We start from the raw sequence: 60,948 nt of genomic DNA, 5'->3' as shown, positions 1-60,948 counted from the left end.
ATCTAGGCTGGCTTGGATACATCAATACCTTAAGTTACAAAGTACATTTTCTCCTAAAACTTTTGCCTTGCTGGAAAGGAGGGGTAGCTGATCAGCAGTTAAATTATAGGCCTAAACTTATTAATTTTTAATATATTCAGAAAGACAGACAGAACTTTGCAGGATCAACAGAATCTACATTTATTAATGTTTTTATTTTTGTAAATAATTTGCTTAGTGTAGTTTGATAATGCAGTCAGGACTAGGGGAAAAATGTGGTCCTGTAGGGCGACTGCATAGTCTCTGTCAACAGACCCAAATCACCTCCCTGACTGAATGATGCTATGGAGTCTACAGCTGTTGAAATCATTCTCAGTAAATCCACCCAGGAAAACAGCTCTCACAGTAAATCACTTCCATAATTTAGCTCGGAATACATGACAACAGTAACAAACTAGTTACTGGTTCTACACCGATGAAGTAACCTCACTAGAATTGAAAACTGAGAACCCAAGTTTGGAATGTGTGTATCAGCTGTTACACAGTGATCTTTTCATTAATATGTCTTTTACATTAACCAGACCAGACTGATGATTTACACGTTCAAAAAAGGCTGTGGTTTAAGCATACCTGTCTGCTGTTATTCTAAACTACTAAAACCAATGTCAGCAGTTGAGCCAGCAAATCTGATGACATACTCCATGTACCAATTGGACTGTCAGAAAATGAAAACAAGTCTTTTGTTTTCCACAGTCATTCTCCCATGTTGATGTTACTCACATTTTATTTCAAAAAGACTCAAGCCCTTCCACAGCTCCATCTCTTAATAATGCCTCACATTTCCCTTTAGAAAGGATAATGCTTTCCGTAAAACCATCTTCATATCAAGAAATCAGCACACCCACTTCTCTTGAATATTTTATTTTGATAAACCTTGTCATTCCCTTGGTATTTGGTAAGTATTGGCTAGATCCTAGAAAAAATGGCTGCAAGGGACCTCTAACCAATTCTTTAAGATCTCCAATTACAACAATCCACACGAAGGATTTGAATCCATTATAATGTCCTAAGAATGCTTCCATCACAGGGCTACAGTACAAAAAACCTAACAACTCAGAACTTTAGGAAAAAAATACAGAGAGATATACAGTTTTATACATGTCCCAGAAAAACAATAAAGCATAACAGTAAACTACTGACTGCTATCTAATTAGGACAGTAATTTGTCTTAACCAGGATGCCTGTGATCAAATGATACTCACACAGGGCACTTGGACCCGGTGACTGCTGGAAATCAGCATTCTCTTTAGCTCCCTTTGATGCTCTTTCCTAACAGTGGTTCTGCAGAGCAAAATTAGTTCAACAATTCTTCTGGAATGCCATGTAAATTATATCCACAATGTAAAGTGAGTAAATCTATGGTGCAAAGTTCTCTATGAATTCTGTACCTGGAACCAAGCCTTCAGATGTCACCATTGCCACTCGGTGTTACACAGTAAAAGAACCTCTTGTTACCCTTTAAACCTAACACTAAAGTAACTCAGCAATACACCAATACCTCAGCACTACACTGCATCTGATGACATCAGATTGTCTGGTGCTAACGCCACGGTAGCACCACCCATACTGACCTTAATCATTGCTCAGCACATCACCGAAACCTCTGCTTGACATTGCACCTCTGCATACATCACTGGGTGCCATGAAGCACCCCCCATTCCTTTTCCCAAATGCTGGGCGATGACTATCTCATTAGTAGAGAGTACTGCAGACAGTTTATATAAACTTTCATTTTTTTCTAGCCCATCAGCAATACTCCACACTATAGAGACAGAAAAATCTGGCAGTAGTATCATTAAAACGATACATTAAAATGATATTGTCCATCAAATTCAGGTGTCAAATCAAATCAAGGTAGGGTTGATAAAAAAAAATATCTGAAACCTATCGAGGGATAACGAAACATTTGCTGAAAAAAAAAGTAAGTACAAATTTCCAAACTTTCTGTTTATGATCAGCTTAAGGTACTGGCAAAAGTCATTTTTTCTCATTAGGAAAATGGACAGAAATGGCAATGGTAAATTCTGCTTAGCACAGCCAAACTAATCTCTGTGCTTAGAATACAGCCCAGATTACCCCAAAATCCAAGCTTGCTCATTTATGGTTAAAGCTCAGATGTCACGAAACAACTCAGTTCACATTCTCTTGAGATACAGGGGGAGTTGCAAAGTGTTTTTACGTCTTAAAAAGTCCACTTTTTCCTTAAAAACAAATTTATTTCTACGTTTTTGTTAAACGTCTTTTGTTGACATTCTGCAAATAACACTATCTAATAAGCTGCCGATTTTTTCTTCCTGTGGAGTAATTTTGTACATCTGTAGGAAAAAAAAAAAAGAAAAAAGAAAAACATGAAAGCTGTGAAAGGAAGAAAAAAAATCTACTGCATACATTAAAAAATATACACACACAGATTTCCCCCTTCCTCTCCTTTTTTACATTAGAAATTCGTATGTTGTCTTGCAGGCTAGACAGAAGTTGGGAGTGAGAAACCAATCAAATTCTGAAACTGCAAGAGACATGGGAAAGCTAAGAAACTAAATGAGAACAGTAGTTTTAGATCCACACTATATAGTACAATTTGTCCAGTTTTGCTTGTATGCGTCCCATCATTAATTTGATTGACATGATCAAGACGATTTAAACTAAACTAAATTTTATCAAGTGGAACTCACATCCTTCAAAATACTTTTCCAGCACATGGTAATCTGGTAAGAGCACACAACCTCTTAACACAGCTCCTAGCAGCTAATCAACAAATTTTTAGTTAGCTGCCCATGCCGCGACTATTTAAGATTATGAAATACTTTTGGACTGAAAATTTGTTTACAATTACTTGGGTATTTGCCTGAGAAGACAAGAAACAAAAGTGTATAAATGGTGGGCAGCAATCTGGAATTCAGTTTATGTTTCAATTTCCTGACAATGTTAAGAATTTGATAACTTAAAATTTGTGATATCAGAGCATGAGGACTACAACTTTTTTTCCAGAGTAAAAAAGCATTATTAGAAAAAGTTGCACGTAAAACAAGTTTTCAGTCATGCTAAAGAAAAACAAACCCTATGTGAATTATGTAAATTGAGGGCTATAAATAGACAATTATATAATTTATTCCTTTTCTCTACCCCAGTCATCTCTTTTGGTTACATACCTTTTTAACTTTGGCAGTGTCTGTCAGTTGGGAAAGTTCATCTAGAGCAACCTGTTGGCCTTCTACGTGAGATGCTATATCTTCCAGATTTACAGGTTTTTCTCTGTCTACAACCAGAACAATGAGTACTGCTGTGTCACTGTCTGAAATGCCAAACTTTTTAAATGCATCTGAAATCTAAGAAAAGATGAAAAATATCAAAATACTGCAAGTCATTTTCTCACTACATCTAAACAATCTTTTCAGTTACTGGATCAAATAAACCCAAAGTATAAATTAACAAACATTTTATGATAATGGAATTCTGATGATCTACAAGAGATTACACAATATTAGTGTTAGTAAAAATAACAGCAACTTCTATTAGTATGCCAGGTAAACTGTTAGATGGATACCTGTATTTAGTCTAGCTGCAGGGATATTAGCAAGCTTCTTTGGCAAAAATGATATTTGATCAGTAAATCTTACATTGTTGTTTGGTGAAAGGCTGAAAATAATTTCTGCGTTGAGAGATCTGGTCTTCATTTTACCTATCGTTTGTAGATGAACTGCTTTGTTGGCTGCCACAAGAACTTGAAAAGGATCTACAATCTGTAAAATATGACAAATTAAACAGAAAACCAACATAATATTTAGAACTCTGAAAAAAAATCTGACCAACTAATTTTAATGGCCTGAGTCTGCAGTTGTAAGAGTGAGCAATACAGTATTCTGCAAGTTTTTAGCAATTCTTGTTCTTCCAAAGCGAATGGGATTGCTTACTGAGAGGGACAATGCTTGATGTAAAAATAACGATTACACTCGCTCAGTCAGATTACTGAAATCTTTGAAAAAGAATCACATTAATAAATCTTCTATGGGTAAGCTGACAGATTAAAATCTTTTTTTTTTCCTTCTTTTGTGATTACTGCTTTGCTGATTCTAGCAATAACAAGGAATCGGTTCAGAAAGTAGTAAGGAGTTTAAAGGAGAACTAAGGCTCCACACACCACTGATTTTTGGAAAGAGCATTGCACACTAGTAATACATTTCACAGGTGGAGGTAGATTTAAATAACTCCAGAAAATCGGACGCCACGGGAATCAAGAAGACACCCTTTTATGCCTCTCATCCTTCCCGGGCGGCATGTTTTACACAGAGGAGCCCTCGCACGACGCTGAAGGGACCCGCAGGGGCTGCAGCGGGCACCAGGCCCGTGCCGGCCCCGACATGGCGCCTGCAGAGGGGCCCCCTGCGGCCCTCCGCACCGCACCCCGCCAGCACCGGGGCTCCGGGGACCCCCTCACCATGGCGGGGTTGAGGAGCGCTCCTTCCACGGCCCCCTCCATGGCTTTCTTTCGCAGTGCGGCCGCGTTTTGCACGCCGTTGAAGAGGAGGAGGGCGACGCTACGGCCGGGGAACAGCTCCAGCTCCTGCTGCAGCTCCAGCCCCGTCTCACGGGGCGCCTCCATGCCGCCTGCCCTGCCCGAGGCTGGGCGGCCGGGGGCTGCTGCACGCAGGGCTACGGGACCCTTTCGCCCCGCTCTCGCGGCAAACAGAGCCCTCGCTGCATGCACCCGCCTGCGGGTGCTGGTGAAGGGGGAAAATCCGGCTGCGGCACCCCTAAAAACCCCCGATCCGCCTGCGGCACCCCTCGCTCCTCCCTCCTGCACAGCAGCGGGAGCCTGCGCATGGCTCCTCCTCCTCTTCCTCCTCCTCTTCCTCCGTCCATCCTTCCTTCCTTCTGTCCGTCCTCCCCTCCCCGGAAGGGCAACCCCTTCCCGGCCAGCAGCATGGAGGGCGTGGAGGTGTACGGGTTCTCCGCCGCCATGAGCGGCGCCTTCCTCGTCTCCTCCCTGCTCTTCGCGGCGTTCAACCGCCGCCTGCGGGAGCCCTACATGGACGAGGTCTTCCACGTCCCCCAGGCACAAGCTTACTGCCACGGCCGCTTCCTGCAGGTGCCCCGGCTCCCTCCTCTCCCCCGGGCTCGGCCGCTCTCCGAGCCCGGGCCGGTTGTTGCCGCGGGTGGGACGAGTGGGGGCGGTGGGACGCGAGGTCATCCCAGAAGGAGATCTTGGGCTAAGAACGCCTGAAGTCCAATAAACGGCCTTTTCTTCTCAGAAACAGTGGTCAGACATTGGGACGGGTTGCCCAGGGAGGTGGTGGAGTCACCGTCCCTGGGGGTGTTCAAGGAGAGGTTGGACGTGGTGCTTAGGGACAGGGTTTAGTGGGTGACATTGGTGGTAGGGGGTGGTTGGACCAGGTGATCTTGGAGGGCTTCTCCAACCATAATAATTCCCTGACCCACATGATGAAATAGGGCAGGGGTTGGAATTGTATATCCCAGCCCTGCTGCATGTATCAGGTCCGGTTGTCGTGTGACAGATCTCTGTCACACATCTTTGACCCCTCTCTCTTTTTGTCCCCACTCTCCAGTGGGACCCCATGATCACGACCCTGCCGGGCCTGTACCTGCTGTCTGTCGGCGTGGTGAAACCCGCAGCCTGGCTCTTTGGGTGGACAGGGGCCATCGTGTGCTCCACGGGAATGCTCAGGTTTATCAACCTCCTTTTCAGCGCTGGCAACTTCTACCTGCTGTATTTACTGCTCTTAAAGATCCACCAGAAAAATAAGGTACAGTCAACGTCGGATAATTTTGTGCACTAGTATAAACAATTTCTTGACTGTGTGTGTTTACTTCACTACATATACGAGCTACTGTCAGTTTTAAATAATTTCAGGTATGCCTACCAGTTTGGTCATTCCTTTTCTCTTAAAAAAGTGGTACTTTTTCTCTGTCAGGGTGTGATCCTCTAAAACTTTAGCATTGTGTGTAACTATAAGTAGTCCCATTGAAATACACATATAAAATTATTAGATAATAACTCATCTGGTTGGTTAAAATTCTGCACAAAACTTTAACCACTGAATCCTGAATGCAGCCCAGTAAGTTGTGTGTGAACCGAAATGTGTTCTTCAGAAAGATAACACATTTGATGTCAATATTTAGAACTGGAGAATAATACAAGTTAGAAGGGATCTCATGAGGTCTCTAGCACAAAGCAGGCAAGCCCTGAGATCAGACCAGGTTGCTCAGGGTGGGGACTGGAAAAATCTCCAAGGATGGAGAGTGACTGCACAACCTCACTGGGCTACCTGTTTCACTGACTGACTGGCCTCATGGTGGAAAAGGTGGTGGTTTCTCTTTTTTTTATTTTTTATTTTTTTAAGTCCAGCCTGAACCTCTCATTTCAATTTATATCCATTGTCTCTTGTTCTCCCACCATACACCATTTGAGGAGTCTGGCTCCATTTACCTCGCTTTACCTTAACCTCCTGATAGGTACTGGTAGGCTGCTGTTCAGACCCCCCAGAGCCTCTGTTTTCCAGGCTGAACAAGGCCAGCTCCCTCAGCCTCTCTTCCCAGGCCAGATGCTTCAGCCCTTGTCTATCCTGGTAGCCCTTGTTCCAGTTTAGTGATTGCTTTTTTGTACCGTGGAGCACAAAACTGAACGTGGTATACTAAGTGCAGCCTGACAAATATGGAGTAAAAAGGGATAGTCACTTTCCTTGATCTGCTGCTACCCTCTTGTTAAAGCAGCTCAAGAGGTTCTTGCTGTTCCTTTGCTGCCAGTGCATGCTGCTGGCTCATGTTCATCTTGCTGCCTGCTGAGACCCCCAGGTCCCTTTCCAAATAGCAGCAGATCCTCAGCAACTTCATGCTCAGCACGTATCATTGTAGGGCATTCTTTTTTCCCAGATATAGGCATTTACATTTGCCCTTGCTGAATTTCGTAAGATTTCTGTTGCACCCTTTCTCTGACCTGTGTACGTCACTCTGGGTGGCAGCCCTTCCCTTGGGCATACTGCCAAAGTCCCCACAGGTCAGCATCACCTGCAAACGTGATGAAGTTATTCTCTGTTGTTTCAGATCATTAAGATGTTAAATAGGACAGGTCCTAGTATAGGTCTCTGCAATATTCTTCTTACCCTTGGATAGAGTGATCCAGCCAGTGTTTATCTGTCTAGTTGTCCACCTGTCCAGACCATAACAGGCCAACTTGGATACAAGACTATTGTATTTTTAAAATGGTGGAGTATCTGCCACTGTCGTAGGTAAATTGTTACAGTGGTTAATGGCCTATTCAAAAGCTTTTGTCTTAGTGAAAGCTCTTTAGTTTCTCTTTTAACTGTAAGAACATTTTTTCTCGTTCTCTGATAATTCAAGAATTCCTTTACTGTAAAGAGAATTTCCTCTGATGTGTTTTCTTACAGAAGACTCTTCATGTTTAAGCACAGGATAAAACACAGAATTAGGTCAAATTCAATCGTTTCTTTTTCTGGTACACTGAAGGTTATGTTTGGAGGTGGGAATATAAATGTAAGAAAACAAAAGGTTTCTTGATAGTAATATAAGCATGAGAAAATGTGCTTGTGTTGTTGCCACTTCTTTGAGCTCTGAGCGTTTTCTGTATTCTCTTTTCTGTATGGTGGTGACTGTCTGTTTCATCTCACACTACATCCTTCAGGAACATGCAGCATTTTTAACACTGTGAATTGCATCGTGTCACGTAGTGAGTGGCATAACTGGGAGAAGTTTTTAACTGTATGGTCTCCTACCTTCTTTGAAGTTTCTTTTTTAACCTGTGAATTATAACGAAAATAAAAAACAAAAGCTGCACCGAAGATTAGAGACTTGAACTGACCGTTTCGTGTGCTGGCCTTAAAAGATGCAATAGTAAAAGCACAGAATGATGTGTTCTGCTGTCTCACAAACAGAACCTGGTGATGAGTTTGCAGGGGCATAAAGCACTGTTTTTTTCCCCCCCTTTTCCTTTGCCCATTATTGTAGTTCTTTTATCCTAGGTATGGGAGCAGTTATACTCCCTCAATAATTTTAATACCACAAATATGTGAACACTTGACTTATGAAAGGAGTTGGTGTGTTTTCTTCGCCATATTTTTATCTCACCAGCAATAATGTGCCATGTTCTCATTTGTCTTTTACCATTGTATTGTCCAACACTCTATATTAACATAGCAGGAGCTTAACAAAACTGTAGCGTGTGTGCTTGTGCAGCAATGGAATCGAAGAGCATTAGAGATGCTATATTGTGGTAATTGAATTCTCACGAATAATGTATATATATTTATTGGATGTTACTAATCACATTTTTCTGCTTTTTCTCTAGGCTGTGTCTGGTTTCCAGAGAATTTTGTCTTCATTAACTCTTGCAATATTTCCCACCCTTTATTTTTTTACATTCCTTTATTATACGGACCCAGGATCAGTATTTTTTACTCTCTTTGCATATTTAATGTGCCTTTATGGTAACCATAAAGCTTCAGCTCTGCTTGGATTTTGTGGCTTCATGTTTCGCCAGACAAATATTGTGTGGACAGTTTTTTGTGCTGGAAATGTTGTTGCAGAGAAGCTAAATGAAGCCTGGAAGACAGAGTTACTGAAAAAGAAAGACGAAAAGATCTCTGCCATGAAAGGATCATTTTCAGATCTGATCAGAGTATTGAAGTTTCTTACTGAATATCTTGTATCGCCTAAAAACTTAGTTACACTTGTTGCTTTAACTTGGCCGTATATCATATTAGTAACTGCGTTCTTTGTTTTTGTCTTTGTCAATGGTGGGATAGTTGTTGGTGACAGAAGTAGCCACGAAGCCTGTTTGCACTTTCCTCAGCTGTTCTATTTTCTGTCCTTTACTCTCTTTTTTTCCTTCCCTCATTTACTGACCCCTACAAAAATCAGCAAATTCCTGCTGTCGTTGCGGAAACACCCTGTGCGGTACGGCTTAATCACCATCATCTCTTTATTCCTGGTTTGGAAATTTACCTACGTTCATAAGTATTTACTAGCAGATAACAGACATTACACGTTCTATGTCTGGAGAAAAATTTTCCAAAGGCATGAACTTGTTAAATATGCGTTAGTTCCAGCTTATATATTTGCTGGCTGGAGTTTTTTTGATACACTAAAAACAAAACCGGTATTCTGGACCTTAATGTATTTTGTGTGTTTATTAGCAGTCACCGTTCCTCAAAAGCTGCTAGAATTTCGTTACTTTATTTTGCCATTCTTAATATACAGGCTCAATATTCCATTTCCCTCTCTTTACAGACAACTCCTTGAGTTGGCTTTTTATATTGTTGTGAACGTAGTAGCTTTTTCTCTTTTTCTAAACAAAACATTTCAATGGCCAAATAGCGTGGAAGTCCAGAGGTTTATGTGGTGACTTTTTTTTTTAACCTTCATACCCTTAGGAAAACCCAGTACCATTTCAAGACTGTGGACTCTGGAATGAAGTACTGTGTTTTGCATTATGAACTTTTTTTCCCCAGTGAGGATTGGGGAAGGAAGGAAGTTGCTTATGTTCTCGGAACTGAATGTGAGGTCTGATATCTCGTAAAGTGAAGGTATTATAAATATTGAATTTCTGAGCTCCTGGAATTAACAAATTCAGTAGGAGAGGAAATTTGAGAACACTTTCCAGTAATTAATGTGAAATACGGGGGATGTTTACAGCCATTTTGCATTATAATATGTTCTCTAATGTACTTGAAGATATGACAGTTTATGTTTCAGAGGCTTCTCTTTAAAACAGAGTATCTAAGTGTTTAACCTTCTTGTTACTTCTGGGTGCACGTTTACGCATTGGAACGGGCCGCTTCCATCTACGGCTGCTAAAGGTCAAGGTATGAAACACTGCTAAAGTATAATGTTTTCAAAGACACCTACGTCCCACTGAATTTTCATGAGTTTTTTGTCAATAAACGCTTACATGAGTTTTGCAAACAGAATGTAGGCTCTTGATTAGGACGTTTTGAAAATTTTACGTCAAACTGATATTTAGAAAATACAGTGGAAGCTGTATGCATGTACCTTCTTTGGGGGAATAAATGTTATTGTACAACAAAAGATAAATTGCAGTTGATAATGTGACCTATTAGAAGGGGAGCAATTTATGTGTGTCAGACTGAAATGTGTCGTTACACAGTGGAATGCGGTATAATGAATACCCTTTTAAATAATACGGCTTTTATGTCCTGAAGTTCTGTGCTTGCAGATTTGTATTGAAGTGTAGGATATGAGTACACTCCCAAGTTGAACTCAGTGTTTCTAAGATCTTTGCCATGCAATCTTAAATAAGCACTAATGGCATTACTGAATTGTTCTTTTAAATGTTTTTCTTATATATACAAATCTAATGGAACAAAGGAGTATATATTTTGTTTTACAAAGGTAAAATACAATGTATGTTTTTTTTAAAGCATCTAGTGCATTATCTTCAGAATAAAAGAAGTTTGAGAACTGTAATGGTTCCTGTCAGTAAATGTCTTTAATCAGACTAAAAATATTTGATCACTTGAAGTTAACAGTTAAGCGGTTTTATAAATATAACCAAATTATGTGCTGGGGAGATCCAAAGCTTCACATACTGTTTAACATCTCTAAGGTCTTTCTTGCCCTGTAATGAAAATACTTCAGTCACATCTCTGCAAACATATTATCTTATTGCCACTCCAGTCACTCTGAAATGGAATTGCGCTTTGAAAGGTCAGTACTCACAGCAGTACTGTTATTTTTTTTTTCTTTATAGTATACAGATCAGTGTTCTGGCTCTGAGCCCTTCTCTGTACTAACACCATGAAGAGTGTGCTTGGTTCGGATTCTCCTGTCCACCGTCTTTGCGACCCTGTTTCTTCTAAGGAAACCTTAAAGCTACTCAATGAGTAGGTTTATTTATATTGTGTTTGAAACATTTGCCAGGTCACTGCTTTCTTTTTGCCCTGTTGCCAGTATGGTAATTTGTTGACAACGTGTGTACAATAGGGAAAGCAATTTTCCATCACTCCCTATTTGGCTTTATATCAAGTTGACAGGCCAAGAGAAGCCTGAATTGGCTTGCTTTTCAAGCATCCAGCGTGGTTCTTGCAGAAGCCAGGATGCTGTGCAGTGATTTTATTGCGATGGATTTTGAGGGGAAGTCTTGCATGCCTTCTGCATCCAGTTTTGTTTTTCTATAACATTACAAAAATGTAAACAAGGTAAAGAGCATATGCGTGTTTCAGCGCAACTGCATTTGTGTCCTCAACTTATAGTACTGAACGAGTTGGAAGGGTAATGTGGGAAGTGATGGGGCCCTGGATTAAATTTTGACCTGCCTTCCAGATCTCTTTATTTAAAAAAATTTTTTTTTTTGGCTTGTGTAGAGGAGCTGTTGTTCATCCCCTCGACAAAATGAAAACATTCCTGTACTTCTGTAGGGCATGGCTGTTTTATTTTGTCCATGATGTGTATCAATGTTGGTATTTGAATGCCTTAAATTGTCAACGCTGTTAATGATGAGAGTGCTTATGCTTCATACTTACCCTCAACTGAGATAGCAGCCATGTTTTCAGTGAAAAGAAATGAGTTTAGATGAATACTATTTAATGCAACTATACATTTCTTTCATAAATAAAAGTGAGTGCAAAAGGCCCACAAAATTTAGAGCACAATGCCTTTCTAATGACCATGTTACAAGATACTAGAAAAATTATATAGAGAGAGGTTTCTGTGAGCTGTTTTACTAATTTATTTGCTTTTTAAGAATATTATAAGACAACATAACATTTTATCATGGGATTTATCAATGTACTTATATTTTGATTTAACTGTACAATTCTTAATGTTTTTTGCGAAGTTAAATCAGGCTGAGTTGAAATAAGTTTTCATAAATAGTAAAAACTACGAATTATTAAAACATGAAAGGATAAATTTGTTTTTGGAGTAAAGCTGTATTTTCACTTTTGCTGATGAGCCAGAGGGACTCTGCAGGTAACATTCAATGTTAGTCTGATTCAGTTTCATAAATCAAGGTGGTTGTAATTACATCACGATTAATCACAAAGAAAGTGTTTCCTAGACATTTCACAAATATCGGTAGCAGTGGCAGTTTTAAGATCTAGATATAAGAATTAGTTTAACATACTGTGATAATCTTGGAGCATCTCTCTTTTGGAAAATTCATCTTAGTATTTTGCTTTTGAAATATTTCCATTGTAGCTGTTTGTAATGCATGACCTATTCGTTGTAAAGGCATGCAGAAAGGGCTGTGTTTATCCTGGTTTTGTTGCCATGGTCTTCTAGCTTCAGGAGGAATTACTTCTGGTGAATTCCTGCGCTGGTGTAAATTAGCAATGAAATTACTTCCAACAGCATTAAAACGATTATTACTGTAAATTTTATTAATCGGCTATCCGTTTAGAGAAAAAAGCTGCAGTAATTTGTTGAAATGTTATGTCTGAGATAAAAAAAAATGTAGCTAACAGTTTTATAATTGCTGTTGACAAATAAAGGCTCAGGTTCAGTTTTTCTGAGACAGAAAGAAGGTGATTTTTCAGTAATTCTCACAAGAAGCCAAGCACAGAACTGAATAGCCACAGTGTGGCTGAATTGTTTTGAGGTGAAAAGTACAAGAAAAGTAATTGAAAACTTTTGAAGTTACATATAGGTGGTTATTTGGGAAGGCAGGTAGATTGTTTGTAAACAGTTCATAATCTGTATTTTCTGTTATTTCTGAGTATTCTGTATTGGTTTTGTTCCTCTGAAGTCCTTTGACAACACGTTTGTGTTCAAAATTAGTGTGAATTTTACACCAAAAGCAACGTGTGCATGCTGAAATATTTTTTTTACCTATTACTTTGATTGCAAGTAGATAAACTAGATGGTTTACTTCTGTTAAAAATACTGTAGGAAAAAGTCTTCTGTAGTCTAGAGGCAGACTGTTGATTTTTGTTTTGTTAATGCTGGTTTGCATTTTTTCACAAGGTGGCAGCCTTGTGCCGTCCTGTTGGGGTGACCAACTGCTTAATGTAATGCTGCTTGAAATCACAGCATCAGGTTTCTTAGCCTGACTATTTCCTGAGAATTAGAACACTTCGAGTTCTGTCATGGCTGATTGCTTGTTTCAGTAACTAGTTTAGCTAAAATGTCCTTGTTTTTAATTATCAATTTAGAGCGTATGATAAGTTTTAGAAGAAGCACTGGTTTTGCTATCTTTAAAATGTATTTGATGTTTTTATTTATTTATTGAGTTTTCGTGTCTGGTCTTAGAGAACAAAATGAAACTTAAAAGCTTTCCGTTGACATGATGTCAGTATCTTAAACAATATAGTTGCTTAGAAAGTTAGACGGATTTCCTTCTGCTATTTTATTACTGGCTTTCACAGATTCTGATTTTCTTCACGTGGTCTATTCATTGCCATTTAAAATTAAAAAAATAAAAATAAATTGGAGGACAAACCGAGGAAAGCAAAGTAATTATACTTTTGAGACTGACACATGGTGATTTTCTGAAATATTCGCTCTTTTTGTTAGATGATGCGCATATGAAACACAAATGTCCAAATGTCTGTTAGCCCTGTAGTAGCTGACACGCTGCATTTTAAATGCATCATCTACTTTTTGTGTCATGAAAAAGTCTATAGTCAGAGTCCATGAAAATAACTGTTTCCAATTACCTCAAATTCTTTGTTTCTATTCACTGCCCTGTTGTTTTTTTTTTTTCTTTCCTTAAAAAAGCTTTGCTTTCCTTGTTGGATTGGATATGCTTTTTATTTTTGAGTCAGTGACATTTGTATGTCAGCTGAGACATCTTTTATAGAAAAAAAAAATCCCTCTTAAAAGTATGCTTTAGATGAATCCAGAGAATTGGTTTTTACTAGCAAACATCATTTTGCAGACAAAAGGAATCTCTCCATGAGACAGAAATGCTAACCTAGCCAGGAACGTGTAGCTAAAATGTCCTCAATTTGTGAGTTCTTGTTACCGGGCTTTGTGCTTAATCTCAGAGCGTGCTCAGGACCTCATGCTGTTCCTTAGCTCCAGGGAAAGTTGGAATTTCAGGAGCAGGAAGCAAAAGGGAAAGGATTGGTACAGACGATTGCTGTTGCAACACTACCAGCAGCAGAAATGGATGGGATGCTCTGGGGCAGTGCTGCATTTAGCAGTGCTCTGTAGCTTGGTTTTATGTGTGTGGTGGTATGGGAGAGGGGTTTGCCATACCCGAGGGAAAATGTCTTCTCCAGCTGGAAGGAGAGGCTGCTTGTTGCTGGAGCTGGCCTGATCACTGGTAGAACGATCTTGCTAAATTTGGCACTTAACTGGTTTATCAAATGATATTTCTGGTACTTCAGTGTGGATCTATAACCTGTCCTTAATGTTTTCACGAAATGTTGTGAGCCTACTTGAATTGCACCTCTGTGTCAGTAGTGGGGAAGGGGTTGCTTTTGTTTTCAGAGCATTCATTGTCCAGATACTCTGCTGTTTTTATTAAGCAACAATTGTCGTATCTTAAAAATTAAACACTTTGAAAGCAGTCTTTGCATGTGCTTTATTTCATGGTTCTATGTAGATGTAAATTAATACACGGTGCATTTGACTGGAATCGGTATGAATTGGTATTAGCGGCAGCAGTATGTCTTTTCAGAGATGTAATTGCAGAAGTTCGTGTCCTTAGCTACCTTCAGATCTTCTCTAACGAGATTAAGTTTCCGTGTTTTCATATCAACTGTCCTAGAAGTATTGTCATAGAAATAATCTTGTGCATACACAGTGCAAAAGGAATGTTTATGGTGATTATTGCTGACAAGAGTCTCTAATTTTAGGGCACTGCTTAAGACCTGTACATTTCAGACACTAAATCGTGCTGCATTTTCCTGGGTTCCCATCGAATCTCAAACAAAGCATTGCCTGATTGAATTGGAATCTAAATGACAAGCTTGAAAAGAACAAAGGAGAGACGCCCAGGAATATTACTGATTTCAGAGGGAGCATTTTGCCCTCTGGGTCAGTGCTGAGCAAATGCCACAGCATTGGTGGTGGGTGGGAGGAAGCACTTCAAAACTGTAGTGCTGGCGAGGAGCAGCCTGCCTGGTTTTTATCTAACATTTTCTTTGTTTCATATAGGATTCCTTACTCTGTGCACTTCTGCACTGTTATAACACCATATGCTTCTCATTACCAAGGGGATTATTTTATGGCAGTGGTCAACTGAGATAGCTGTGAAGGTGGGAATTCATCTGCCAGGCGTCTTGTCAAAGCCACCTGCTGCTGGGACCTACTTTCCAGAGCCCGGTGTGTTTTGGCAGTGTATTGTGAGCTGGGGGGACCCCCACAGCCAGCATTTAAGCCAGAATGACCAATGTTTGAGCTGATTTCCCTGGCAACCACTCTGCTGGCTAAATGTGAAAACTTTCAGCTCAATGTGAAAAAGTCTCAAGAAATTTTGGGGAATAACTTCCCCTGTCCGGTTCCAGTCTCACAGAAGAAGAACCAGCAACATGCCAAAGGAAAAGGAATTCATTTGCTGATTATTACTATAATCAACGTATAGTTGGATGTGTCTGTGCTAAAAATATACTGGTACAGATTTGCTTCAACAACAGTGAGTTCAATTAATTATCACTAAGATGGAAACATTTTTTCTGAAATGGGGAAGAACGATAGCTCATTGCTTAAAAGCCAAGAGAAAATAATAACTTGCACTTTCCTAAAGAATTAAGAAGAAATAATGTTTGGGATTTTGGGGCTCTCTGATGTCTGGAGGGAGCTTTAAGTTTGCCTTCAAGATAAATACTATTCATTTCCCTCCTCCTCCTTTGCTGCTTGTAGAATATGCGCTGCTTAAATTTTGGAGGGGGCGGCAGAGGAGGCAGCGTTGTAATGGCCTAATCCAGCTGATGCATGGCGGTAGGCCATCGAACTTCATCCAGCAACTTCCACTGAGAGGGAATTAGTTTCTAAATTATGTGAGTCCCGTAGAGTTTAATATCTTGTGGCTGAAATGGAGCACATCTTCTGAAAACACACTCTATTTAAAGCCATCAAGTAGTGATGAATTTGCTATACCCTTTGACAAGCTTTTTCAAAGATATAATAACTTTTACTAGTAAAAAAAAAAAACAAACATTTTTCCTCTGGTTATTGGCTTTATGCTACATCTGTGTGCAGACAGATCTCCCCATTTTCATCTTGTACCTCTGGATATGCACAATATCGCTTCCATTTATGCTGCTACACGCAGATCACAACCCACCAATGTCTTAACCTACTGACCCACAAAAACATGAGGACTCTTGCCTTCCAGATAGTTTTTCCTCTGGCTTTGTGTTTTTTTCTTTTTTTTTCTTCCCAGCATGTGAATATGGTCATCAGAATTGATGACAAAGCAACACTTTTGAGCTCTTCTGTTTTTCTTTCTATTTTCTTCTTTTTGTTGTTGTTGTTTTGTTTCATTTTGTATGGAAGCAGCATCATCAACCTAGGCATACATACATACAGCTTGCTCTGCTTAGCCAAGGCAAGCTCCATGGCACCTTGTATGGATACCCTTAGTTTGAACAGCATGCTGATTATCTTGTAGGTGAAGCATTGCTTTTGGACTTCTAAGGTCATGGTAATGGAAAAATACCAAAAAATACAACATAAACTTGCTAACAAGTCCCATAACAACTGCTTTGCTGGGGCTAGAGAAAGGGGAACAGCATGTGAGGCTTGGCCAAGCAGCTAATGATTTGGCTGTTTCCTCTCCCCTAGAACTCCTTAAATGCTTAGGGAGGAAAATTGGGTAGACTGTCTGCTGTCTTGGTCTCTAGAGCCAGGGCTACCTTGAGTAGCTTGCTTGAGTAGTTATATTGAGAAGTTCCTTATATTTGCCTTGAGATATGATTTCTTTGTGGAATTTGAGCACATCGTTTTTTGTTTTCTGTCCAGTTTGAAGTAGAGATATCTAGATGATGACGATGGGGTGGCTCTGGAAGACTACCTTTCCTTTTCCTTAGGTTGATTAAATCAAATTGCAATTGCCCTGATGGTGCTATAACTACTCTTTAACCATAGAGCCAGTCCGCTTGAGGGTTTTGGCTTAGTTTTATTCATTTTAACTTGACAAGAAACCTTTGATTTCTAAAACCAAATTAACTCCACTGCCACCAAAACTGGTGGGCACATTCCTCTTGTGTTTTCAAATCCTAGCTTTATAATTAAAACTTTGTGGATAGGGAGCCTTTCTGTAAAATAAATGTCAATCTTGCCAGCAATTAAGGCTTCTATAAACCTTGGCATACAATTATGGCACAGATCAGTTAACGTAAGTTGTTTGTGACTGAATCTGAGTCAAAGATGTTAAACACTTGCAAAGATTCCAACTTGCTATTTAAGTCATACATAATAGAGGACTTGATGCTCTTGAATTTTCTTGCCCATCATTTTGCCAGAGAGTAAGCAAACAAACAAGAAAAAGCTTTAAAGTCAGCTATAAAATCTTGATAGTCTGCAGTTACTCGGGAAAAAAATAGCATGTCAAAATCAGCTGGTAGTCAACACCTTTCTTTCTGTAAGCAGCACTAAAAGATTTCTGGTAGTTTTTGCTGTGATGGATCTCAGGATAAATGTTCTTCAGCCCTTTTTGTGTTTTCTTTCTGTGGGATCCTCTTTCCTATTTGGCTTTATTAGCTCTTAGATGAAAACCTGATTTGGGGGTCTTTTTAACTAAGGTAAAGGAGAGTATATATTTACATAAGTGAGTGAGTGGTTCTGCACACATTTTTAACAAGGAACTTGCAGTCTATAGCATCAGCATCTGTGGTAAAATGTTTAATTACATGACACCAAGGTAGTTATTCAAAGTTGCAAGGAACATTGAGAAAGATCCCTACTCCTGCTTTTGCAATGCTGTTGCAATGTTAATGCCAGAGTTAGAAACGGACTTATACACTGTAATCGAAATGCAGGCAATGGCACTTGTTGACAGCGTACATTCAAAACTTTATTTTCTCATTAAATCTAACATAAAGTAAGCAGAATAACTGGGAATCAGATTTAACCTTTAATGTTACTCTGAAAGTGTATGGATATTGACAATTTTTTTGGGTGCTTTGAACATATACTTCTGAGGCAGAGTTAAGGAAGATAATTACAATCTAACTCTCTTTTCCATTACTCACACACTAAGTTAATTGAAATTGTTATAAGTACAACTTCATGAGATGGATCTATTTTCATTTCAATACTGCATTCTCCAAGGACACTATCTAGAGAATCTAAATCAACAGGAACTTGCACACTAAAGAAATAATAATGCCTTCTTCAAACACTTCAGCCGCATACTCTCAATCTTACAAACTGAAAAAGCAGTCATGAAGACCTTGAAGATTTTTGGATTTGGTATATTTAGTAAAATACATAATGATACAAAAAATGAAGTAAAACAGCAGTGACTACTTTTTTATGCAAAGCTACCATTTAATATTTACAACAATCAGATAATATAGGGAAATAAGCTGAAAAGACTTTTTTGTAACAGTTTTTCTATTGTCAGTGCTGATAAGGTAGAAAACAGATGTGCATTGAATCTAAAAATAGGACCTAATTGTGCAGGTGCACATCAACATTTATATGGGCCTAAATACCTTAACAAATCTGATCTTTTTCTTTGAACCTCCATTAGGACTTCTGTAATTTGATAACAAATAAGTGAACAAAGTGAGGGCTGTGCCTCGTGGTCCCATGGAGGAGAAGAAGGATGAAAATAATCCTGCGTATGTCTGCAGGGAGCTTGGGCCAGGAATATATTCCACAGTAATGGCAACCCCACTTCACCCTGGCCCCTCAGAATCCAGTTTCATCCCTCTGTAGGATGAACCCATTCCTCCCATCATAGGCCATTCCTCTTCACACCTCAGGCCAGCTTTGCCTGACCCAAGGACCCTTCATTCCTGCCATCCACCTTCAGCAACTGAGCAAATCCCTGCACTTTTTATCACCTTAAGCAGATCTCCCCAGGCCTTCCATTCCTGGCTTCCACGCTGTGAACTTCTCAAGTCCCCAGTTCTCTTTCTCATTTCTAAATCCCCCTCTTCTGGAGATCCCTATCTCTCTTGCCCTGTCTCTCCACATCTTAGTTTCTACACCTCCCACAGCTGCTCGACCGTTCTTCCTTTGGTGCACCTTTCTTTTCTTCACATGCCAAAGACCATCTGCAGTCATTCTGACTTCATACTGACCACCTGGCAAGCTGAGGCCGACCCCTTTCCTCATTTTTGCTACTGAAAAATAGAATCCTTGCTTGTTCTGGCAAGGACGTCAAGAAATCTAACCGTAGGCTGTACTTATCATCAGCGTGGTGGGATGGCACCTTGATAGGAAAAGACTTGCCTGGGGAAAGAAGGAGCGCGTGATGATCCTGCCTAGCTGTTGGAAGCAAAATTTGCAGAGGGGGACTTTGCTGGTCTTGATTTTCACAGCTGTGGTAGGGCCTCTCTAGACGGTTGCGCCATTTTACCTGGGAGGAGCTGACAGCCCTTTTGCCTTGTCCTAAGATGGCAGCTACAAAGTGACCGAGCTCAGCAGACTGCATTGCTCCACCCTCAACAAGTGTTACAGACAGCCCCAAAATTACCTGCCACTGTTAGCCCAGGCCTTTAGGCTTCCTCATCTGAGGTGTTGTGGTGTCCCAATCTGCTCATCCTGGAGGTGTGTAGCTCTTGAGCAACCCCAAATCCAGGGGCTGCATTTCAATGTTTTCAGAACTTGCTAATGATTTAACTCTGACTGGATCTAGTGTAAAATGTGTCACTAAACCACCTCTGGAAGATGTTTTCAAAGACACAAATACATACCTGCCAGTCACAAGCACTGAAATATTATGATTCAAGCTCCAGAAGTCCTGTGGCTTAAAATTAAAAGAAAGGACAATTTCTGTCAGGTGTTCTTAATCTCTCAGACTCAGAGATTCACTAAATGTAGTTTTGTTAAAAGTGGCATGGATATGGAAAACTGAAGTATGCCAGATGACCTTGTAACACTTTTTCGGTGGTGTTCTTTTTTGTTCTGTGCAGTGTCCCACCGGAGGTAGTTGAGACAGAATGAGATAATGCACAAAAGGATATTTCTTCACTAGAAATATGCCTACAGAATAAAATTCACTTTTCATTGCTCTCCATGCACATGTATCCCTGTAAAAGATTAAAAAAACTTACTTTTTTTTCCTATTTTTTTTTTTTCTGGTGAGACAGATTCTCTTGGTGGCCCATTATAGTTTGATGTTCTTCAAAATGCATGAGTGCAGCTGCTGTTACAGGATAAGTGGCATTTGGAAATGACTTTTTTTCTTTCATTTCTAGTTGCTTTCTTCTTTTTGCATTTCATCTGTGATATGTGGCAAACTAGTCTCGTTGTCTTTCCTCTTACTGGAGAAGGATATTTTTTCCAATTTTGTGTTACCTTTTATTTTTTCCTACATCTTACAACAAAAAAAAATGTTTTAGTATAAAGTGAAGATAGGAGTTAATTAGGTAGAACTGTGTTGTTCTCTCATTCCTTTTTTATTTATTTATTTTTAATTTGCAATATTTAAAATCTGTTTAGGATACACATAACCCAACAAAGAGTTATAACCAGTGCTTTTCAAAGGACATGTGTTGTATAGTTTTCTTCCTTTGTGGATTAAAAAAAAAAAGAAAAAAGTCCTCACTGAAGGAAAAACATTAGACTGAAGATTCATCTTTTATCACTAATGATAAAAGAGACTTTGTTTGGAAATAGAGGGGTTGTAAAAACTGACCTTCATGTTTTGGCTCCTCTCACAAGGCACAGACTGGTATTATTCTCCTCTTGGATGGCAAGAGTCAATATCCTCTAATCTCTGCTACTCCAATAAAATCTTTGCTTGATTGGTCCCTTTAACAAAATCATATGCAGATAATATATACACATAAAAATAACACTTCTGGACAATTAAAAAATGGGTAAATGAAGAGAAGCCAGGGTGTTAAGTAGTGCTGGCTGTTAACAGACCTTTGAGTTTCCAAACTTCTAATAAGGTTATTTCCTGCCATCTGAAGAGGTCCTTCACAGGAGTGAGCAGGGGTGCCGTGATGGTGTGCAAGAAGTCCACACACCTGTTGTAATACTTTCTGTGTTTCCTGGCGAGCTGACCTCCCACCAGCTGAGCCCAGATTTTGGCTTTTCGGATTATAAACTTAACTTGCTCTTCCCTTGCCCTGGTTCAGGGGAAATTGCCCATTTGGCATTTTTATAGTATCTATTTCTTCTGATCTGTTCTGGCATTTTCTGCCATCATAGCTAAGCAATGGTGAATAGCAAAATCTGCTAATGGAACTGGGGCAAAAAAAGCAAAGAAGCCACTGGCTGGGGTCATACATGACTATGGGGCTTACAACAGGGCTTTGCAGCAGCTGGGAGTGGTAAGGGGGGCAGGAAATCACTGGAAAATTTCAAGCAAGTGTTATGCCATATCCGTAGGCAAATGAAGCTACTGAAAAGGAATATAGCCTCTAGTGGGAATTCCAGATATATCAGACACAAAGCTAACATGGATTTTTTTTTTTTAACAGAAAAATACATTTAATACCTTATTGTTATTTTTCAGAAATAACATTGTTAGAAAACACTCTAGTAAATGAGGACTTTCAAGAATGAAGTCTGTATTTACTAGGATGACATGCCTATTGTAGTAATGGCAGACAATAAATCAGGATTTGACTGTTAGAAGTTAAAGTACTTGTTAAAGTCATGAATGAGAGCCCAGAGTATTCAGTTTTGTTAAAGGAATGCCTATAAAAAAGTTAAAAATTACATTAAAATGCCTAATGAACATTACTAAGAGGACAACACCTTCAAGATTTATATTTGGACTTGTTGAAATAATAGTAAAAATGGTCAATGAATATTCTTACTAACACTATAATGAAGATATATATAAAATGTACTATATAAATAACCACAGGGATGAAATTCCTTGCGACTAGAGACAAATAGATGTATAACAAGGAAAAACATGAGTGCAAAAGGCAGTGATAGGTAATGAAGCTGGTGCTGTTGCTGTGAACGTCAGAGCATCTGACAGTATCCTGCAGCCAAGGGAGGAGCAGGAGCTCCAGCCCCAACCCACACCAACCTGCTGCAGGGTGAGCAACGGTGTCGCAGAAATTAGAAACACCAGAGGCAATACAGCTGTAACCAGAACTCATAAGCCCCTGAATATTTACAAGAAAAGGGGAAGGAACGGGAGCACTGGCTGCTTGGGGAGGTGGCAGCACTGTGGTTTGAACCAGATGTTGTTGGGGCTGCTGGTGGCAGCCTGAGAGGAGAAGCACATCGTGCTCCCTCCCACACTCTTCCTTTCCTCTAGCATTCGTTTCCCCATCTTTCCCTGTTAAAAATTCACTGTGGTTATAAGCTCTGGCACAGACTTGCAGTGATTGCCTAAAAATGCTGCAGTAGTCCCTGAAGTGCAGCTCTCAGAGCACGTTGGCTGCACGCTGTTAAAAGCACACATCTTCTTCATGGAGGTGCTGGAGCTACCCCTGCACCTGCTCTGTGGGTAGCTGCACCTACCTGTTATCTCCATGCACTTCACAAATCATTGCACAGAAGAGAAAATCAAATGTTTTTGGAAGGTTTTGATGCTGTGCAGGAGCCCAGATGGATATGGAGACAGAGCACATGCCTATGTTTTCCTAGGAACATCCTCTTTCTCCAGCTGAAAGTCTCACTCACATAGTGTCAGAGGATTTGAAAAGCTTAGGTAGGATTTCCAAATGATCTACAGCTTTCTTTGAAAAACCAGCTGTGAAACAGGCAGAGAACTCAGTCCTGTGTGCAGATGAGCCCCACCGCACACTGACAGCCGGTCAGGAGCATCCCAGGCACGCCAGGTTTATACCCTCACATAGCAAAGCACAAACACGTCTTTCTGCCTGAAAAGCAGCACAGAGACATGGCAGTCGCTGTGACTAGATGGAGGGACAGGCGGCTGTGCCTCCGCTTGTGCTCGTTGGTGCACGACTTAATGTGCCACTCAAGGTTTTATTTAGCCCAGTATTAAACAGCCAGGGAGAACGAGGATGCTCTTCCAATTGTCCTTGTAATAGCTGTGCAGTGATGACATAAATCTGATGTCAAAGTGAGTCCAAGAAACTCACAAAACTGTACAATGCAGTGTTAGCAAATGTAAAGTTTTCCTGTTCTGTGATTATCTGGGACAATCTTCCCTCACGGAAACTTTAAAATAATTGCTGATGATTTAAAACTTGAGACCAAGTAGGTGACCTACTGATGAAAGCCACAGCTCTGGGCGCTCCTGACTCAAACACTGATATTTTTTGCTCTTCACCTCACCTGTTACTGTACAACACTGATAATAAGAAAAAAGCAGAGACCTTAGCACTGACTCTTTCATTTCAGTTTTCCAGTTCATTGCAAATGGTGCTGTATTTCTCTTTAATCCCTGGCATTTCTAGAAACTTAATGCATTTTAATACAGCATTTCTCTAACACAAAGCAGTCCTGCTTCAAAAAGTAATTATTTTTAGTCTGAATGAAAATAAAATGCTGGTATGCGTGGAATTAGGTGTTGCCTAAACAGAACAGCTCGAAAGACATTCCTTTATAAAGCTGTTGCTTGTTTCTTTTTTTTTTGCCCTCTCCTAGAGAGTATGAGATTTTCATTACAAGTGGCACATGTTGTAATAAGTCATATCTGCTCTACAAGTATCTATGCTAACCATAAGCATGACCCAAGGCGCATTAGTCATCCAGAAAGAGCTTGTCAAATAAAGCCTGTCTGCAGGAGGACAGAAGATGCTGATTGGAATTCAGTGAGTGTCAGGGGTGGTCCGTGCTGCCACTGCCACTGCTCCTCTGAAGGCACGTTAATTAAACAAGATGCAAAGAAAATAAGTCTGTCATGTTCTTGTGGCCAGAATCCAGACAGAGGTAATAGCTGATGACTTAACTAGTTTCCAAAAAGCCAAAATTTCCAAAAGACATTCATCTTAAAGGAAAATTTAACTTTATCATTTGTCCTTGTGTTCAGTTCTTCCTCTGATACTTTAGACCTAGCAATGGATCAGAAGCAGTTCTCTATATCAGTATATCAGTCTCTCACAAATAACTGCTGAGATTTAGCTCAGGGAGAAAAAGCCTTCTGATCCCCTGGGATTTAAACCAAAACAATGTAGTCTGATTCGAGCCACGTGGATTTAGAATGTCTTTAACAGTTAGTTGAAGGCATGCACATTTTTCATAGCTAAAATCACTCAGATTTTGATCTACCTGACTAGAGACAAATTATTGTAATTGAAGCTGATGATGACACACTTGGTGATCAACAGTCATAACGTTTCCCCGTTAATGTTACGAGCATCCATCACAATTTGTTGATTGCTAGCCTGTAAGGATTCACAGGATATTGCTGTATCTGGCCCAAAACGTATCTAATTCTAATTTATCTGTTTTATTGTAAATTCTTACTTGACCCATAAATCTAGTACCAATCACAGTGCAAAGAGAAACTCCATATTCTGTAATTAAAAAATAATTGGATTTTCATTGTTATTTCTCCTTTAAAACTATAACTTCTGCTTACTATAATGTATGCTAAAACTTTGATGGGGTATTTTTTTTCTACAAAGCACACCTTCCCCAAAATAATGAAGAATTTGCCCGTAGCATCAGGATCCCAAAGGAGGGCTTGGATAATTCTATTCTTATTCACTATAAAATAGTGAAGACTTGCAAGAAATATGAACTCATGTATAAATTCTGTCTGGTAATTGGGAGCCAAAATATACCCTAAATAACCTACCCTAGCTGGGTTAGAAGATTGCAAAGTTATCAATGACTCGGGTACATCTACAAATTGATTCACTATTTTAGTAACGAAGCCTGCAATTTACTTTGGGGGAGGAGGGATAAATAGTCTTCGTGTAGGAGATTAAAATTATAGTAAGTAGCACTTTGGATCTTCTATTTTAATCATCTACAAAACAGTGAAAAAAGTGCCCTGTATTGTATCGTGTCATCATCTCTATAGCACTTAAAAGCCACATTCTCAGAGCTATTTTTAACAGCATGAAGTGGAGAAAAATAGACTCGGCTTTGAGGAAGATGCATGAGTAAGGTGGAAAGCTGTACCAGAGAGACCTGAAATTTGTATTTCAGTTTCCTAATCTTGGCCATAAGGGTGGAGAGAGGGGTTTGCCTTTCCTTTTAGTACATTGCTAATGAGAATTCAGCTGCTGAGCATCCCAGTTGCCCCTCAGGCTGCAGGAGGTGCGACCCATCTCCCCAGCGGTGCTCCCTGCGAGGGTCGGACTGGGAAGGTAAAAGGCATCGTCTGCTCCTCAGGACATGGGGAGAGGTGCCAAAAGGCTCTGCCAGGACTCGGGGACCCTCCCGGCCTTCATCTGAGCACTATGAGGATGGCGTTGGCATTGCCCCGTGGGGACAGGCACCTTGTTCCATGCTGGGGAGTGATGCAGGAGCTTTCCTTGGGTGGCGAGGCAGGGTTTGCTGCCAGATGAAAAAAAGACAGAGTGTTTTTAAATAACCTCCCCTCACCAGCATGCCCGTTGTCCATAGGTCTTGCTGAAGAGAGCTTTAAATAGCATCAGATAGCTTATGCAGACTAATGAAATCAGTCTGTGTTGATGTTGGCACTTGAGCTGCTGCATTTCCAAAGGCTGCCTCGCGTTCTCTGTTGGCTCAAGCAGGGATAACACAGCCACGACCCCAGGCACTGCCTTGAAAATATGGTGACAGACAGTAAACTGACAGGAGAAATAGGTCAGAATGAACACCCACTCGCATATTTACCCCTCATTTAGGAAAATGAGTTAACACCTTGTGTGAGTGTAGAGCACAGCTAAGAGGGGCTCTGTGCTGTCTGTCCTGAGGCTCCCAAACCATGAAAGGAGATGGAAAGCTCATCTTGGTGGGCTCCAGCATGGTCACTGGTGAAAGAGCAGACCCTCCTCGGGGTGTTCAGGACACTCAAGTCAGTGACTGTGCTTCTGGATTATTACAAAGGTTGTAAGTGGTGTTTTACTGCAGGATTTGGATGGAAAAGGGGAGATAAACAGATCCTGTGGGGCAGCCTGCATTTGGGAATGAGTCCCCCTTCTGCAAACCTGAGAAATGAGATCAGCTCTGGCCAGGAACCTAGTCAGCCATATCTAAGTGGCCTACAGCAAATTCCAGACCTTGGGAATGCATGTTCGAGTACACGGATATGTCATTTTTAAGCCAGTCTGTCTGGATCATGGTGAACATCTGCAATTTTCTGGCTGCCTTCATGCCAGCGGTGGTACACGTAGTCTGACCTCCACGCTCAGCTGAGCAGCCTGGATGAGATACCCACCACAAGGCAGGCTATAACCTCCTGTTCTTGCTTTGCCTTAGCTAAGCCTGTGGTCGCGAATCTAAAATAAGCCCTCTGAAACTAGCCTTCCGTTGATCTCTAGTGAAGTGCATCTCTTCTGGTTAGAGTCAAAGGCTACAAGTCATCCTGTAAAACATAAACAAATTGAAGGGGGACGTCATATTTCAAAGTAACAGGGGGAAGGGAAGGCTGAAGAGGCTAACGGGACATTCGTTACTGATCCAGTGAAGATCTTCTTCCACTGAGAAGACCGGGGAAACAAACTTATTCCTGCTAATGTTGGTACTTGGTATTGTTTATGTGCATGCAGCAGTAGAAGGATTGTAGAGCAATCAGTTTAGAAATCACTTTTTTAACATAGGTTTAATCACTTACTACAAACAACTGAAGACTGTTGTAAGAGACAAACTGCTTTGTGTGACAGAAATACGTACTCCTTCCATCCCTTCATATTCCCTTTGTACTTGCTTATCCTCTCCTCCTAAGAGCTTGTCCTGCTACAACAGCTTTAAAACAGATCCCTCTGTGTTTGACCAGACTGCTTTGGTGGCTTTGAGTCCTGGGAGCTGGCTCTTTTGTCCTGAAAGAAAGCCATCTGTCACTGACAGGTTTCAAGTTTACCAGATCTGTCTAAAATTTATTTTCAGAGCTGAGCACAGCATCCTGAAGTTGCAGAAAGCTTGCAGAGCACATGGAGATGCTGCTCCCTCACCTTTCTGATGCAGGGCAGATGTTTCACCCTGCTCTCTGAACGCCTGCAAAACCAGAGTGTGCTGCACTCTGTGTGCTCCCCTGAGCAGCTGCTCGTGGTGCGTGTTCGTACAAACATCTGACTGGGCATACCCGAGAACAAAATGCCCCGATACCTGGGCAATATTTCTGGGCATACCCAAGAACAAAATGGTCACTTTGGTTCCTGTAATCTGATCCCTACAGTGAATTTGCTCCCCAAAGAGTCACAGGTGGTTAGGACACATGGGGCTCTTAATGACACTAAGTGACTCAAAACTGACTTCCCAAGTTGTCATATCCTCCACTGGACTAGTGCCAAGACTGTCTGAACATTGGTTATGCAAGTACTTTTCAGACAAACCGATGGGCCTTTATTTCTGAGACTACAAACATGTTTCTACAGAACAAAGGAGTTGCTTTAAGAAAGTTTGTACAGAATGCAAATGTTTAATAAGCCTTATAGCAAGTGCCTTGTGCTGAAACAAATTGAAAACCTGTCCACTGGATCTGTCCAAGAAATCTTAAAATTACGTTTGGATTCAGTTCTGGAACATGCAACAAGGTGAAATAATTTAACTTGATTTGACCCACTGGCCTGAAAAATCAAAAAGTTGACTCATATTGATACACTTGCATGGACAGATAATCAATGTTTTGATTGGCAGTCTTGTAGTGCCTTGCCTCCTTTCCTTTTATTGCTTTTAATTTCTTTCTCCTCTACCTAAACTCTATCAGCATCCTTTTGTTAAAACAGGTAATGACCAGATGACCAGGAAGACGTGTCTTGGCACTTGAATGAAGTCATCTAGGCTTGGGCCCTCTAGTCTGGCTGCTTCTAAAACCCAATTTAAATCTCTTTGTATTATTAGTAGTAGAGCTTAGCCAAACCTGTACCTCATAACACCACCGTTTCAAGTATTTTATATTAACAGCAATAGTAAATAGATTTTTACTGGTGCTGTTGCACCTTGTAATATGGGGATTTTTTTTTTTTAAATTCATGAAAAATAAGTTCGGAGTTTCCCAGCAAGTTTGAATTTGCTCCCAGAAAATAAATGCCAACCTATAAGTAATCAGAACATTTATACTGTAGGTCCTTGATAAGGTTACAACAGAAATTTAGCATGTTAAGAGTCTTTTGAGCTTTTGAGTACAGAAGAATTTCTTTAAACATTTTATGGAAAGAAAATCATTGCTTTCTTATTCCTCAGACTGTTAGTTGGTTTTTCTTTGTGTATGTGCATTTTTTTTAAATCACCTCCTCTAGATTATTTTATTTCGTGTTGGACAAAATATGTGAAATGTTACCAAGAGAAATATTTGTTAGTGATTTCATTACATCAAGATTCTCCTGCTTTCTCTGGTTTTAATTAATGTTTTTACTCTCTAAATTTTAGCTTCTTACGGAGTCATTGCCAAAATCTTGAAAAAATGTCTTTTAGCAGAAGGACCCACTTGCCTAGGCCCTCTGATGACCCCTCAAAGGCTTCAGAAACATCTTTAAAAGTCTTATTACTTTCCTGCATTTTTCCATGTAGGAAATGGATTAGGATTAGTAACTGCTATGTAGCTCTAGAAAAGCGACAGATGAAAAATCCTTCTTCAATAGACAAGCAAGCAAAGAAGAAAAGAATAACAGCTTCCAGGGATGGATAAAGCCCAGCAAAGACTTTTCTGTGTGAGCAGGAATGCTCTCGACTCAGATGCTACAAATGAGCCTCTGATTTGAGCTGTTAGGGTAATGGATCAGACAGTCCAACCAAGGAGGAAGAAAGGAAGCAGCGGGACACGACAAAGAGCAGATTTAGGCAAGAACAGAATTGTGAAGATGCCTCATTGAAATGTAGTAACTTAAAAAGGGATCGCCTAGAGAAAAAAACCACAGAGGTAGTCAGGTAGCATCACGACAAAATGCTCCACAATCCTCTGCATTTCTCATGTGCTGGAAGTAAGAGCAAGTATAGCTTATTCCATGGTAAAGGCAGCAGATCATGTTTTCTATAGCCCTGTTTTTATCACTCTGTGATGACAGGCAGGGACTCTGGCTATGGCAGGGCCCTGAGGGCACTCATGTCCCTGCCCACCTGCCCCGGGCCTTGCCCCCATCCATGGCCCAGGACCCCATTTCAGCCCAACGTGGGGCCATCAGCCTCCACCTCAGAAATGCTCTAGGGTGCTGGTATCCACCCCTGTCTGAGGAAGAAAATGAGAACAACTCCTGGTTTCCTAAATGAACTGCACTACCACCCTAGCCCTCAACAGGGCCAGGATGTGGTCCATGGAGCAGCTCTACAGAACCAGCTGACCCCAGGGCCAACAGAACAAAGGACACCAATCCCCAGTCCCCACTGATCCCCACTGCAAAGGCTGATCCTCTCCTGGCCCCAGGAGGACAGAGCAAACCGTCCTGGGGCTCTGCCTCCTGGGGCTGAGGCAGGACCTGCGTGAGCACAAAGTATCTCCAGAGCTTCTCTCAGAACTAACCCCAACATTGCTCAGGTTAGCCAAACCTTGTCCTTACTGCTTAGAGCAAGATGCAATACCTGAGAAATGCTCTGTAAGATTTTCTGAAAGCCTGAAGTAAGTGAAAAAAATCTTAGAAATGAAAGTTGGGAGAAGTTTGTGTATGCTCAGGTCCATACTGCAGTGTCATTCACACAATGATGGCTGAAGATGGAGCTCTGAATGAAGATGAGGTAGGAGATCAGGGGAGCAGAAGTGACAATGTGTATGGCATTTCTACGTGTGGGTGCTTAGACACACTCACTGCGATCCCATTAAGTGCAGCCATGAGGTCAAACACATACAGATCTCCAAAGTCTGGAACCACTGTCTGATCAAAATGGATGAATTTATGAAGAGGATTTCCAGTCATGTACTGTACAATGTAGCAGGCGATCGGTTTAGCTTAAAAAATCATCATTTTCATCTTGTCTCCATAATACATCCTTTTTTTTTTTTTTCCTAAGATGTTGTCTTTCATGAAACAAGCACACTTTCTAGCATTTACTTAATATGTTTCTCATGGTTAATCTCCAGTCCATAATATTATCGCTGGCACCCTCAAAGATGATCCAGTTTATATTAGTTATCTTCTTGGTATGGCATGCTAGAGGAGTTTCGTAATCTGTCCTGTAATATACCCAAAAGGGGTATGTTGTTATTGCTGATTGAAATGCTCCCTAAATGCCAGAAATGCACTCATCAGCATTTCAAGTGATGTATTTATCTGAAGTAGTTTCCTTCTGATAATTTCATTTGATGAATAGAAAACGCAGCTTTCAAATCACTGTAAATCAAGCCCAGAATTTTTGGAGAATATTTATAAAAGCACAATTGGGTCAGACCTACTAGTTTTGGTTGCTAGTGAATGTTTTATTTTCTTGTGATGTTGCCACCTTAGAGTAGCCCATTCAAATACAACATCAACCTGTTACAGTTCACTACTCAGCAGAAGATACAGCTGTGCTGCTCGTGTGAAGGATATGGCCGTGTAATTCAGCTGGCTTCAGCACGCAGGGACTGACATCGAGATTAAATGAAGGCACAACTCTCTCAAAAGCTTTTACCTCTAAATTGTCAGCAAGGCAGTTCTGATTTTTTTTTTCCATTTTTTTTTTTTGCCACCGGGAGCCAATTATTTGGATAAAGCTCAGTCTCTCTCTCTCTTTTTGTGTTCTCAATGCTTTGCTTTCTCCCCTCTCACTGCTTCTGCTCTGCTACATCTTAAAAAACAGCTTCCAGCATTCCCCACAGACATTATTATCCTAAAAGGAGGGAAAATAAACACTTTATCTAATATATTTGATATGTGCAGATAAATCTGTTAACTTATTTGAAGTTTCCAGCAAAAAAAAAATGCTTAGAATGGCTAATTGAGCAATTGAAGACAGTAATCTTACAATATTAAGCAAGAAATCTGAATTTACTTTCTGTAAACAAAATTACTGAGATATGCAGGTTGATTTTATTAACTTCCAAAGCCCCCAAGGCAGATGAAAACAAAACGTAAGCGTCATAAATTATTTTACGAATATTTTCATTTAAAATGACATCATAATCCAAGCAGGACCCAGCAACTACTGATAACCTAAACCATACTTAGAAAATTTTACAGTGCTCTTGCTAGTTGCTTTGTCAAAATACATTTCAATTTGCCAGGGAAGACAGCCACTACACTTCACATGTACACTGCTGCATCTTCATATGCTGGAAACCAAAAGAAAAGGTTTCCTAAACTTTCCTTGAATAGAAAGAACATCAATAGCAGTTTTGCAGAGAAATCAGAGGAGCCCACTTAACTGCACGTTTTGATCATGAATTCTCTCTCCACCCTAGTCCTATGCTAAAATTATTCCATTTGTTTTCCCCACCAGCTCGACCAGAGCCAGGCTGGACTCTCAGCAGCGCCTGCTTCCCCCTGTCTTTCCAGCCCATCTCCACATCCACTCAACACAGCATGATCTAAATGGACCTTTTGCACAACCCTTTCCAAAAATTGAACCTTTTCCTGCTGGAGAGCCTGGAAAGGACTGGGCGATCCCATGGGTGTCATTAATGACTTTAGTTAGTGGAGGGAGCCAGCACCGTGGCTCTACTACCACGTGCTGCCCGGGCACATCATCACCTCCCACCCCACCTCCCCTCGTGGACCAGAGCAGCCCTGGTGACTGCCACAAATCAGAGATGCCACCAAGGCATATTCAGTTAGAGAAGCACCTGGTTGTTCACTAGGAACGTTTGTGCACCCGAAAAAGCATTTTTCACCACTGCAACCCCTTCTGTGGGTCTGCCTTCTTGCTATGCAAATGCACCGGTGGTTTCTTCGTGAGCCTGGAAATAATTTGTGGCGTTATTTTTGGCAATGTCCTATTGTGTTATTATGCCAAGATTAAATAGGATAACAGATGCAGTAATTAAAAATGAAAAAGTGACAGTTATTTTTGGCTCAAATAGTGACTATTAACTGACATGGTAGATGGGTTTTTGAAGCCAAAAATATATGCAATAGCAGTCAGGATAGCTATTATTTCCCTGCTGTTTATGAAAGGCATATGAATCACGACCTACACCCAGCCAGTTGCATACCTTTATTTCAGATGCTATTTAAATTACATTTAATTTAAATGAAGAGAAATGAACTAAGGAAATATCAGATTATTTTTTTCAGGCTTTGTCTTACATCAAAAATCAGACAGCTGTGTATCCTGATTTCCAGAAGAACATAGGAGGCTAATTAATAAACGAAAATGAACAGAAGGTGTACCCCAGGCTGACCTGGAAAAAGACCATGTTGAAAGATTCTGCAAATTTAAAGCAAAATGAAATCTGTTCAAATACACCATTTTCTTATTTTATTTCAGAAATGTGCACACATTTTGAAGTGTTATTTACTGTTCAAAAATATTGCGTCAGAGAAACAAGCTGTGAAGAACAGGTGACTATTAAACAATAAACACAGAAAGCAAGAAATAATGATGCATAGCAGTCTTTATATTAAAAAAATAATAATAATACTCACATTTTAAGGGTGATGTCTAACTACTACTTAGCCCAGTGACTCAATTCTCATATAGCGGATCAGGATCTGATTACAGTCCTTCACAGGTAAGATGCTTGGAGGTAAGGTTTTCAGAGATGAGCACACTCTCAGTGCTCAAAAAATAGTAAGAAAATCTGTTTTTTCTTTGAATGTATGGGGCTGCTTTTTGTTTTGTATAAACTAGCATAATCTGGAAGACTTCCAGATATTTTGGTAGATCCCATGCTTGCCAGTTGGGTATCCTACAATATATTTTATCAGTGCTTACTCAGATACCTACTTACCTAGGATAACAACCACAGTACATATGTGTGCATATATATATATATAGATACATATAAGTACAAACGTGTATCTTTACATATATATATTTAATTATTTTACAACTCTAAAAGGAATCACAAATGTTAAAAACTATTAAGAATGTTCCTTAACCTGCTGGCTCGTGCTCTGGCTCTGCCTTGGGCCATCCCTGCCATCCCTTTCCTAGACAACATGGACATGGTTGCTGGATAATTCCCTCCAGGAAAAGCACCAGGTCTGACTCCCTCTACCTTCCTCTGTTCTCCTCTGTTCTCCAGTGCTATCTGTGCAGAATTTGTGACCTCAAGTACCCTGCATATGTCTCACAGCACCCCCAGAGCACACAACATGCATCAATACCGCTGGGATGTAACAGCACAAGCACGGCAGGCAGCAGCACAGCCCTCATGTCTTTTCAGAGCCTTTGAACTGAAAAAGAACACACACACAAGAATAATGACATTTTAGTTCTACAGGTGCATAACACTGAGTCCAGCAGAGACTCAAGTCTTGGGGTCCTGTGGAACTGACGTGGCCCCAGAAGGACCTGTCCCTATGCAAATGAATTGAGAGAATTGCCTGGCTTCAGAGCCAGTAATCAGACCTGCTTTCATTTAGCAATACAGACATGTCCTCACAGCTTCTGAAGCTTGAATGGGGTGAGATGAAGCCCTCCTCATGCCTGTAAATGTCATTGACAATCCCCTCTCTTCCCAGCCCCAGACTTTTGACAGCCAGGTTGAATGCACCCAGAAGAACCTGCATTCTGAGACTGATTTGGTACTCACATTACTTCCCATAATATTAGCTTACCTAAACTCAAAATGAGCTTGTCAGGATCAGTCCCAGTGTTGCTAAAGTCCAAGTCTGGCTGCTAGCTGATAAAACAGGTAAGTGGTGACTGATAACTTCAGCTCTGACCTTATTTCTCCCTCGGAAGGATGCATAACCTTTAATATACAGTGTTCCTGCACCCAGAGTTTTTAACCATCTGGTAGGGTATAATAAACTTAAACTTTTCGGTTTCCCTAAACTTCTGATGAAAAAACTTCAGAATTTGTAGCTGCAATGTCAGAGGAAATTTGTTGTTCCCATAAGATCGGCACTGAGAATGTGTTTGTTTTGCTTGTTAATTATGTGGGAGAAGCCCATCTCTTCTCATCCGCCCATCATTTCCAGAGCCTTGTATCAACATACATCAGTAGCAGCTTCACCAGATTTGTTCTCACTTAAAATGAGAGCAAGAAAATTCAGTTCTGTTTCTTACATACTCCTAAATATAGCCCTAGAATGAAAAAATATTAAAAGAAAAAAACCACCTGCTAAAGGCATATACTGGGACTAGACTTCAGGGGCTTTGCTCAGCTATAAGGACTTGGGCAAAGGCTATATATCTTTCAGCTCATTTGCACAGACTGAGCATAAAGGAATCCGCACTGCAAGCCCTGGATAACTTATCAGATTTAAAAAAGGTAATCATGATATTAATTTATACCCTCTGTCTATAATGCTAGGTAACGCATTTTGGCAAACATCATTTATAGCTAGAATTATTCTCCCTTGGGTAGCTGTAAATGGCTCCTCTTCATTCAAATATGTCTTGCTGCATGCACAGAAAAGCACAGGCTATCTTCCAGCTTTAATCAATATTATGATCAACACTGAATCAAATTAAAGCGTATTTGCTTGGCATTTCAGATGATGAAGTAATGCTCATCCCCAGCTCCAGCAAGACACCGGGGAGTTGCAGAATGGAGCTGGGACCACTGGGCCTCACGCTGTGCACCAGCAGCTCCCCTCTGCTGGGAGCACTTTATTGTGCACTCGCGCATGGTGGATGATGCACATTTTGACTGGCAGAGGAACAGGTGACATGGGTGAAAGCCTTACTAGCATGGATGTGCAGAAACATGTCCAGTACAAGAGAAACACCTCAGTACAAGACAGAAAACCCAATACCAGTGACATGGACACACTGGAAAGAGTCCAACATAGGGCTGCAATGGTGATGAAGGGACTGGGGTATCTCTCTGATGAGAAAAGGCTGAGAAAGTTGGCGCTTTTTAGTCTGGAGAAGACAAGGCTAAGGGGACATCTCATCAATGTATGCAAATACTTGAAGGGAGGATGCGATGAAGTCAGAGCCAGCCTCATTTCAGTGGTGCCTGGTGCCAGGACAAGAGGTGGTGGGCACAACCTGGAACACAGGAGGCTCCATCTGAACACCAGGAGCACTTCTGTGCTGTGCAGGTGACCGAGCACTGGCACAGGCTGCCCAGAGAGGCTGTGGGGTCTCCTCCTTGGAGATCTTCAGGACGTGGTCCTGGGCAGCCTGCTCTGGGTGTCCCTGCTTGGGCAGGGGTTGGAGCAGCTGGCCTCCAGAGGGCCCTGCCAGCCTCACCCTGCTGTGATTCTGCGATTCTGTAACTCCATGCAAGCTGCAGTGCTACAAATTTCTCCTTGGGGAGAGACACGGGAAGGTGACAGAAATTTATTGCAGTTCATTTGCAGCCTCTGCTGGGGGAGGTCTGATGCTGATCAAGCCCATGGCTCCCCTGCCTGTCCTCTGCTCTGCAGCTCCTCTTGGTTGAGCTGCTGCGTCTGCTTCCACAGCAGCTGCTTCTCCAGCCAGCTCTTTGGAGAGGTTGCTTGACACCAATTTAAATATTTATTGGACATTTGGTCTAATGCCCATTGCTTGGGAAGCATCTTATATTATGTGTATAAAAGCAACGGGCAAGGTGTTACAAGAAGCTGGCCTACAAATGAACATCTCTGAGCGCTCATTGCTGGGACCACGCATCCTCAGCCACGCTTCAGACCTTTCCCTCAGAGTGACATTTCTGCAGTGCTTTTTTTTTGGTTTTATTGGGCTATATTCTTCAGAACCTGCAGGAATCAGAGCAGCTTTGCTAGAGAAGCCTCGAAAAGCAGATAGTAAATGAGAATTTATTCTCAATAGTTCCTTGAAAGGTTTATATCTGGACTGAACACTTGCGCCACAAGAACAAATATTCACTACCTACACTAATTGGAGAAGCCCCGTTATAAGCTGACAAAGTTTGCATAGAAACTGATCCTTCACAATGCTGCATGAACACCCACATAAATTGTGTGCTCTACAAAATGAGGGGAGTGTGCACGTTTGTTACCACTAGTCACACACACGGTGCTCTGCGATATTATCCAGAGAAGTTGGGATGATCCTTTGTGTCAGAGCATCCAGCTAAAAATGCAGATCACGCACCATGGGCTTTATTTATGGTTTTCATCCCTGCTTCCTTGTGAATAGCAGGAGTGGATGGGCAAAATGTTAAAAAGGAGTATCAGAAACCTCTGGAAGGCTTGGAAGAGCAGCCAGTGCCTTTTATTTGGGAATCCTCTTATGTCTGGGTTTCAGCATTTAAAGGTTATTTTTTAAAAAGTGTCTGAAGTCCAATTTTCAGGTCAAAATGGCTTAAGCAGGTTATTATACAGCTATACTAGTAGCATACACTAAAAAAGTACCAAACAGTATGCAGCAAAATGGGGAGGAGAAGCATTTCAGCGTAGTACAGTGATGGACGGTCTGGCACCTGACATTTCTATCCCAACTGCCTGTCCCACGCTCTGCAGCTCACCTTCAACACCAACCTTAGAAAGGAAAAAATGCGACCCTGAGAATTTAAATGAAACAGCCAGAGCTTGTTTTTCTACTGTTTTGTATGTCTTGTGATAATTTATGGCTCTAGAAAGAGGGCAGAGTTGCTCTGAAATGTGACCTGCCTGGAGAAGATGCAGGTTTCACCAATTTCGTTTTCCCGGTGCAGGACGTAAATCACTACACAATCTGCAAGGCAAACTCTGCAAGCAGACACGTCCTCTTTCCCCTTCTGTTTTAGACCCACTTCACAGCCAGTTTCGACCAAGAAGATCAGAGGAGAGGGTGGCTGTCATGGGGAGGTGAACCACACTGGTGTGCCCCGTGCCATCCCCAGTTCCTGATGGGCATGCAGCGCTTGGTACCCAATTCAACTGTTTGTTCCCTTCAGCAATGATGAGTGTTTTTTCTGAAGATGTCTGTATCTCTAAACTTTGCCTACATAGATTTTTCTATAATTACAGATTTGTAATTACATGCTTAATGATGACACCGTTTGCCTGATGTATTTTTACATAATAGCATTTAAGCTTTACATATTTACTAATCAAAAAGAGATCCTTCCTGCAAATGAAGAATTACAAATATGTATTCTTCCCTTAATTATGCCATAAATAATCTGGACCATTTTCCAAGAAAGCATATTAGTGCTCTGGTAAGGCACTTAGCCTGGGTGACTGCAATGGTCTGCATCTTATGATTACCATGTCAGTGTAAGAAACCCAAAACATTAAGTTTTCATTACTATTCTCTCTGAAGTAACTGCAGTGCACTTAAAATAGATGTACAATTCATGAAAATGAATCATTAAAGGGGATTGAGTTGAATTGTGCCTGGCAGATGTTGTCACAAACATTGCTGAAATACTTAAACACTTCTTCCAGCAAGCGGTGATAGGACACTTGGCAGCATAATTATCCCATTGCCACTGAAGTCATGCTTTTCATGCTAATGCGCGAAGGGCCTTGTAAGCAATCTTGTGTAGCTCTACAGCACAGTTAGGATGATGATGATGCTCCTTCATCATCTATTTGATAGCTCTTGGGCAAGGCTACAGTGTCCTCCCTTTTGTTGTCCCACACCTTGGCCCTAGAAGTGTTGCCCTTCCCTTGCTCAGGCAGCTGAGCTGGTGCACGGGGCTCATCTGCCTCTCAGATCTAGCAGGTTTTTGGTGGGGTTCATCTCTAGCCACGCAAATGTCAGTGCAGAGGAGAAGGAGGAAGGACATGGCTGGTGCAAGGAGTGGGAGCCTGGACAACAGCAGTCAAGCACTGGGTTGGTTTAGGCTGGCCAACTCCCTCTCAACCCCCGGAGTGTTTTGGGAACTCTTGCATTGCTACCATCTCCAATGACTGATTTGCAATGTCTCCTTGGGTACAGGAATTTTTGGTAAGAGGACCTAACTGCAAGCAGGTCTCCAAGGTCTCTGAGAAGATTAAACCTAATCCTGTGGGAATTTAGTTTGGTGTTTAAATACGGTAAGTCCACACCAGGCTGTTCTCCTTCACGTGGTAGAAGCTCAGTTATCTTCCTGTGATTCAGTGAGAACAGACTGATGGATAGTTCCATTCACATGATACAGAAAATCTTTTTTCACTTTTCCATTAATGTTTCCCCAGATAAGACTAGTTGAGGTAGGAATGAATCTTTCCTGGCAGGAAAATGTTGTGTAGTGAGGCTCATTTTAACTGTTAGAAGAAAAGGGCATTGCCTGTTTCTTCGGGAATTGAACAAAGCATGCAGTCTCCCAGTTTATCTAGGATGTGAATAAGATCCATGCTAACTGTTGATGCCTTCAAAGCACACAACATCTAAACGAGATTTCGATGGATGACTTTTTTCCACGTGTATCTGAAAAGACTAAGTCTTGTCAGAGTATTTTGTCAGATATTTCACCCTAAGTAATGATCTTAATTTTCTTTCTGTATTGTTGAAATTACACAAAAGAAGTGCCTGCCTGAAAGAGGTGTGTTGATCAAGTCTTGAGGCTCCAGCCTCCTGTGAGAAGGCTTCATGACCTGAAGACTGGTCTGCCTGATGTTTGGGCTGTTGGCTGCTTGCAGGTCAGCTGTCAGCACCTGGTGGTCACTGGCAAGCTGGTCAGTTATCCACAGAAACAGTAAGTTGTTGGCTTACGAGAAACATTTTTCCTTACTATCATGCATGATGATCTTTTCTGGTTGAATCTCTTATCCACTGTGTTCATGTAACTTCAAAGATGTGGCCATTCTTGTTACAAGATCTTTCATTCCTAGTGCCTCTGGGTTAGCAAACTTTCTAATGATGAGAAACTGTTCCTCATTCAACGTTTTCCATTTCAGAATATTCAGAATATGGATGATCTATTTTACAGCATTTTGCACTATTAATTTTGCTCTTTTTATTGCTGGTGCCCAAACGGTAACAGCTGGAGCAATAAGGAAAATCTGGAGCCACTGCCTCTCTCCAGCACCTCGTCTCTAAGCAGTGCTATCAGCACTTCACAAATCCTCTTCCTTCTGATGGCAAGTTTGTTCTGCTCCCTGAGTTATGAGTCCCTACAGCCTGTTTTGTCAGCTCCCTAATGCTTTCTTCCTTCTCAGAGTTATTGCTACCACGCTCTTTTTACACAATACCACCCAAAAGCAATTCTTTTTCTGCAAGAGCACGTAGTGATGTTTCTATACTGTTTGAACCTGTGTCTCATCACTCACCAACACCCAGCAGTGCAGCACCACTGTGAATATACAGAGCTTTCCAAAAACTTTCTGCTTGTGGGCACACATTTCCCTGCTCCTCCAGCAAGGTGGCCACTGGGTCTGGAATGGCACTGGAAGGAGGTTTGAGGTTACTTTCCCAGCTTGTCTTTATGCCAGTTCTCTGTCAATACCAGTCTATGCAATGGCCTCTGTTCAGTGATGGGCACATGGGAATGGAGCCAGGGCTGCTGGGGGTCCTACAGCATGGCAAACCTATTACTTGCAGTGGGGCATTGGGCTCTGAAGATGTGCACATGGCCCATGGCTGAGGCTGGAATTTTTCCCTGGTAAACCCAAATCCTCTGGGTCAACCCACATCTGAAGGAGCAGCCAAGATTTGTCACCCATAAAACAGTTTTTGGTTTCTCCCTCCTCTTAGATGTGGCACATCTTGTCTGAAACACCTTCTGATGGTGAGAGGAGAAACTGGCAACCTGTGAACGTTTTTGTAAGAATTAGAAAACAGAGACTGTGAATGGCTTTTTCATCCCCCTGCCAAGCCTAGGGAACAACCTGGGATGTGGCACACGTTCCCCTCACCTAAAAATGCAAGTGCTGTGTGTGTCATGAATGCTAATATGGTTTTGCCTCTAACAGAGAGCCTGTCCTTCCTGTAAAGCTGACAGTAGTGATGTCTGCTGAAGGATTCGCTGGTGTCTTGAGCACATCTATTTATATACATTAAAACCTGCCATCTATTTATATTAATAAAAGAATCCTATTTATATTAAAAGATTAAAAAGTTTCTCTCATTACCGAGTTCTGTAACTGAGTTCCCCAGAGAAAAAATGAATCAGAAAGCACTTGTGTTTTCCTGAGCATAACAAATAGTGAAGCTTTCAGGAGACAGAATTTTTTTTTTTTCCAGGAAGGAAGCCCTTTTTAAAAATAATTTTAGGCAAGAAAAATTGTGAAAGTGTTTGAGATTTCAAAGTCATTCCTGAAGGAATAACTAGCTCTTTAGAGGGCTGGAACATAATGCAACACCCTGGGGAATATCCTGGTTGATAAAACCCAGTGATGGATGCCGTTACCAGCTTAACAAAGAGCTCTACAACATTGTTCCTACGCCCTCCACTACATATTCTCTGCTCTGTTTCTTGGTTTATCGGCAGTTACAGTAAAAGCACATCAAGTTTTGCTTTACCGGAGTCCTCCCTAATTACTGCAAATTAATAATACTGCAATTTCCCTTCCACATGGGGATGAATTGAAGGCCCTCTACAATTTGATAAGAAAACTGACACCCTTGTTCTAAAATTGCCCATTAATTTGCTTCTTATGGTATTTATGCAGTACATGAAAGCCCCAGCTCCAAATCTCTGCTGTCTCTTCCCAAGTTCCTGATGGAGAAACACCTTCTCCCTCACACGAGGCACAGCGGGCGTGGGGCTCAGCCACAAGCACCAACCAGGGCAGACCCCACAGCAGGAGCATGGAGGGCCCTTGCCAGCCAGGACCCTGCCACCTGATGCTGCACAGACCGCCAAGTCTGTAAACAGTTCAGAGCAGGAGCTGTGATTTCATGGCTTGTATTAAGCCTAGAATATAATTAATGCTTAACAAATAGCACTAATGATAACAATCGTACTCCTGCACTAATGAAGACTTTATGCTTCCGTCTGCATTGAGCTGCACCGCAGACCCTACCCTGGCTTTAAACCACGAATCCCAGTCATTACGACACACAGAGAGGAATTATGTCCTCCTACATAGTCTATGCTGCAAGCTGAGTGACTGCCTGATGTGCCTCAGCAACGGCATTGTGCAATGCACAAATGCATTTAATCATCCTTCCCCACGCTGCTCCCATAGTTTCTTGTTCGGGCTACTTAAAATAACTTCCCCAAATTATGAATCTTTGCATAAGAAATGATGTGTGTTTCGAAACACAATGAGGCACATTCTGTACAGAAGCTGTGCTCAGTCGTCGGAAGGCAGGGGTGGGCTGCGGGCCCCGAGCAGCAGTGCAATGGGCAATTCAGAGGAGAACTCACATTGTCTTTAAACACTGCAATTAAACTCAAGCATTGTCCTTGTAAATAAAAAAAAAATGTGCTGCGCGGCCTCTGCAGTGAGAAGCTTTTGATGAAATATTTAGGAGAGTGCTTTCTGAATGTGGCTAATTTTCGGAGAGCATATTAAAGTTTTATGGGGGCACTAATTTAATCACGGATGATGAATGATTTTAGTTTTACGTTGGGTTTTAACGAGACTGGCTAAGCGCACGGCGGAAGGGAGCGTTGTGTGTGTGAGGCAGTTGCGTGCCGGGGGCTGGCTGAGTCACAGCTTTCTGAGAGCCTCATCCCTCCAGCTGAGCACGTTTCTGTCACTGCTAACAGGGCTTTAAACCCTCCTGCCTGCCTTGTGGCTGAAGCCGAACAGAAGGAGAACTGTCAGCTGTGAGAGGCCTTCAAAACCAGCAAAGCATCCTTTGGTTAAACCCTCATTAGCCACCTCTGCGCTGCCCCCCGGCCTGCTATGCCGGGACCTGCCTGCAGCACGTCAGCCAGCCGGGGAAATTATCTCAGCCTGAATATCTCCAGTTGCACACAAATCACGTTGAGGGAAAAACAACAAAGCAGGGAGTGTGGTTTTGCAAGGTACCGGGTGTCTTGTGTCTTAAGACAACAGCCAGTTTGTCTTAATGCCCGCTGAGCAGTCCTGGCCATGGCAGGAGCTGGGGGGCTGGGGGGGTGGGGGGTGGAGAGGGGGATTTGCAGGAATGGTAAGAGCTGCAGGGGCGAGCCTACATGGAGAACTCAAGTTTGCAGTGTTTCTCAACCCAACAAGCAATGTAGCTGTGTGAAATCAGTGGCTGGACCTTGACATATACAAGATTTCTATGAGTTTGGGTTGGAAGGGACATTAAAGACCTTCTAATTCCAACCCCCTGCCATGGGCAGGGACACCTCCCACCAGACCAGGTTGCCCAAAGCCCCATCCAGCCTGGCCTTGAACACCTCCAGGGATGAGGCATCCACAGCTTCTCTGTGCAGCCTGTGCCAGGGCCTCACCACCCTCAGAGTAAAGAATTTCTCCCTTTTATCTAATCTAAATCTTCCCTTTTTTAGTTTAAAGCCATTCCCCCCTTGTCCTATCACTACACCCCTGACAAAGAGTCCCTCCCCAGCTTTCCTGCAGGCCCCATTTAGGCACTGGCAGGGCGCTGTAAGGTGTCCTCGGAGCCTTCTCTTCTCCAGGCTGAACAACCCCAACTCACTCAGCCTGTCTTCCTAGGAGAGGAGCTCCAGCCCTCTGATCATCCTCATGGCCCTCCTCTGGACCCACACCACCATCCCCAGAGCTGAAAGCAGTACCGCAGGTGGGGCCTCACTGCTGTGCCAGTGCTGAGCTGGTTGCAGCGTATGGCAGCTGGGCTGGTGCATGTTGACTGAAGAGACACCACTCAGTGTCAGTGTGAAGTAACTCATTATCAATCTATTCATTCAAATCCACATTTAGGATCTTTAGAAATAATTGCCATCATATTAAGATGTATGTTTAAAGCTTTGCAATTAATTAATATGCACAGATTAATACACAACACAAACTCAGTCTTCAATATTGGGAAAGTTTTTAATGTAATAAAGCTAAAAGCACAATGACAGGGACATGTTACCTCGCCAGATGGCACAGTTTGTTAAAACAAACCAACGCATTTCTAAAACAGTGTCCTAATCTCCACTTGAAACAAATTTTAATTTAAAATGGAAGGATATTTACAGAAAAAGAGTTCAGAGAACAAATATTTCAGAAGTTCACTCTTAGACAAGGGTAGTTCTGGTCTGAGGCAATAGATGGTGGGGAAACATAAGCCAATTAAAATAATCTTTAACACTGGAATTTCAAGCATAAAACTGTCGGTGTGAGTGAATCAGACCATTATGGAAAGTTTTCATCTGGCAGATGCCAGCCAGTACCACCTGTGTTCAGGAGCTGTCAGCAGGACTCGGGTCCAGAACTGTGCAAATAGTGGGTTAACCCCACCAGAAAAAAAGTTAGGTTTTGGGGGACTGAATCTCTTAAGGATTTTTTGAAACCTTGGGTCATCGTTGGAGTGGGAATGTCATTCTCTAATGAAATTCAGAATATATTGGAGCAAACAATCAAAAAGAAACAAAACAGTTATTTTTTAAGGGTTTAGTCTGGTTAGGCCAAATACCATCTGAAAAAAAAAATAGAGTTAGGATGTTTTGGTGATTTTACTATTCGACATAAAAAGGATTCTCATGCTGTGGAAACAGGTGACAAATTTGAGGGTGGATTGAATCCATTCCCTGCTTCTGTTCAGCTCCAACTCTTTGACAGGCAATATGTGCATGGCTCACAACGTGAGTTTGCTGGACCTGTCCTCCCCCTCTTATACAAAAGGTAAGAAACTTTCCCTTGCCTCATTTTTTAAAAATTCTTTCTGCTGTTTCCCCTGTCTTGTTTCCCTCTCTCTGTCCTCATGCTGCCCAGGTCCTTCTGGCAAGAGTGGTCTTTTGGCTGTTTCTGCCATGACCACTTCAGAGCTGCTCTGATTTTCACTTGAAACCTTTAGGCACCTTCATATTATGGAAAAGAAAGAAGAGTAAGTGCTTTCTACATTGCTGCTGAGAGGCAAACCGCATGAGACACATAGTCAAAACACATTCTATTACAGAGGCCTTTTTCCCTGCATATGAATTGCAATATTTTTGTGCTGTCCACTAAGCCTCTGTGTGAAACTATGCACTGTAAGGTAATTCAGAGAGATGAAGCCAGGCTCCCTGTCTATGCTGTGCTTATGACACAGCTCCAAAGGGAAAACTGCAGTGACCTGAAAGTCTCAGAAGGGCCAGCTATAGGTTCAGCAATAGGAAGTGCAATGGGAAAAGACGAGGAGTAAAACCTCACCCTCATCGACTGCAGACCTCAGCGGGAGGGAGGGGACCTGAGCTTCACTCTTGGTTCCTCAGTTAGTAGCTGGCTTGTTTTTAATGTGAAATAGAAAATGCATAAACAGTCTTGAAGGCAGGGGCCAGAAACAATCAGAACTTCAGAGCTAAAAGGTATTTTGCAGATGAGCAAGATGTTGCCAGTTGCCAAATAATACAGGCAGCGTCCTACTGCGGCTCACATCTAGGACCTTATCTGCTCCCAGAACCTCACCTTGGCTGTACAGTATAGACACCCACCTTTATTTTCATTTTTGGATATCTCCTACCTATTTTTGTAGGATTATTATTATTATTATTATTATTATTATTATATTTAAGAAAACATTCAGGGTCAACACATCCATATGGCTAAGAATACTTTGCTTTCTTGAGAAATGTATATTTGGCCTGCACACCAGACAATTATTCCAAATGTCTGAAGCTCTGGAGCCTCCTAAAATCATCTGTTTTGAAAGACAGTGAAAGAAAAACGAAAGCCTAAATCAAAACAAGTAACAAATGGTGGGTACAAAGGTGACTAATCAGTTGTCATCTCAAGCCCCCTCTTAGTCTGCTTACATAAGCAGTACAAGCTGTACCTGTTTAAATCAGACACAGGCAAGTATTCACAGTCCAGTGTATCCAATAAATTAACTTTCACATTTTCTCACTAGCTCTTAAGAAGATCAGAAGGAAAAAAAAACACATTTTAAGTGTTCTTTAAAATCTGATAAAAGTTTTAAAAATTCTTCCTTCCCTTTCTCTTTACTTTCACTACAAACAAAAAAAAAGTAAAAAAATCAGAAAATAAATGGTCAAAAAATGCAAGATAAGGTATTCAGAGGCTCAGAATCATTTAAGAGAGCTGCTTTTCTCTCCTGTTGATCATATTATGCACAATTTCAAAGACAATACTTTTTACCAACACAGTGTTAAGCTAGAAAGCTGTCTGCTATCCCTTTTAGCTGGATGCCAGGTAAATAAATACTGGCTTAAGCAAATTAAGTAAATAGTGTTTGTGGGCAGGTGTTTTTGTTCAGCATGTGGTATACAAATGCTTGTTAATGCTGTTAACTTTGAAAAATATCTGGGTAAAGGAAGAGATTATAGCAAAGGTACAGATTAAAACAGAAACATTTGTAAAAAAACAAATGTTCATAAAATAGTAAACAACCAGATGAGTTCACTGCAGCCAGATGCTCCCATTTAATAAATGAAATGCTTCATTAATCCTTCCTGACAGAAGTAATGCCTGGAATGGAGAACAGATTCGAGAGAAAACATTTGGCTAAGTCCTGCAGGTCTTCTGCAACCAGCCCAGGCTGGGGAAAGGAGACGTAGCTGCTTTACACCAGGGCTAATCAAGGTGGGACTTCACTCTCTGGCCCCACTCATGCAATCTCCACCTGCTGTAAGAACATCTTTGCCTGATAAGAGGGCAGCCAGTAACCCACTTGTGTGGGTTACCTTGGCTGATGGCGCTCTTAGAGATGCTCCTGGTGTATATGTGCCATGCACTGGCTGCAGTATGGCAGCCAAAAATGCAGTGTGAGAAAGATGTCCCAAGATTGTGTCCTGCGCTGACAGAGACACCCAGTTACCTCTGCAGCACTTCTGCTTTGAGGGCATCCCAGAAACAGTGCACATGGTGGTGGCAAATCCCATTATTTCAAGTGAGCCATCCGGGACTGGGGGCATTTCTGAATGAGCTCTGTGACAAGCTCTATGCCTCAGCTTTACTTTCAACAATTTGTTTTTGTTTCTTAGGGTTGTGAAGAAAGGCTTGAAGGTCTTGAGTCACTTAACTGGATTGCTTAAGCCTTGAGAGATGGCTCTCCAATGCAATCTGATCCTTCGTCTTTGAGATCTAAGTGGGATGGAGGTGTCAGTAGGAGTAGGCATAGGGCAGTATTTTGAAAGAAATCGATTTACACACAGTGCCTTCATCTGAAGATGTATACTCATGATATGAGTCTCAGCTGTACCACTTCTCTCATGTTCAGTGTCGATGTCCAGCTCTGTAGCAATGCCTAGGAACAACAAGCTCCTCTTTCACTGACAAATGACTCTATGCAGCAGTGACCTAGCCTCAGTAACGCAGGCCTCTTGGCTTGCCTACTGCAACATTCCTGGTGTGAGGCTTCAAGCAATGTCACCTGGCACAGAATGCTATGGTATGCCTGGCCACCAGCATCCTCACAGTGCCTTCCCATGGGATTTGCTCATCAGCTTCCCAGTCTCTGTGCCTCGGGCTTCTCCATGAGGAGGTCCGTGTACCCACCAGGTCAGCTGCAGGACCAGAAAGAAGACCACAAACAGTGACTGTGATCATGCGAGGCAGCCTGAGGTGACAGTGAAAGAAGAGCTCATTTGTGTGGGAAATTGTAGATAAGCTTTGACCAGGAGTAAAGGCTGCCACAGACCCCAGCAAGGCAATCTAGGAAGCCTGCTTTCCAAAGAACTGGTGTCCTGGAGCCAAGGACCCATCATCTTAGACATCCAAAGAGGGATGAAATCCTCCTGCAGGTTCTCCTGCTCTTCCCATCTCCCTCTCTTCTACCTCGCCTTCAACATAACATCTTGTCTTCAAGACCACCATCCCCCTGTCAAGTTAGATTGAAAGTGAGCAGATGGTCTGGTAGTGTCTTCGGTGGGGAAATGACACACATATGCCCCATTTTAAGAAAAAACAAGCTTAAAATAAACAGGCTCAAAGCCAAAATACTCCTTTGCTCACACTTCTTCCCTAGGGGAGAAGAGGAAAGTGCAAAGATGTGACAGGTGCCAGTCACTTTGCTTTGTGTATTTCTGGAAGGTGATTGAATACTGCAATGAGAATAAACGAAGTAGGAACCTGTGCAGAAGATACAGCTGGACTAAATATTTCTGTCCTCTGCCATCTTGGGAGATGAGGCAAGGGAGCACCATAGGGAGAGATCTGGGACTGTGAAAAAGGCAAATGCCTTCTAATTTTCTTGGTATAGTAAACACGGGGAGGGGGCGAGGTCAGCAATGAGTCTCTGTGCTGAGCAAGGGAAGATTTAGTAGGAAAAATGGGAAAAAATCTAGGACTGAAGAGGCACTGGGCCATCTGCTGAACAATGGATCAGAGTAAGTTGCTCCAAGGGGCCAGCCCAGCTTAGAAGCCCAGGAGTAGCAGGAAAAAGAAAAAAGAAAAAGAAAATAGAGAAAGAAAGATAGCTATAACCCAGGTAGTGCATCCTGGGAAGAGAGATCCCAGTGCTCTGAAGGGATGTAGGGGCTGTGATCATCCTGAGGACAGGAGAACAGCCACCATCCTGGTCTACCAAGGAGCCAGCTGAGCTCCCACCAGCACAAAGACGTGCTACAGTATCCTGACACAAACAGAGTTGTCACTAAATTGTTTTGCTGCTCGGCTGCAGGGACCTTTGATGGATTGGCTGACTTGTTACGCATATCTGTACAGAGAAGTGAGGAACAATACAGATCCCACTGGAAATGCTGATGCCAGAAGTGGATCTTTCAGCAGGTGACAGCTAACGCCATGTGGCAGTTGGGGTGTTAACCAGAGCTTGCATTTTTTTGATGTAGGGTGAAGTGAACCATGAGGCGGGCAGTGCTGCACCAACTGAGCTGCACAAACAGAAGCGCCTCTGAGCCTGGGAGCTATATCGTTTTTAGTCTACGTCGTGCTGCAGCATGCAAAGAGAATTTGCTTTGCCCTCTGATGTTTATCTTAATTTTGCATGTGTTCACAGCTCATGGGAGAAAATGACAAATTGGGAAAATATTTGTTCCACAAAAGCCAAGAGACTATTACAGCAGACAGCCAGACAAACACAGCGTAAGTGCCAAAGCCTGAGCTTTTCTACAGTCTGTACCACGTACATGTTCGGTTTTACCTGCCTAGAGGGTAATGGGAAATTCAGTAAATATGCTGCCTTAATCACGGCAGTTTCTTTGCACTTGGACTACCCATTGCATCTCATTGCAGGGTTTTGGAATGCCACCCAAAAGGGAGGCTGAAATCATCAACCACATTTCATTTAGCACTGCCAACTGAATCTAAACAAATTGAAAAATGACCTGCCTGCTACACTGTGAGGCATACAGCAGAAAATGACTCTGAAATAGCCGCTTATGTTCACTGGAGAAAGATTTATTTGTGATCTCAGAGCTTGAGTTGCAGAGGTAAATAGAACCACCTGTAAACCATTTCCTACCATGCCCCACTGCCCCCATACGAAAAAACATGCACAGGCATTGCCTGAAGTGGAGTTGGCCTAGTAAATGATCAGGAAAATGGAATGTTTTCTTTCAACAAGCAGCAAATGAAGAGGAGCTGCTGCATCTGGAACGAGGCTACCCTGTTCACCTGGAAGGTCCCAGCTTTTGATGAAAGGCTCTGGAATTTGCTTCCTCTCCCACTGTGGTGCAATGTGAGTCCCTTTGCCCTTCACTTCATACTGCAAGCATTTTTTTTTAATTATTATTTTTTCTTTCTTTGTAGGGAGACAAGCTGACCTACTGTGTAAATGATTTGAAAGGACTCTGCACTGATGAACAGCCGGGAGGGAGAAGGACCCTGTGTATTACTGCAGTTAATTGTCTTTTCACTTAGTGATGATTTTATTTAACTAATTTATTATTTCGACGCTATGAGATTATACATTTCATGGAAATCCAGAAATCCACACAGAAATACACATATGTGTGTATCACCGAGTTACTGAGGTCCGTGATTTTGTTACCAGTAACCATCAGTTTGGTTTCCATCCATGGACAGTGCCAAAGCTCCTTGGTCTAGAGAACCTCTCCCAGGCTCTCTTAGACAAACACAAGGTACAGTGTGCCTCACCTGTAGGCATTTCTTTGGTCCCACTGTGACTTTAGCCTGTGACTTTAACCAAGGAAAGAGGACAGAAGACCCCATTATTACTGATAGCTTGTCAGCTGCTAGCCAACCAAGCAGCACGTGCAGGTTGCCAGGCCATAGCACCCGCTTCATTTTGGATTTACCACAACATGCGATGTGTCCTACCAAGTGGGAATGTCATAGAGGACAAAAGGAGGAGCAGAGGTTACTGAAGGAAGGAGGAGTTTAAGGGACAGAGGTTTTGTATCTGTAGGAAAATATGTGCCACTGATTTGGCTGCTTACAAGCCTGTTTTCTGGGATTTAAAAAATTCACTCTCTCTTTGCCACAGGCAACAGCTCGTCCTTGGAAGATGTGGTTGCAAAGAGAAAGCATTTCTATACCAATATAAAATGTAAAAGTGAAAAACACCTCCCAGGACCTCACCCTGAGCTGAAGGAAAATGTAAAAGTATGATTTCCTCATCATTTCCTCTTCCCTGCTGGTTATTAGAAAAATATCACAGGTATGTCAGCCTGTCTGGGACTCCATAAGCAGAACGAAAAGATAAATCCCAGCAGGAGGGTCAGCAGCACCGAGCACCTGAGAGATGCTTGGTTATCCAGCTGAGGAATGTTCTGCACATCCCATCCATCTACCCCATCCTTTCACAGAAAGCTGCTTCCTGAGGGACAAGGTGTTGATATTGGTGTGTTCTGCTGCCATCAGTGGTTCCCCATCACTCAGTACTCCTCTCGTCCCCTCAAGGCCACTTGATTCCATCAGCAACATGTCAGGTATCTGATGCTACACGTCTTCCTTTTCTTCTGGCTCAACTACAAGCCCTACTGGCCTCACACTGGTGTGACACACAAAGGAGTTACATAAAGACTCTCCACGTGCACTTTCATGGATCACAGGTCACCTATAATTCATACTCTGATATTTGGTGTGAGTGGCCGCATTCAGCACTGGCTCCGGTCTCCTTTGGGAGAATGAGATTTTCAGTGCTCTGGTACCTATGCGTCACTTTGAGTTCTCTCTTCTGTTTTCCTAAATAAAAGCCCATATATTTCTTGTTTGAATGCTTTATTTTTGTTACTACACTTAGAAAGAAAGCAAGAAAGACCCAAGGTGGTCTCAGCATGTGGGAGCTGGGCACATGCCTCTTCCATCATGTTCCCTGCTTGCAAATGGCTAACAGTGATGTGGGGGAAAATTCAGGGATCACAGTCATTTGGTTCTGTTCACCACTGATTCCCCTGACAGTTTTGAAAGCTGTTTTTTTTAGTGGGGTATACAGTGAAATATGCAGTGTACTATGCAAATTGTTTCAAAAACAGTAAGATGTTTTCTGTGATAACTTTATGGGTGAGTAAACAAATCCCAGTCTGATCGTATTCAGAAGGCTTTGGACTAGGCTGACCCTTTCCCTCTTCAGTGCCGTTCAGACTGTGTGACTAGGCACAAGAAAAAAAAAATAAAAAAAATTTAAATGTGTTGCAGGGTGGGCTCAGAAAATACTGATGTTTTTAAGGGCTCGACTGGACCCTTAATCTTTCTGAACTGCCTACGAGCTCCTGAGACAACTGATGGACAGCCCAAACTAACCACTGAAACAAGGCTCCTACTGAGGTGTGTTTGTTTACTCAGGCATCTACATGGATCATTTGAACAAAAAGCACACCCGTAACTCATTCCCAGTTGCATTTCAGCCTCATGGTCCTATCGAAGCAATATCAGCAATGTGGGGAATGAGCACACCGAAATCCCTGTTCGCTCAAGCGGGAGCAGGTTTGATCCCTAGCAACGTGAAGTCAGTATGTGAATTTTACAAATCCACAAGAATAAATTGATCTCAGTCGTTTCTCACCAGTTCTCCCCAAACCAAAAGTGTTTTAATTATTTGAGTGTCAAGCAATCAGATGCCGTACCTCAGACACAGCTATTCCAGGAGATAATTAGAAGCAGAGAGGAGCAAACAATATGCCACAGAAACGATCATCGCGGTGTGATCTGAAAGATAACTTTAGTAACAAAAGTGTTTCTTTGCTGGGTGACTCACAGAAGGAAGCAGGGGCTGGAGCTGCTGAAAAAGGAGCCTGCTCCATGGGAACATGAGCGAAGGTCAAGGATCATCCGTGTACTGCCGACTTTTTGTTTGACGTTCATAATCTTAAGGAAATGGATGGAGGGAGAGCAAATGTCAGCTCCAGTAATGACTATGTAACTCTGGGACTGTATAGAAAAGTGATAGCCCCAGCTCCCACGCTGCTGGTGGAAAAAATGGGGAAAAGTGAACTGAGAATCCAAGCCTTGCTTTAATGTTTTCTTCGGAGTTTCATTGTGAATTCTGATTTATCAAAGGGACAGGTAGCTTCCTTTTATATTTATCTCTCTTGGTCTACATATGTAATTTTAACTGGTGTTTTTCATCTGTGCAGCTTCCCAAAGCTGTACAAGAAATACCATCTTGGTGACAGATGCTATCCCTTATTCAATTAAAAAAAACATAAATATCTGGTAGTTTTTATGTTAAGTTCCAACTGACATGTTATAATATTAAATGCAAAAAATAAGTGCCTTATAATAATATGCATATTATATAAGAATATATCTAATCACCGTGTTAAATTGTTAAATTTTGTACATATCACTCAGACTCTCCTTACACATATTTTTTTTCAGTGGTTATTTTCACACTATCTTCTTTCAATAACAGATTGTCTAAACCTTCTTCCTTCTGTTTCTAGCCAGAATAGCAGCAAGTTTAATTTTGTATCTGCCCCAAATTGTGGCACAGCTGGCAGCATGTAAACATCCAACAGCCTGCTCTCTGTTTGTGACTGTGCTCCTTCCCTCCAGAAGAGGAGTGCCAGCTCCGGAAATTCAGATGCCAGGTCACATTCTGGCCGAAAATCAGATTATCAGGGGAGAAGAAGGTGCTGTGTCATTATGTTGTCAGTTTGGAATTTGGCAGCAATTACAGTTGAACGGAGGTTTGCTGGCTTTGCAAGACGTCTTCCAGCTCTGCTATTCATTGATGAAGAGTGTATCTCTTCCCCAAGCAGTCTGACCCAGTGCTTCGCTCTTCTTAGTGTTGGGAAGGTATCCCAGTATCAACCCCAAACACCTCTGCCTCAAGGAGTTTGTGGCTGCCTGCCCTGCTTACAGTGAACAGGAAGGTCCTGGCCACGAAGTCTCCAAGCTGACGATGACTGGGGGCTGCAGTGTGCTTGGGGAAGTATTTTTGTATACTTGCCCTGCTTCTTTACTTCCCTAGACATCCACCTCAGCACTGTCAGAGGCTGGGATGCAAGCTTTTGCATCCTGGGATGCAAGCTTTTGCTCTGCTGCACTACAGATATTCTTAGGACAGAATAATCCATTTTATTACATTCTTTCCAACAGCCTTATCTGTCCTGGAGGAGTGTTACTAATGCATCTCTCCTCCAGGCTACACAATTCCATTTTTTTCAGTCTTCCTTGGAACAGGACCTCAGACCTCTGAAGACCCCCCTTCCTCTGAAGTCCCCCTCATCAGCACCACGTCTTCCTGAGGGCATGCTGCTCACCACTGAATGCAGCAGGAGGGATTACTGCTTACTACAGTCTTGCAGGCCAAGTCGTCTGTCCATCCCCACAGGGTGTTTGCCCCTCTTGGCCTGGGCTCAGCTCAACTGGCTCATGCTCAACGTGATTCACTACAACCCCGGACCCTTCTCTGCAGAGCTGTTACCCAGGCACTGTTCCTCCATCCCATGGCTACTCCCACCTAAGTGAAGGGAAGTGTGGCTGTGTAAGGATGCACATGGATGCAGCGGGTGCAAACCTACCTAAGTTCACAACAGTCTGATGCAATCCTGGGAGACCGTGCAGGACAGGAGGGATAGGTAGAGAGAGGATACAGAACGATATGATGAGTGTTTTCCACAAATTCAAAACATCCTAGCAAGTCTCCTAGCACCCAATACAGACTTTGTTGTTCTGGAATTTGTTCATTTTTTTTCTTTTTCAGTTTATTGTCTTGCATTTTTAATTTGTCCCCAGCTTGTAAATCCAACCTTTCTCACAATTGTCGTGGACACTGCAAGCCCTCTGAAATTTGAGTTCCAAATTCATCAGTCTGGATTCAAATATTGAAGCCTTAATGCTCAGTCTTAAGACAGACACCAAAAAAAAAAATTAAGGAAAAATCTGTTAGATGATTAAGGTTAATACCAAGCTTAACCTTCATTTTTGTTGAAATATTTTTAAATTAAAAGGTGGGAAAATGCATATTCTTTCAATCAATAAATGTAAAACTGTTCTCCTACTCCTTGTCAGTACTTCAGGATAAACGAGCAAAGGCAATAAGTGTGCTTGTGACTCCAGGGAGGAGATGTTTTGGTAGGGAGGCATTTAGTAAGAACAACAGGTTTTCCAGGAACCTGGAAATGCTCAAATGTCTGTGGTGGATCCAGCCTTGGAAAGGCTAGAGAAGTGGTTGTGTGGCCGGCTCTCACTGCATGCTTTATTTGAATTTCCTGGTTCTTGGTTTTGGTCTATGAATGTATTTTTTCTGTTGTAAACCAAAGATTCTCCACCACACACCACAACCCCTTTCTCTGTAGCTAAACCACACAATCTGCTTGATTCTTGTGAAAGAGATCAGTGGAGGTGCAGGACTGGAAGGAAGTAAATAAATTAAATACATTGTGAGTTGCTGGAGTAGAAGTGTCCAAAGGACATCTTCCATTGAATTTAATTGACTTTTGAATTAATTACCTGGTATTATTTTTTACTTTAGACAATCCATCTGCTTGTCTTTTTGAGAGTTTTATAGACTTTGCCATAAATATTGGTCTAATACTAAGCACAGAACTATTTCCTTTGTATCCCTTTCTCTTAGGTAAACTGGACACAACAGATTTTGGGTATTATTTATGGTTCTGCCTAAGATTCAACATCTCAAACTGAAGAAGCTGAATTCCTAGAGGATGAGACTAAGGAGATGATATACTCTTCTGTTTCAATTGTTTTGGACAATGTGCGACCAGGTTTCCAGTCATTTGGGTTTATAAGACAAAAGACTTTGCCCTAATAGGAGACAAAAGCCTAAAATCCTGTGTGAGGATGAAACACATGCCAGTTTTACAGGGAAATGCAGTGAAGCATGGCCATGAATTGGTTTATATCTGATTGGCAACAGCATTAAAGGCATCACAGTTTCACTTACTGACCTTACAGAAAAGCTTTATATGATGTAGTAGATGATAGACTTCTTATTAATATTTTCATCCATTTTAGATAGTTTCAAAAACAGTTGCAAAAATGATGTCTTGTTTTCTACTTTATTCTGTAAGTTTTGGGACAAACAACCCTTTTCACATCCTCTATAATCTCTGAATTGTATTAATTACATTATGCCTTTTCTCTTGAAATAAACAAAAGTTATGTCTACTTAAAAGAAAGATATGGAAATAAATTTGAATTTTAACCCATGTTCTTGTTCCTAAGAGGTTTTAGGAAGATTTGAAGATAATTTTAAATGCTCAAAAAAAAAAAAGAGAAAAAAAAAGAGATCTTATTATCTGTATCTACTGCTAGATGGCATGGGAAATCCTTAAAAATGTAATGGAACATAACACATAAAACCCACTGAGCCAGTAAGCCACCATCTAATTAAATGAGCAGATTCATAATGACAGGATACCATTAAAAAGCTAGACAGAAACTTCTTAGTACTCTTATTCTGCATTTCTTTCTGTTACTTTAGGTCTTCACTGAGGGAGTAATGGAAGCACGCTGAAGAATAAATACAGTTAATAGTCTCAAGGAACTTTCCTTCCAAGATTTCTTTCTGCTGAGCTGAACTGAAGGTCAGATAACTTGAGCATAGTAGGAAGCATCAATATCCTTTTTAGCCCCTTTTATTGAGTACAATTTAATGGTGACAAGGCATAATAATGGATAAGGGGAAGTGGAATTTTTAAAGCTTTATTTTGCTTACAGTGAAGTAACAGAATAATGCATTTCAGTTACACGAGAAAATGACAATAAACTAATCACTTTTTACTGCTTTTCGGTGATGCAGCAAATGGCTCATACATGAAATACAGATGACCATTTTTTCCGTCATGGGTTTATCCCACCGGTGAATGAAGATGAATCAAACAAATACATTTATTTCTCCATTATCTGGGGGATCATAGCTTATTAATGAATTTGACCAATGTGAATTTCAATATATCTAGATCCTGGTGTGGTGTCCTGCCCTCAGCCTGGCACCCTGTTTCACTCTACTGTATGTGGGGAATGAGTTTGCAGAGCATAACCAGACAGAGGAGGTGCATATATAAAAATATATTATTCATGTATAGTTTATATATTATATATATACAATTTATGTATATATATAAATATAAAAGTTATATATATATGTATAACAGTTGTAACTAGTGACTATAACTAGCAGTTAGAACTACAGGACAAAGAGTTGTTCTCACCAAGCTCGTGGGAGGAGGTTTGGTGCCGGCATTGGAGCTGTTGGCATGCTGAGGAAAGAGGAATGGATGGGAGGCATTGACGTCTTCATTTGAAACCAATGTGAGTGTTTAATTGACACATTGCACATTTGGGGGCCATAATTTGCATGGCTGGATGTGATGCTGTCCTTGTACTTCCAGATCTTACTGCAATGCCACAGAGCCATCAATATGACCAAGAACCATGCAGATGCCATGCAAGCATCATTTGGATGTCAGTTTCTCCACAAAACATCACCTTCATGGTCAATACAAATGTATGAAGCTTTTCACTGTCTTTTTACATGTTGACCAGAACAAGTAACATAATTATTTTCTCTCTCAAATTATCCTGTAGTTTGTACCTGATGTGCTCTCATATCTGCATGCTCACATTCCATCCTTATCATACAGGCACTGCATGAACCTTGGAAAACTTCTCTCCATTACTCGCTTTTTCAGCAGATGTTCATATTTACCACTCTGATGACCTTGTTAGCATATTTACCTTTGTGTAAACAATTTGTACTCTGCTCAGATGACTATTAAATCTATCTTGGCCAATATTTTAGCAAAGACTTAATGTGAGTATGTGTGTACTAATCAGGGAGCTGGAAAAATCTACTTAAAAAAAATGGGATGAGAAATAGAAAGCATCATACAGACAATGTGATTAAATAGTGAGCTTTTCTGTGATCTCATATAAATGGCATATTGAAAGTATACAGCAATTGATATTAGGTCACATGTCTAGGGAGCTGCATACAAGAATAGCACAAGCATATATAAGGATGAAATTAGAAAGCCCATGCATAAAATGTCATACAGCCAGCAAGGGACATGAAAGGTAACAAGAAAATAGTCTAAATTTAGATTAGTAGTGAGAGGATTATAAAAGGAGGATTTGGTCTTCTACTCAGAGGGAGGAAAAGCTATTTATAAATGATATTGAGCAGACTGAATTATTTTTTTTTCTTTTTGCTTCAGCATTCCCTGGCAGGGTCATTGAGAAAGAGTATGAATCAGGTTAGGAGAGAGAAAACCAGCTGAGAGCACAAATCGGTAAGTTACATTTTTTTTCCCCTGAATTCTCTGGAGCTAATAAAATTCCACAGGGAATTTTGAAAATCAGATGAAGCAATCTGAGCGCAATTAGAGGCTTATCACTGAAAACTGGGAAGGATGGGTTAAGTTAGGAGCCAGCTTATCTTTACAGTGGGGAACAAGGTGAATTTGTCAGTCTGGGGAAAAAAATGACTGAACCGTTGGTAAACACCCAGACAATAACAAAGTTAGTAGCAGCTAGCACAGATTTAACAAGAATGCGTCATATTTAACAAAGGTCATTTTCGTTCATGACAGCATGGTACGCCACATGGAAGGGGGTATGGACTGCAGTTTCGGAAGGGCTTTGACACTGGGGATGAGTTTCTGAACAACCACCCAGTGGGGTCTGAGCTGTCTGTGGGGTCCTGAGCTGGGAGCTGCTGCTCAGAACTGCTCTGCCAGTGAGCATGCACCAGTTGTGGTTCCCACAGCCACCTCCCCTGGGCTCTGTGACTCAATATCTTTGCTGATGACTTGGATGATAAACCAAGAACCACGTTTATTCAATTTCCAAACAGCAGAAAGCTGGGACGGGTCGTAAGCATGCTGGAGGATGGGGAGAGATATGAGAATGGTCCTAGCTGAGCAAATCGTCCTGTGACGCCTTATAGCTGGCTGGGTCAGCCTTGCCATGCTTGGACCTCTCCTGGCCAAGTCCTGCTGAACTTCTCATGGCCTCAACGCACAGGTAGGCTCAGCACCTTCCCTCCTTCGCTCCTGCATGGGTGCACCTACTCTGGTTGATTCCTGGTTTTACGTCAGGACATCAGCTCCTCAGTCAGCCACAGGGCATACATGTTACCTCGCTACCAAACCTCCTCCTGGAATTATGTGGCCTGTGCCCTTGGTGAGGAAATGTGGGCATGCAGGAGGAGGCCAGAGCAGGCCTCAGGCTGTCCTCTCCAACTTAACCAGGAATATGGAGATTTTTGTCAGTCTTTGCCATGCTGAAGATTTTCGACTTGCTGTGTGTGGGGCATGTCCTGGCAGGTGCTGTGCCTCCAGCCCGTTCCCACTGATCTGTGTCTCCACAGGTACGCTGAAGGCACAACAGCCGGAGCACGCGATGGTGGCCACACCACCAGCTGGGCCTTGGGGTTGCAGCATCGAGGTGAGGGAGGTGCTGGGGCACCTCTCCTACCCCAAACCCTGCCCTGGGACCCCCGTAGCCCAGGATGGGGCTGTCACCCCTGCATGTCCCCAGCCAGCAGGGGGGCATGCTCCTGGACCTGTTCTGCCACTGCAAAGCTGCTGCTACTCAAGGGAGGAGAGCTGGGCTCTGCTCTTCCTAACAAGCTGCCTTTTCTCAGGAATTTCTTAGCAAATATAAATCAGTCAAAAATTTCCAAGCCAGCCTGGAACAAACTTTCTAGATGTGATGCAAACTTTGAAAGATTTCAATCTGTAGTTGTCTTGAACTGATTTTTTTTTTTTTTTAGTATTAAGTTTCCAATATTGACCTAAAAAATCAGTCATTTAGACAACCCTGCTCTGTGCAGGGAGGATAAAGCTTATCGCAGAACTAAATACAATTTTTCAGAGACTGCTGGAAAGTGGAAAATACCATGCAGATCACATTGCTTGCCACTATAAATTCAGGGCACGCTTCTTAGACCCGTCCCTCTCTTAGGATAAGTGTAGAACATATGCAAATAACAAGAGCAATAATGAATAACATCAACAAGCAAATGAAAAATAAACAGCCCAACAAACCAAACCAACGACTTAAACTGAAACATTATTTCACAGTTCATGCCTCTCTTCTGGGGGGAAGATAAGTGAACAAGCAGCTTACAACATGTTGGCCACCTCGCCTTGCTCTCTGAAGGGTACAGCAGAGCCGTGTGGTGCAGGTAAAAGTGGACTGGACAGTCCTGGAGCAAGAGTTGTAGGGCTGCCCTACGTTCAGCACAGAAAGATCAGCTGTGTGGGACCAGCTCCATTTGTGCAGGTCCAGCAGTGGCACTTTTTTTATCCCCCACCATTAGTGGTGCTGCTCCCTAGGGTGGCCATTCCCTGGTCACAAAGCACGGCCAAGATTCGGGTGTGCAATGCTGAGTGTTCAGAGATGGGCTCAGGGTGGGAGTCCCCATGTCCAGAAGCCATACTCCAGCTGTTCACTGCTATTTCGGTTCAGGGTAAGAATATTTATACCCTACAAACAACAGTTTTGTGAAAGGTAACATTGAGCACTTGATTAAAATCCATGCCTATGCCTAGTCTGTATTGGGGAAATATGTCATTCAAATGGCCACTAGCAGTGGCTACTATTGGCTACTAGGAAAACTACTAGTTTTCACCCGTAGTGAAAACATTACATGCAGCTCATATGCTCAGTAGTGCATATTACCAGAGATATGTGCCTCGAGAGCTTCTTGTACATTGTGCTGTGGAAAACAGATTTCCTCTTATGCAAAAATGCTAGCAAGAGGTTTCCTAAAACCTAGGAGTTATATAAATATTTGTACTTTTCCTGTCTTTTCCATCCCAAACCCCCAAAGTAAGAATTTGATACCAAAGGACCAGTGCCTATTTCTGTGGGAGTATAAATGGCCTTCCTAAAAATAAATCTTTGTGCTAAATATATCCCACAAGCTGAAGGGAACTAACTTGTCAAGATGCATTTGAAAGGGAAGTCTGATACTGAACAACAAAGAAAGCAGCCTACAGTATCTGACCTGTGACTCTGTACTAAATGCTTAATCAAGACGAATTAAAACAGGAATGCACAGCTTGCTGTCAGCTTTTAGTAAGTTGAGAGCAAATATTACTATGTGTTTTTCTGGACCGGAAATTCCAATTTTCTCAGAAATTTGCCTCTGTTCTGGGCATAAAGCTGTTGAAAAACATTTTTTTTTTCTTCTTCCAGTCATCTCAAAATGTAATTACAAGAATGAAAATGCTAACAGATTTCCAACCACTTCAGGACATTTTGCCGTTAGAAACATGTTGACTTTTTAAACAAATGGCTTGCTTTCACTGTAATTAATTTTAAAAGATTCATTTTTGTACTGACAGATTACAAGCAGCTATTCTGCTCAGGAATCAGGAATCTTGAGTTTGACCTTAATAAATAATACAACGTTTTCTTAATTTGAAGAGTAGCATATGCTTTCCCTCTTCCCCACCGAAGTGGATCCATTTATTTCTTCTTTGGTTGACTGTGTGTGCCGAGGCAGCATATGCCTTTTACATGGTGTGATTACCTTTGTGTGGGTAGGTAGAACACAACTTTAACAGTTAAATATTTTCAGAATTTTACATCCAAACAAGATATAAATTATTGTTTGCTCCCCTTCTCTTTACACAGAGTGGGAGATGTGGCTTGCAACCGATGTTTCTTGGAATCCTTTTTGCTCACCTGGCTGCTGTCACTGCAAGGACTGAGGTGCTGGGAGTGGGTGCTCCTCACCCAGCCATCCTCCCTCATGGGAGGATAGGGTTGCACAGAGGCACCCCCAGCTCCTGGGCTGATCACAGGAAAACCCTTCCGCGATCACCTTTCCTCACCAGGTGTAAATGTGATCCTGCAGTTTCCCTCTTCAGCCTCTTTTCTGGTTTCTATTTCTCCATGAACACTGAGAGGTACCTACAGAGCCCATTTACACAATCTCACGCAGTCTATACCACCTTTATGCCAGCTAGCACCTTTACTATATGCTACTTTGAGGCAAAACAAGGAAATCGACCCAAATTTGTAGTAGAGACCCAGAAGTCAAAACCCAAATGGTTCAATGTATTTTCTTTTACCTTTCCTGCTATCTTAGTGGGGAGCAACGCATCTTCCTTGGCATAACATTGGCTCCTGTAAGCCATACCTTGATTATATGGCAGACTAGGCACTGTGTCTTGTCAGAATATATCACAACACACAAACATAACTAAGTGGTGTGCCCATACAAGATCTCAAATCATGTCATGAAAAGGTGTTTTATAAAATTATGAAACAGCCTGTTCTCAAGAGGTCTCAAGAGGTTTCAAGAAGTCCCACAGCGACTCCCTCTCAGGGACAAAACCCAAAAGCTTAGGACATCCCTAGAAGAAAGCATGGGGTCTGCCTCAGAAATTGGGGATGGTTTGGAGGATTCCCAATGGGACACCATTTCTGCCGTAACCAATGTTTTAATTCCAGTTCCCTTATCAGACTGGTTTAAACTGCTTTGAAGACCCCTGGATCAGGCTTTTTATGGCTTCTGCTCCCAAGGGATTTGCTTTGCTCCTTAGGATAT

General features: G+C 41.7%; 2 protein-coding genes across 6 annotated transcripts; one reads left to right on the top strand and one right to left on the bottom strand.

The window, feature by feature from the left end:
- Positions 1 to 884: 884 nt before the first annotated feature.
- Positions 885 to 4,905, bottom strand: TPRKB (TP53RK binding protein). Its single transcript, XM_035549286.1, has 4 exons — positions 4,475 to 4,905; positions 3,657 to 3,779; positions 3,189 to 3,365; positions 885 to 2,354 (listed from the first exon to the last, which is right to left on the bottom strand). Exons 1-4 carry the CDS (start codon positions 4,637 to 4,639, stop codon positions 2,271 to 2,273), a joined length of 549 nt encoding a protein of 182 aa, XP_035405179.1. The 5' UTR covers positions 4,640 to 4,905; the 3' UTR covers positions 885 to 2,270.
- An 18-nt stretch (positions 4,906 to 4,923) lies between these two features.
- On the top strand, positions 4,924 to 32,680 carry ALG10 (ALG10 alpha-1,2-glucosyltransferase). Of its 5 annotated transcripts, XR_004779037.2 has the most exons (5): positions 4,942 to 5,125; positions 5,604 to 5,801; positions 8,360 to 9,875; positions 10,781 to 10,913; positions 31,519 to 32,613. XR_004779037.2 is itself a non-coding variant. In XM_035549283.2 (3 exons), exons 1-3 carry the CDS (start codon positions 4,961 to 4,963, stop codon positions 9,413 to 9,415), a joined length of 1,419 nt encoding a protein of 472 aa, XP_035405176.1. In that variant the 5' UTR covers positions 4,924 to 4,960; the 3' UTR covers positions 9,416 to 10,497. The 5 variants fall into 5 exon arrangements, 2 of the variants coding, with proteins under 2 accessions (XP_035405176.1, XP_035405177.1); XR_004779036.2 differs by lacking the exon at positions 31,519 to 32,613 and having other exon boundaries at positions 10,781 to 14,662; XM_035549283.2 differs by lacking the exons at positions 10,781 to 10,913; positions 31,519 to 32,613 and having other exon boundaries at positions 4,924 to 5,125; positions 8,360 to 10,497.
- The last annotated feature ends 28,268 nt before the right edge of the window (positions 32,681 to 60,948 follow it).

The sequence above is a fragment of the Cygnus atratus genome, chromosome 1 (genome assembly GCF_013377495.2).
Source record: "Cygnus atratus isolate AKBS03 ecotype Queensland, Australia chromosome 1, CAtr_DNAZoo_HiC_assembly, whole genome shotgun sequence".
Classification (NCBI taxonomy): domain Eukaryota; kingdom Metazoa; phylum Chordata; class Aves; order Anseriformes; family Anatidae; genus Cygnus; species Cygnus atratus.
This window is presented reverse-complemented; position numbering and strand designations above follow the sequence as displayed.

Excerpts from the sequence above, each read along its gene's own strand:
- TPRKB (XM_035549286.1), bottom strand. The coding sequence starts at position 4,639 with ATGGAGGCGCCCCGTGAGACGGGGCTGGAGCTGCAGCAGGAGCTGGAG. Across the intron at positions 3,366-3,656 it reads GCCTTTCACCAAACAACAAT|ATTTCAGATGCATTTAAAAA; the intron begins GTAAGATTTACT and ends ATCTTTTCTTAG. Across the intron at positions 2,355-3,188 it reads ACACTGCCAAAGTTAAAAAG|ATGTACAAAATTACTCCACA; the intron begins GTATGTAACCAA and ends TTTTTCCTACAG.
- ALG10 (XM_035549283.2), top strand. The coding sequence starts at position 4,961 with ATGGAGGGCGTGGAGGTGTACGGGTTCTCCGCCGCCATGAGCGGCGCC. Across the intron at positions 5,126-5,603 it reads GCCACGGCCGCTTCCTGCAG|TGGGACCCCATGATCACGAC; the intron begins GTGCCCCGGCTC and ends CCCACTCTCCAG. Across the intron at positions 5,802-8,359 it reads AGATCCACCAGAAAAATAAG|GCTGTGTCTGGTTTCCAGAG; the intron begins GTACAGTCAACG and ends CTTTTTCTCTAG.